Source organism: Maylandia zebra, linkage group LG10 (genome assembly GCF_041146795.1).
Source record: "Maylandia zebra isolate NMK-2024a linkage group LG10, Mzebra_GT3a, whole genome shotgun sequence".
NCBI classification, from domain to species: Eukaryota; Metazoa; Chordata; class Actinopteri; order Cichliformes; family Cichlidae; genus Maylandia; species Maylandia zebra.
The window spans coordinates 30,010,275-30,082,363 of record NC_135176.1 but is presented as its reverse complement, the minus strand read 5'-3'; the positions used below and the strand labels follow the sequence as shown (position 1 = coordinate 30,082,363).

At 39.8% G+C, this 72,089-nt stretch overlaps 3 protein-coding genes across 3 annotated transcripts; 1 reads left to right on the top strand and 2 right to left on the bottom strand.

Annotated features, from left to right (window-relative positions):
* Positions 1 to 23,395: 23,395 nt before the first annotated feature.
* LOC143420881 (uncharacterized) lies at positions 23,396 to 33,279 on the bottom strand. The gene is made up of 2 exons (XM_076889425.1): positions 33,061 to 33,279; positions 23,396 to 27,764 (listed from the first exon to the last, which is right to left on the bottom strand). Exon 2 carries the CDS (start codon positions 24,784 to 24,786, stop codon positions 24,178 to 24,180), a length of 609 nt encoding a protein of 202 aa, XP_076745540.1. The 5' UTR covers positions 24,787 to 27,764; positions 33,061 to 33,279; the 3' UTR covers positions 23,396 to 24,177.
* An 89-nt stretch (positions 33,280 to 33,368) lies between these two features.
* Positions 33,369 to 41,116, top strand: sap30l (sap30-like). Its single transcript, XM_004551129.4, has 5 exons — positions 33,369 to 33,756; positions 33,883 to 34,099; positions 36,154 to 36,276; positions 37,611 to 37,709; positions 39,112 to 41,116. Exons 2-5 carry the CDS (start codon positions 33,914 to 33,916, stop codon positions 39,238 to 39,240), a joined length of 537 nt encoding a protein of 178 aa, XP_004551186.1. The 5' UTR covers positions 33,369 to 33,756; positions 33,883 to 33,913; the 3' UTR covers positions 39,241 to 41,116.
* A 1,986-nt stretch (positions 41,117 to 43,102) lies between these two features.
* Positions 43,103 to 45,411, bottom strand: LOC101471856 (heart- and neural crest derivatives-expressed protein 1). Its single transcript, XM_004551130.3, has 2 exons — positions 44,614 to 45,411; positions 43,103 to 43,636 (listed from the first exon to the last, which is right to left on the bottom strand). The coding sequence occupies exons 1-2, from the start codon at positions 45,091 to 45,093 to the stop codon at positions 43,541 to 43,543; spliced, it is 576 nt and encodes a 191-aa protein (XP_004551187.1). The 5' UTR covers positions 45,094 to 45,411; the 3' UTR covers positions 43,103 to 43,540.
* Between the last annotated feature and the right edge of the window lie 26,678 nt (positions 45,412 to 72,089).

Genomic DNA, 72,089 nt, shown 5'->3' with positions numbered 1-72,089 from the left:
TCTTACCAATTCAATCTTCCTCTTGTTGGAGCTTCAGAGTGAATTCAAGCTGAGGTTGTTTTATGATACACAACCCATTTTACATATACTCATACAATTTATAACAACAACAACAACAACAACAACACTAAGTGTGCACTGCTCCCCCCTTCTAAAATGCATTTTAAAACAGATCTCTGCTAGCTATAAAACAGAAGAATGTCTGCAGTTGTCCCCAGCACACCACAATGTGCTGTCAAAGTTGGTTTATCTACTTCAATCAAGTGGGTTAGTGGCTGTGCTTAACAATCAATCATTATGTCTTTAAAACAAGAACAGCTGAGACTTTATAATGCTAAATTTTAGTAGCTGTTCTCAAAAGGTGATGGAAAAGGATCTGCTGGAGGTGTTCATATAAATAATGGTGCACACAAATTCTGTTTGAATGTGTTCATACAAAAAGTGAACCAGTGTCCTGAAGGCCAATCATGGTGGGCCTTTGTAGCTCAGGAGGTAGAACATCTAGATGAAGTTCTCCATTTACTGCAGTCCACATGTCAACGTGTACATGGTGTATCCAAAAAGTTGAGCGTATGTGCATTAGAGCTAAAAAGCATGTCCATGATGGGGGAATACAGCTAATAGTATAAAAACAGTCATGTGTGATTCAGTGCATTTTATATGATCCAATACCAAGTAAATGCGGGGCAAGCATACCAAAACTGAAACGTTTAATTTATAAAAAGCAGCTTACTGTATGTATGGGAGAGCAGTATGTCAAGATTTATCTGATGGATCATCAGTTTTTAAATCCTGAATACATTTTAATGACCACTTCATCACTGATTTTTACTTTACCACAATAATTAATCAACAAAACACAACACAACACACTTAGCTTTTCATTTCATAAATGTGCCTGTCCCTAAAGCACTATGGGTCAACCTCTGTTTAAATGTGATATAGACTATAAGTCTAGAAGTTAAAAAGATGTGAATGTCCACACAAAAACAGATGTTTTTTTGGGGAATTTTTTGTAGTGCATGTTTTCATTTCCAAAAATATGATTTAACACACACTTTAGTGGGCAACATACAGAATTAGAGGCTGGAAACAAAGTATTGATGATGTCGTGCCAGTGTTAGCATCAATACCAGTGCTGGTATCAATATTTGGATCAATCATTCCACATCTTGTATAAAAGCACTTCAAATGCTTTTAGTAACTGTGTATACAAGTACCACTCTAATTACAGTTTACCAAATGCCATTTAAATGAGACTGAATCTGTTTGAAAGTGTTATGTCAGGTAACACCAGGCTCTAAAAAAACAAAAAAAAAAACAAAAAAACAGTGAGACAACACTGCAAACTCTGAATTATTTTTGTAATCACAACAAGCCGTTCAGTCAGCACTGTCCTTTGGTTCCTCTGAGTCAGAGCAGAGCCTTAATATGACAACAGCGGGATTTTTTTCTTTTCTTGGAGCTGCAGCAAAATGAAACATGTCCTGACCAGAACTGAGGGCTCCTGACAAGCCTGTCACCATGAGCGTGATGCTACCTAAAGAGCACACACTGACAGCTGAGGGGGTGGAGGGTGGTGACATGGGGGTCAGATTGGTAAGAGTGAAGGGAGAGTGATGCGTTTCTGACGGCTGGGTGTTACCCATGTCAAATCAGTCCATACAGGGCAGTGCTGATTCACCCAGTGTCATTCAGTGATGGAATAAAATGATAGTGGTGAGAGCGTGTCACACAGGCAGACAGGCCAGAGAGACATAATTACCATCAGATCCCTTAGAGAGAGACAGAGACTGAGAAGGATGTGCATAAATTGAAAGAAGAGAATTAAAAATGAACAATTTGAAAGAATATAATAAAAGTGGAGAATTTTTTTTAAAAGGGCAGAAGTGTTAAGTGGCAAGGTGGTAAGTTTCATTACCCGCCATTAAAAGAGTTGCATATTATCCAGGTCAGGGCAGCTGAGAGTCCTACAAACTGTGGCTGAGAGTCCTCTGGGCTCTTTTAAATTTAAATCGGCTACTCACAGGTGGCAGGAGATGAGGAGACAAACGTATCAAAGTCGAGGAGGGAGAGGGTGTACGAGACTCAGATAACTAATGTCAGGAAATGAGGGAGGAGACTGATGGCTGCGATCAGGAGAGACAGGAAGACTGACAGCTGCTAAAGCAGTTTATGGAGTTGGTTGGACTGTGGCACTGATGTTGATATCAAGTGCATTTATATACCAGATGGTCTAAATGCCACAACATTAAAAAAGGAACTCTGTAATCACAACTATAAGTGGTCTTTTGGGCCAAACAACCAGGATTCCAAGAAGACACCTAAGAAACTAAGCTTGATAGATAAATAGCAATAATAATTAGCAATAAAAGCAATTAAAAAAGAAATTTAAAAGGTCTTTAGCTTTCTGGTGGCGATGCTAATATGGCAGTAACAGCTTACACTGTAAATATAAGAGAAAAGGAAACAGAGGTGTGAAGGAATGAAGCTACAGCATCAAGCAAGACAAGCAGCCATCAATTAGCTACTCCAGGGAGGTTTATGGGAAATATACACCGTGGAAGCAGCGTCACTCGAAGCGATACAAGCAAGGCTGCACAGACAAACAATTTCCGATCTTTATTATACCATGTTTTTTTTGGATTGTAAATCCAATTATCTCAAATCTCTCAAGAAAACCCCGAGGGGAATTCTAATTAAATTCACTTGGATTCAACGAACAGATTCAATTCTGGCGATCAAAATGTCAAGGTCACTCATCACAGAAAGCACATCTTTGGCCCCAACACAAGAATATCGTAGTCAATAAGTTATAAAAACAAGATGTCAGCATCATTGTGATGTTCTACAGAGAGACATTTTTTACAACATGACATTTTGGTCAGATAATAAGTTTGTTGTGCCGTCTGATGTGTCCGCCTTCAAATTTGTGGCGTTGTGGGGCTGAAACGGTGTGAAAGAGACACGTTTTAGAATTAGCGATGCCCATATTATCATAGCTACAACTTTGTGTTCTACCATTATCAGCTTTTATGGCTTCATAGCAAACACTTTGTCCTTCAGTAATGAAGTGACCAGATCACAAGCAAGTTTAGTAACAAAGACAGTATCATTCTTAAACTTGCTTTCTAATTTAGGTTGGAGTCTTTACAAGGTCATTAAATACAATTCAAGTGTTGCTGCAGCTATGGAATTGGACGAGAGTCAGGTTTATACGACAAGTACAATAAATTTTGGCAACATGAATCTCAATGCTCTGACAGCACTGCTGCTGCTGGCTTCCACAGCCATCTGCTGTGGCTGAAAAGTGGCCTTAGCCTAGAGCAAGTAGGGAGAGGCACAGAGATCCAAGTGATGGTTTTATGAAGTTAAATAAAATGAATAAAACAACAAAGCAACAGATTTTTTTTAACTTTGCCTTTAAACACAGTGGAGACAAAAACTTTTGTTTTGACAAAGACCAAAAATGTATCCACATAGTCTTGAGGTAATCTTGACCTCTACAAACAAAATGCACAAAGTTCACTTCAGATGAAGAAAAGCCATCAAGTCAAAGGACAAAAACACTGCATGGTCAACAACAGACTACTATCATCAAGATCCAGATCTTCCACATATGTCTGACAGCTGCAACAAGTGCAAGTTATTAAGAAGTTTAATTTGGCTGCGGAAGTTTTTTTTATTTGTAAATTTGTATCACTTTTAGGGTGAGTCATGTGCAGCCATAATTCTTTTGTTGTTTTGTTTCATTACAGTTTTGCTCCTCTTCCAACACCATGTTTAGCTCGCCTGACAAACTAAACAAATTAAAACCATAGCACTGTTTTTCAGTGACATAACATTGATTGGCACAATAGTTCAGACACAAGCTTTCTGACAACTCCTACACCAGAGGGACAAAAGACCCAGACCAGAAACTCAAAACCAAAACGCTTGTGGAGGAGAGCAGTGGAGAACTGAGCTAATTAAATCTCACTTCTCAACTTAAATTGACCAAACAACTCAAAGGCAGGCAAAAGGTTTTTTGTAAGAACTTATAGCACCTGCAGGCAATGATGCCTAACGAGGCCTCTGCACACCAGCAGATTATAATTATCCAAAAAGAATTGAACTGTGTTAATAAAGCCTGGAGTAAAATGTTCAGCTATCATACATAAAAATAAACACCTCAAGCAATATATGTTTATGAGGTACGTGAAGAAGGAACCTATTAAAATTAAAGAAGTAGCTTAATTCTTGCTCATTTACATGAAATGCTGATTTGGCTTCATGATGATGGTGCCAATCAGATGCCTGAAGACACAGTTTCTATTACCTGTTATTTGTACAAATATATTACAAATACCTTCTAAACTGCATCAACTACAAATCAAATTAATTAATGCTAGTATTAGAAGAGAGTGTGATTCCAAACTCTATCCTCGAACTATCAATGGCCATATTCTGATCTTTTTAACCTGCCTTAAATGTTTTAACAGAAGTCTCATGTGTGATCCACAGAACTTTACAAACATATCTCCAGTTCACACATATACAAAATGAACATCCTGAAGATATTAATTCACTCAAAGATGTTGCAATAGTTGTTCAGGTGTGTTTATGGGAATCAGATCTATTCCAGCAGACCTACGACACCAGCTTCTATAAAGAATTGCTTTATGAGTCATTATAAAAACTGCTGTTTCTAGTCTGGTGAGTTCCTCATATTCATTTTTGAGTCTTTCAAAATGAAGCGATAATTTGTTGCCTCATTTGTGATATATTTTACAGCCAGCGGTTTATGTGTTGACTGAAAATGAGTGAGGTGTTTCTTGAGATCTTACAGCAAAAACATACCAGTGACTTTATGTCACAGTGTGTCATGATGATAAGCAAAGATCACAGAGCATCATTCTAACCACTTCAAAGAGTCTGACAAAAAAGTATGTGACTGATGACAAGTTATGCATTGATGTTTGATTTGTGATCCACTTTGGTGAACGCCACTCTCAACAAATGCAGGAATCCAAAAACCAAAGTGCAGCCTACGATGTAAAAAGTTTATACAATTTGTTGCTGTTATTCTATCCAGCAGATGGTTTTTGTCACCTGAAAATAAAGGAATATCTTTACTTGGTAAAATTCAGTCTCTTTGTCTTATAAGGCTTCCACACTAGAATTTCTTCCACTTAGACATTTTACACACTGAGTTGCTTTTATGGACTCAGCCTTGTTTAATAATAGTGGAATAATAAGCTCCATGGGAGACAATTAGTGAAACACTCTAAACTGACACCTGTGACCACATGAAATAAATTATTAAGCAGACTGAATGCAGAAAAAAAATGAGCAAATCATGGAATCTAGTCAACATTTACACTGAACATAAGTGTAAAGAGATGTTTGTCTAACAGGAAGATATATGAAACCACACTCATGTGATTAATTAAAGGGGGAAAACTAAACTCTTGACTCCTACAGTGAGGGCATTTGGAACCTCTGTTATGGAGTTGGGGTGCCTTTGCTGTTTCCTTTGAGAAAAGGATATTGAAATCCGCCCATCCATTCAGATGGACATCATCTTCTTTAGAATTATTGATCGTTCAGAGACGCGGACTACAGCTTTCTTGGCTGCTGCCTCAAAGCACATTGTGCGCTGTCTATCTTGTGTGCTGCACAATATCGTTTAATATTTAGTATCTACTGTTATCTACTGCTAGCTAGTTTATTGTGATGGTGCTGTTTTTTTATTCTGTTGCTCTTTGTTGTTTGCTTTCTCGTCTTTTTTTTTTTTCTCCATACAGGTGATCCAGGTGTTTTGTTTGTTTTTCTTTCTTTCTTTCTTCCCCCCCTTCTCACCGTCTCTTCTCCCCTTTGGTTTTCTTTCTCTCCCTCTCTTTCTTTCATTCTTTCTCCCTGTCCTATCCCCCAGTCATGTCTGTCCCGTTTGTAGCAACCGAAAATAAAATAAATTCATAATTATAATAAAGGTCAGTCAAATGGACCAATATGGCAAGGCCATGATGATCCACTTGGTAAAATAAATCCGCTTGGCATCTTTCTTGGCCTTAAGACAACAATTCTGATGGCTATAGATCCAAACGGGACACAAAAAAAATAAATAAATTATTGATCCACCCAAAGGGATGGGATCCCGAACAGTTTGAGTTTGTGAATGTTGTTAGCTTCTCATCACCAAACCTCAGCCTGATTAAACCCCTAAGTGGACATCTCAAACTGCAAAAATAAATTTGAAATGTTTAATATTTTGAACTTGTGCAGATATGTAGTCCCATCTATTGGTGCTTATTTGCATTTTTCAATATTGTTATCTAACTGTGCCCCAATAGAACAGCTTCACCTTTGGTCTGAAGTCACTATTTGACACCAGTTGACCTTTTGCAACTTGATTAAAACATCAAAATCATTGGCGCCCCATTTCCAGAAACTCTTCTGATGTCATGTCTTGGCTTACTGAAGAACATAACGAGAAAAAAGTTCTTTCTATCTCTACATGTATATTTTCCTATTTTGCACCTACAAAAAACTAAATTGAGCTTATGTTCTCAATTTAAGATAGAAAATGTTCCAGTGTAATATATTTTTGCCCAGTTACCTTATAGGACAACATAAAGCCAGTGGTAACAGTTGCAATATTTTTGTGTTATATTGTGAAATGTGTTATATTGTAAATGCCACCTTTAACTGTTCATAGTATATAGTTTTTCCTCTCCGACAATGAAAACTATTGAAGAGAGAAAGACATGGGGGGCACTTCTTGAGAGGCTTCACATAGCAGGAGAGAACAAACAGCAGTGTGATTTAACTCCCCAAAAAGCTGCCATAATCATTCAACACTAATAACCAGGAAATGAAACTGGACACCACATTAGCCCAGCACTGCAGTGGAACATCCATTTCCTCTCTGTCAAATTACCACATTAGTTCTAATGGCACATGGAGCATTCCAGTCGGACACAGCCCTCAACCTGTCCAGCTACAGGTTGAGCTACAGGAGGTGGACTCAAGATCATGAGCATTTGTGAGGTCTGAATGATAATGTTGTGGTTGTGTGTTTCCTTCTTTATGGACTCAGAGGAGAACAACTAAAGTCTTTGGAATGTGAAGGTTGTGTAGAGATGAGGGTTTCGTGTTTAATTTAAACAAAAGGCGTTGTTCGTTGTTCTGACAAAATGATGTGGATAACTGACATTATGACAGTGAATAAAAAGAACAAATGCTTGTTGTAGTGAACATTAATGTCCAACTGAACTGAAAATATTCTGACTGGGGACAGCTTAAAATGCCTGCCTCTCCTTTGCTATATTCATCATCATCATCATCATCATCATCATCATCATCATCATCATCATCATCACCGTTACAAGGCAGACTCAATCACTGGGCCCTTTTCAGTCTGGTTAATATTCAAGGCATGGCAAAAGGCATCCTGATGGGACATCAAATGAACCACATGGAGTGGGCTTGTTGCCATTAGCCAGCAATCACAAACTAAAGACCCTTGTGACTTCTGGCACATTTGATGCTACGATAATAAAGCCTCTGCTTTAATGAAGCAACTCAAAAATATGTCAAAGGAAAGAAAACAAAAATATTTTCATCTCATTAATGGTCTTTCATGTGGTGGTTGACGGTTGCAAGAACTGCATCTCACAAGGTGTGTGGGAGTGGTGGTTACAGATTGGTAACCACCAAATAAAATGATATGTAAACTTCTATTAAAATCAAGTTTGCAGGTTGGTCTTATTGTGTGACTGCATTTAGTTAATGAGTGATGTATCCTGCACATCCACATCTAGCAAAAGACAAATGCAAACTTTATCCTAAACAGATATTAACAGCACACAACTATGCTTCTTTCATAAGAAAGAGTCCACATAGCAAGAGTCAGTAGAAGCACCAAGCGAACGAAAATGCTGATGATCAGAGCAGAATAAAGTGAGCACTGCAGATTGTACTGCCAGTTAAGGGACAAACAATCCATCCATCCATCTTCTTTTGCTTTTCCAGTTCAGGGTCGCAGAGAGGTCGCAGGTGTTCCCACGTGTCACAGGGCAAGAAGCAGGGCATACCCTGGATCAGTGGCCAAATTCATATTCACATCCGTCTTCTGCCTTTCCTTCAGTTGTTCTCATTTTCTGAATAAATCCCTCTTTCTTAAGGTTCATATTAAAACATTTGTCTCCATGTGATTAACAGCCAACCATTTTTGCTTGTGTAGTTTCACACAGGGAAAGCAATCAAAAGTACTTGCAGCTTGTTTTTGGAACAGCTGCATGGGTCATTTGAAGGGACTCGCAAACAATCGACTGGGATCCTGGCCCAGTATCTGTCCCAGCTTTGATCTCACCGGATTCCTAGCAGGCGCACAAAGCAGAAACCAAGGAAAGAAATTGCTTCCAACAAAGTCTGAATTCCTATTCTCTCTTCTCCTGAGGTGTGTTTTATCCCCAGCTCGCTTTCTCTCAGTAGATGAAATGCAATATTTGGCTTTTTTTAAATGACTGACTGAGCCTCTTATTGTGACTGACTTTTCTTACTAAACCTCAAGAGACTTGGTGTAATTTTCCATTCTGCGCACGCACACACACACACACACACACACAAAGAGAGAGGGGGGGGATTCATTAGACATGTTATGTATTGAGGAACTCCACTCCAAACAATAAAACTATGAGAAAGGTCTCATCTTGTTTATTTTTGGTCCAAATTGGTATAATTTAGGGCAATTAAATAAATTTTACATACAGATAGTAGATATGAAGATAATGTTAGAAATTAGTTTCATATTTGATATTTTAAAAGGAAATATGTTTGGAGGACTCCACTGGCAGAATTAAAGAAATACATTTAGAAATGAAATAATATATAAAATTTGACTTATACATACCACTACATTAACATTTGCCCTCCATGTCATTACTTCCCTGTTTTTATTGAGCGGCGTTTTTAGTTTTTGTCACTGGTTCTACACCTCCAGTGTATTCGATTTATACCCACTGGACACTTTATTAGTTACTCCTTACCAGCACCACATTAAGAGTTGCTGCAGTTTTGTCACCTGCACATCCATCATGTGAATCTCTAACACAACCCAAAGGTGCTTTATTGGATGAGATCCGGTGGCTGCGGAGGCCATTTGAGTGCAGTGAACTTGTCGTGTTAAAGAAACCAGTTTGAGATGATTTGAGATTTGTGGACATGATCAGCACTAATACTTGGTAGGCTGTGGTGTTCAAACGGTACACAGTTGGTATTAAGTGGCCCAAAGTGTACCAAGAACATATCCTCCATTCCACATCCATCCACTTGCATCATTGATGGATGGAGCCACGCTTTCATGTTGCCGACAGCAATGAAGACTGATCACTTTTTTTTTCTCCAATTTTCTGTTGTTCAATTTTGGTGAGACCCTACAAAACTGTAGCCTTAGTTTCCGCTGTACTCCATGAGCTTCAAGGTTTGATGTGAAGTCCATTCAGAGACGGGGTTTTTTTTAAATTACTGTTGCTTTCCTATCAGCTCAAAGTGGTCTAGCCATTCTCCTCTGACCTCAAGCATCAACAATGCATTTTCTCCCAGAGAACTGCTGCTCCTTGGATTTTTTTTTCTTATTTGGAAGATTCTCTGTAAATCCAAGAGGTGGTGTGAGAAAATCCGAGCAATTTTGGAAATAGTCAGACCGGTCCATCTGGCACAAACAGCCATTCCACATTCAAAGTTAGTAAAATGACCTTTCTCTGCTATTCTGATGGTCAGTTTGAACTTTAGCAGGGTGTCTTGACTATGTCCTAAATGTATCGATCTATTGAGTTGCTGCCATGTGATTGGCACATATATAACTATCCCTTACTCTAATAAAACACACACACATATATGTGTGTGTTAAATAAGAACTGCAGACTTAATGTTATTGAGGTTTTACCTTGTGAATACTGAGTTTGATTTTATACACATTTACCAGTAATCTTGGGCAAAGTTTCAAGCTGCAAAATGTGATATTTATTTCCCTCTCCAAATTGATATTCTCCATTCCCTAAAGAAATGTCGGGGGAGCAAAATAAGAGCAGATATTGACTTTTTTGAGTCAACGACTTGACTAGTCAATCAATTCCAGTTTCCTAAATATTTACCCTGGAGCTCACTGACAGTAATACACCACAAGTCATTATTTCTTCTCTTTTGAACAAATGTCAGCAAGGTAAAATGACATTTTCTCACACTGGAAGATGAACTCTTATTCACCCATGTTGCTTATTTGAATATCATCAAGCATCAGCAGTGAGACAGAAGGAAGTTATGGTTTCAAGCTCAGACAAAGTTATATTCAAAGAAATTTGGAAATGTGAGTATAATCATCCCATTCTCAATTCAGGCTGTCAAACGTTCTTTTATCAAAGCCCCTGGCCTCTCAAAAATACAGTGTTTAAGGTGTCATCACACACCAGGTTTCTGACAAAGATGAGATGACCTGTCACCCCCAACACTTTACACAGGGACACTTGTGAACGACCCCTTTTGTATCAGCTTTAATCACAGGCTACGTCTACACTAATCCGAATAAATTTGAAAATGACTTTTTTGTCTAAAAACGCTCCACATCCACACTAGCATTTTCAATCATTTCCAAACAGTTGTTCATCCACACGGAAACGACTGAAAATGCTTACGTTGCTGTATTGCGCATGTGTGACACATAAGACAATTCGACCTACGTCATTTCTGTGTGCTGTTTCTTTACTTTCCGGCTCTTTGAAACATCACAGCAAAATGTCGAGGAAAAGCACCAAGTTTTTCAAATGAACCGACAATGAGGTGGAGTTGTTGCTGCGAGTAACACAAACGTACAAAGTTGCAAAAGTGAGTGAGAGTTAAAGAATTTGAAGAAAAGCTATCTGGAGCATGTACAAACTGGTAATAATCTTTAATAGGGCTGTCAAAATTGAGAGCAAACAAAACTGCTCCGCTATCTTAGGTTAATTGGTCACATGACTACATCATATGACTAAAATGCGTCATCGTTTTAAAAAGTCTCCATTTACGCAGTCTACACTGCACCACAAAAACAGCGTTTTCAAATGTATCTGCTTTGGAGAACATTTTCAAAAAGCTCTGTTTTCCTTGACTAAAAACACCGTCTCAGTGTGGACGAAGGTCAGAACGGAGAGAAAAGGATACATATTAGTATGGACACGGCCACAGTTAGGTTTAAATATGGAGGGTTAATGGCATGAAAGGGCATATTTTAAACCAAACCTTGATCCGTTTCTAAATCTATCCAAGTAATCTTTGGTGCCTAGACCTAACCAGGTGTGTGAATGCAAATGTAAACTGCAAGTGAAAAGGAAACAAACAAAATACAAACAAAGCTTCCAAATGGGACATGAACTATGGTCTCCTGGCTGGAACACTTGTGATTTAGTCCACTAACTCTGAACAAATAATTGAGCCGACAGCTGTATAGAACAATCATTACTGACTACCCTAATGACCACTACAGAAGTGTTCATATACCACATTTAATAAAATCTGTGATATGTCAAGAAGTCTTCACAGTGTGAAATCTTCTCACATTTCACACTTCATTTCTCAACCTGTTGTCTGCAATAATTTATGGTTAATGTTTTTAACTTGAAGTATCAAGGTTAAGAGTGCATCGTTTTCTTCTTTTTCAGTTAATTATTTATGATTACTGTGGTATAAAGCTTAAAACAGCAATCTGAGTTTTCTAACACGTTCTGTCCTCTCCTCATTCTTCCCACCACCCTCAGGGTAAACTTCATTTTTCTCCCCATCTTCGCTTCTATCATCCTCTATTATATCTTCCTGCTTTCTATCTGCTACACATACAAGCTCCTAATTACATTCTAACTCTTTTGATGCTAAGGCAGATCAGAAGTCAGTCCGATCATCTGGGGAACCTGCTGCTTCTTCTCTGGCTGAGGCATATAAGCCCTTTTTCCATTATTACCTACTCAGGTTGGCACCCCATGGCTCACCTTGGTTTTCAGGGTTTTCCATTAGGTTAAAACCCTAAAAAAAACCCTGGTACCTGCTACTTTATTAGTACCTACTAAGGTACTAAGTTAAGGCGTCACTCGATGAGTCATGAAAGCGTCTCCTTCGCAAAAATAAAAACTGCCATTTTTTTAAACCTAGTGATGAGGAAATGGCCACAGAAAACAACAATGTTCCCCGAATCTGAATCCTTAGGGATTAATAAAGTATTCTGATTCTGACTGATTGTTTCAGGATGACCTGCCATTATCCAATGACACATCTGCTTACCTGTATCTTTTGCTCGTTTCTCTTCCTCTTCTTTTCTATTTTTTCTAAACTGAGCACCTGATGAACTTACATTGGTTTTAATTTTGCACTCCAGTATGAACACAAATCCCCCAACTCGAGAATCGCCACAACATAACCTAATAGACCTACACCTTAGTTCACAGATTCACTTTGTCTAGGGTTTATTTATGGGATTTCACAAAAACCCAGGATTCAAATCATGAATACATGATGGCCTTGGATTTACATCATGAATGAAATGTGCTCTGTTTGGAAGCAGCCGCCCCCTCCCCTTTCGACGGGTTGTGTGTGAGACTTTAAATCGATCCTTAAATCGATGAGACTACCGCCTCGATTCGAGCCGATAGTTACTAATGGAAAAAGGGGCTGTAGTGTTACATCTGGCATTAGCTTAATATTTTTAACAGCTGCTGATCTAAACCATTCTTAGCATGTTAGTTGTGCACTGCTCACCTTTCTTTTAAAAGAAATTACTTAATAGTTGGCTTTTGCCCCCTCTCCATTCTTTCTTTTCTTTTTTGATGCCCCCGATTTTTCTTTCTTGGGGAAACAAATGGATTACAGTTCACATTAGCAGTCACCTTGATAAAATAAATTAGCTGTGTTGTAAAGGGAAGTCCCAGTGTGAGGCAGACTAAACCAATTTGCTTGATTTGTAAGGGGTGAAAGCGGCATCGGAGAGCGTCCGCTACTATTTCTAATGATAATAAGTTCAGGCAGCCAACTGATTTATTCAGGCAATTAAATTATAACACTTATTAGGTAGAAATTTTAAGAATGTAAACAAAAGATTTGGAAGGGCTCGTCCTTTCCTCTGGGGGCCTGGGTAGTCACTTCCACCTCCCCTCTGCCTCTAACTGACTACTACCGTCCTTTAAAAGAGGACAGTTGTCTCTCAGCCAGTGTGTTAACCAGCAAACACCAAAGGACACCTTTTTGTAAATCTGACACCATTATTTCACACCTTTGGTTAAGACTTGAATGAGACGTGTTGGAATGACTTCTAAACAATTTCTCATACTTGATATATTTGGCTAAATTATAGATGTTTGTTTTTTAGAGCTACCCAGATATACTATCTGACAGACGAAACAGAGTTTACCTGAGCTAAGCTAAATTATGTGGTCAATTTATAACAAGTGTGGCCAGTCATACCACCACCACCTTTATTTATAAAGCACTTTAACATAAAACCGAGTTCACAAAGTGCTGTACATGCTAATAGCATAAGTAAAGAAAATTAAAATGAGATAAGATAAAATAAATAACTAAAAAAAATAAAATAAATTGAAACATGTTAAAACAAATTGAGTCAACCCCTCTAATCAATGCCAAAGGCTTCAGCGAATAAATATGTTTTAAGAAGACTTTTAAATTCAGAGAGAGAAGAGGCCTGCCTAACATGCAAGGGTAGATCATTCCACAACTTTGGAGCAACTACAGCAAAAGCACAATCACCTTTAAATTTATACTTAGTTTTCGGTACCTTAAGGAGCTGCTGATTGGCGGACCTAAGGGAACATTGTAAAATGTGAGTATTGCTTTCTCCAGTTTACTGAGTTGACTGATGTGATTAAAGTGTTTTCATCGGGTTTTTGGAGATGATTTTGCCAGAGAAAATACAAACTTGTTGTAAAGAGACTGGGAGAAAAAGGAGAAAATATCAGTTACCCAGCAGGCATTGTGTGGGTTAACAAAGGAGTGATGGATTTTCTACTGAACATGACTTGTTCTGTCTTGATGCATGTCCAATCATTCAGGTAAGGAATCTCAAAAAGTTGATTCTGCTCATCTGGGACAGAATTCTGGGATTACTTGTTCTGTTTGTGCCAACAGTCTGCTTAGATGGGTATTCTACACTCAATTGAAACAAGCAAGCAGCAAACACAGCTAGATGACTATCTCTGGATTGTGGATTTGGTGTTCCTGACAGATTGCACCAACCCACCCATTATGTTTAAATTAGAGTTGCAGAGTAAGGATAAATATGAAACCAACATCCCCAGTTGAGTGACTACAGTGAAAAACAAGATAAAAGTGATGCAATGCTGCCACCTGTGGAGGTTTTGTGAAACTGAGCACATCTTACAATTTCAATACTGACTTTGTATCTATTGAGCCTGTTCACAGCTTCCGTACTGATATTAACATGGGTTGCATCATGCATTATTCTACCTCTGTTGTGCTGACTAATTCTCAATCACCAGTATATTGAGATTATATCCAAGGCATCACCTGGCATGAGTGGAGAGCTCTGACAGAAACTTCAAAGATATGCAGCGCCATTTGGACCAAATTATTTGTACAACTCTTTTTTATGTTGAGTATAACTCATCAGGGCAAGATCCACAGTTACAGATGACCACCGTGTGGCTCGCCTAATCATTTCAACCATTTCCCAGGGCCCTGACTATGAGAAAGTAGCTGCCTACTTCTTGTACCAGCAGACTGTTATAAAAATACATTTATTTCTGCTTTTCCAGTTTTGAAACCTACATTTTTATTATGTTTAGGTATAGTTGGATAGCACTGCTTTAATAATTTAAGCACTAGAATGTTTCTGATGGAATATTTCTTCTTTTGTTTCTGTTGTAGCTGCAGGTGTCTCAGAGCGGCAGGGCTGTCACAGCTGAGCCCACTGTTGTATCTGGCAGTAGATCCAAACTGCTTCATGACTCAGCTTCCCTTTTTTTTAAAGTCATGCCCTGGTTATAGGACTCATCACAGTTTTTATCAGTATGACCAACAGTATGCGAATGCTTGAACTGTACATCCACATGTGATTACTGAACATGTCATTCTAATACTGTGGGCTTTGTTCTGCTACTCTAAGCCTCTGCACTTTTGGTTTCAGGCTTTCCACCAGATTTTGGAAACTGGCTGCAGGGATTTGCTCTTATTCAGCCAAAACAGCATTAGTGAGATCCAACAGTGTGCGATAAGGCTTGGCTTACAGTCGACAATCCAGTTCATCCCAGAGGTGTTTGGATGGGTGGATGGGGTTGAGATCTGAGCTTTGTGCAGCCAATCAAGGCTTAACTGTTGTGAGGCCCAGCACATAAAAACCAGCTCCAGACTGAAGGCACATGCAAGTATCTGCTGTCCAAATTATTTTTTTTTCTTTTCTTTTTTTTACATAGTTAATTTAATGATGCTAAACAAAAAATGGCTAACTAAAAAAAAAAGAAAAAAACATTAACATATAGCAAAAAAAATCTATTGTTTTTTTTAAAACAATGACTATAACAAAAGGTCAAAGATTGCATGTGCATTAATTCATTCAGCATTAACTTTGTGAATAGATGTGCATACTTCACTTGTACATATTTAAAGAAAATCAGACATTTAAAGCACAAGCTCTCCTCCACTAAAATAGAACAAATGAAAATAATGTGAGATCTGAGTGGATGATGGCACATTTCCTCTTGTGAGACATCCTGCTAATTACTTAGATTTTTTTTTTTTTTTAGTCTTCATCTTTCAAATTGATGCTAAAGCTGTGACATGAGTAGGAGGAGTTGTCCATGAAGAGCAGGAATAGACTGGCTGAGAAATGAGTGAAAAGATGCTCTTAGATGTCAGACAGCAGGGAAACAGGAGGGTGATCTGACCCTGACTGAGGAAGACACAGGAAGCGTACAAAATGCTACAGGGTTTGCACACTGGGGCAGAGACTGGGTTCTCATTCTGAGCTCCATGTGTGGCTGGGTACATGCAGAAAGTACACTTGCTTATGTTGGAAAAAGATCATTTTTGGAACATTGTTAATGAAGTAAACATGTTTTCTCTCATGTTTTCAGTCACTCAGTGTTTAGAGTCAAACTTTCAGTGTTATTAATCCAATAATACCATCTCTGACACACTCTTTTAATATGACACCTGTACAAAAGCAGCATGTTTCTTCTCTTCAAAAGGGAAAAATCTCATACGACTTGACACTGAAATGGCAAATTAATTGGAATAGCCTTTTTCCAAAACTCTTACTGCTCTATAGTTACATTTAAGTCTTTTTATTTTTTTTAATAAGAAATTATTGCTTAATTGTGATGTTAAAGTCCATTCATTAGTCAAACCTCAGATTCAGAAGGAACAATGTCGGACTCATTCTGTGTTTTCTGGACTTCATAGGGCCTACTCTTTGTCACTGAATGTGTGTGTGAATGGGTGGATGACTGGATATGTAAAGCGCTTTGGGGTCCTTAGGGACTAGTAAAGCGCTATATAAATACAGGCCATTTACCATTTTATTTACTGACTCATAATTTGCATGGACAGAATTTCAGCAATGGGGTGAAGGGTGTCAGGTTTGGTTTGATTTGATTTGAAGCCGAGTACTAGGATAAGAATTAGCACCTCCAAGCCTGAAGCAGTGTCTGACAGACACAGTACCTGTCTCTTGTCTCAGTGGAGAATGGAACATGAAAGTAAGGATGTCGTTTTACTGGTTAGCTTGATCTCCAAGCACATTTATGGTCAGGAGCTGTAGGTACTGACTGAAAGAATGGCTACTTCATCGCATCAAAAGGAGACATCTGAGGTAGTTTGGTCATCTGACTAGGATGTCTCCTGGGCACCTCCTCAGTTGAGTGTTTCAGGCACATCTTACTGGGAGAAGGCTGCAAAGCAGACCCAGTACCTACTGGAGAGAGGTTGTCTCACCTAGTTTAGGAACTCCTATATGGGCCTCCCAGAAGAGCCGGGGGAGTTGGTTGGGGTGGGGGAGGTCTGGGCATTTACACTGCTTGTGTAGTGTGTATGTAAGTACAGAAGAGCACTTAATATTTATTGGAATCTCTCTAATGCCCTTCATGTCTGCTTATGCAATGAAAATGTTAGTGGAGGTCAAGGGTGATGCTCTTAGAAATTAGCATATATGCAATGGGGGATTCAGTGATTTAGCATCTGAAATTAACTTTGACTGGAGACAAATGTTTAATGAGGGGGGGTCGGAGGTCTAAGCCATTAAAATTTCAGTCACATAAAAAATGCAGCTGGTCTTTTTTTTCCCCTAAAGAGCGCTGGGACTTCTGTGTCTTTTCACTCAGACCATGCTGATGGAGTTCTGATTATAGTTCAAACATTGAGGAGCACGATGAAGGCACAGAGGAAGCTACTGGAATCACTGATACAGCCTGCTGCTGCCATCAGCTAACATTATCAATTTGCATATGTGTATGCGTCACATGTCTGCAGTTGCCCTTTCCAAATGCCATGAAAGGTCAGAAAGCAATAAGTCAAAGTGCCGCTCTGCTTGGCAAGGGTGTCTGATTTCACAGGTTGTATGCATCATTCTTTAGTTTAGCAGAAAATAGTAAACAGTAAGGATAACAGAAAGAGACCTAGAATTAATTATTGAGTCTACTGAGTCTGGCACTCATTTGATTGAAGAGCCCCGACCTGTGCTGCTCCGGCAAAACTTGATGTTTATTGAAATTTATACTTTATTATGCCTGGCATTTTGAGCAGCACAGGGGTCGGCAAGTTCCAAACCAATATTGATGCTCAGTATATGAATCAATACAGGGCCTGTATATCCTTATGAGTGATAAAGCTAACAGTCAGAGCAAAATTTCTTTTTCTTAAAGTATCACAACTCAAACTGAAGGCCGCTGCTGGAAAACATATCAGAACATTTTTATTCCAAAAGCAAATAAATATTTATTTCCTGAGTAAATTGCATTCCTTCATGGTTTGAGAATATTCCAAAATGTATGTTAACTGCAGATATAACCTGAAAGCATCAATGTGGAAATGGAAAGATTATTTACTTTTCTGTTGACTCTAGTCACTGGATCTCAAGAAAACAAATGACTGTGGCAGAGATATTAGAAAAGGACATGGCTCTCTCATTAATGAGTTCTCTCTGATGATGGTGATACTGCCAAATTTCACCAACCTATTTTCATCCTAAACTGAGAAAACAGTTAAGTGTGGTATCTGGCAGTAATATGATCATTAGAACTGATCTTAGTCTTTTTTATTACATTCCAAATCTCAGAAGTTTATGTTCTTTAGTTAAAGTAAGCACAATCTGTGTGATTTCGGGCTGTGTGGAAGAATCATGGTCATACCCTTAGCTCCAAAACTGCTCTTCTAATGTAAAATACAAGGGGTTTAAAAACAGCTAACAAACTTTATTAACAGGTGGCATGGAAAATATATATAGCTGCTGATTAGGGATAACAATTATGAAACACAAAAATTTAATTCACCAAAATCAGAGCATAAACTTTTGGATGGGCCAACATCAGAGCCAAGAAGTCCAGCTCGATGACTCTAATTAGCTAATAAACAGTCACCAGTAAAAGCTGCTTGTATGGCAGGCACACATCTAAAATCCATTACTTTCAGCCTTAATAGAATTAATTATTCAAGTATCTATTACATAGATGGAATTAGTTATAGAGAAAAGGTCTTTTCTTTCTACTGGGTTGTAAACCTATTTATTTCTGCTGTAACGCTGACAGTCTATAGTGATTTTTTCACTTTGGGAACCAGTCTCAGGTGGCCATTCAAGCAAATTCAAGTTTTGACATTTCCTTAATGGTTTCATTTTTCACAGTTCCACAGAGCCAACCAGTAGTGGTAAAGCATGAAATGACAAATTGATCAACATAATTTTTGAAAAAACAAAACAAACCCAAGAACATAAAATATTGTAGCGTGGAGAAGAAAATCTTGCCGAGTTGTGGCACTGAAACGTTTGTATGATGGATCCTTCAGCTGTTATCATGACAAGCCAAGAGGACAGCAGTGAAACAAGAAATTCAGTCCCGCATTGCAGCAGCAAGATTACATGTCAAACTTGATGTTGTACCCAGATTTATCAGCCTCACTCTGCAGGTGCCTTGAAATGATCTGAAAGACCAGGATACGGTCTGGACACAGCAAGTTCACATGAAATTGTTTGGTCTCACTCATAGCCACGCAGATATGAAATATCCTTAATTGTCATTTATCTCCTGGTCTTTTCTATCAATGTAAAAATTAAATAAATTGGCATCCTCTAATCCATAAAGTCTGCATGCAGACACGCTGTCAGCTGTCAGAATCTGCACTAATTAATGACACAAACTAGAGGCTTCTTTATTCGTTATGGTCACAATCGCAATAATTTCATTTGACAAAAGAGCGAAATGTCAGCAGGTTTAGACGACACATTATGACTGAGATGTGATGATTTCAGTTGAAGAAAATGAATTTTGACAAGTTTATTTCTGCAGTCACCAACTGTTAATGGATTCACCCGTCCTTGTATTTCCTTAGTTTTTCTAAGGAAATAATTGTGTTCTTTCTTTAATGTTGCCACTTTTCTCTCTGTTTTGTATACTTATTTTATTCATACATTATTGAAAGGTATTTTCAATACCATTCAAAGCAAAGAGTTTAGGGCCCAAAGTATTATCATCATTATTATTTGTCAAGGTTTCAAACTTCCAAGAGTTTTTTTTTCTCTTATTTTCATGATTACTGGAATCTAAATAAGTCAAAGGGTTTTTTTTTCCCTTTTGCCAATGTAATAATAAAGAAGCTGTCCTTAACCATGAGTGCAGCTGCACTGACTCGGTGTTAATTTTATTTATTTATTTTATTTTGTTTGCTTGTCAGGGTTTCTCTGTCTTTACTACCATGATTAAATAGTTCAGTTGCAGTTTCATTGAACTTCAACTTGAGTGGATGTCTAATCTGCCAGAATAAGGGAAAATGTTTGTTGGAGCACAAAACCTTTGGCAAAGCATAAAACATAACACTCAGAGTGTGAATAGAAACTGCAAGCTGATGACCACAAGTTTGATAATTTCCCTGACTCATTACCCAACCACAGATTCAACATATTAAGGATTTAAGAAGAAAGTTCATTATGCTTACAAAACAGAATCTGGAAAGCCAAGATGAAAACCCTGCACATCTGATGAAAGTGCACATCTGCTCGCTGTCAAGCCAAAGCTAAACCCACAGTTCAAACATGTAGTTTGAACTGGTCCACCTAAAAACAGGGTCTAAATGTTTGTTCATAGAGTACATAAAGCAACAGCTGCATAAGCCAGTCATTTTGTACACAGACTAAAAGTTAAGCTCTCTGGCCATAATCACTAAAGCCACAAACAAAAAGAGAACATGATTGCACAGAAAGCATCACCAAGATAGGAAGGATTCCACAAAATAGGAGAAAGGTTTGCATTCAGATAACTTCAAAATGTCTGGTTTTTACAAAAGGACAATAAACCAAAGCGGTCTTCAACCATCCACTGAGAATGACTCTGTACAAACGCTATCTGAGCAAATCCATCTGATCATCCTTCAAGCTCTGTAGCCAAACCATACATGCTTTAACGTCCTTTGAGAATCAACGTGGTGGGTTTAGGGTGAAACAACAGACAGATGCTTACCCTTTTAACCAGCTGTGTGTCAATTTGGATGCTCACGTTAATGTGCTGTACTGTGAATATTATGCACACAGTGCATGAATTTTGATAGGGTAGTTATCCTGTACTGGACCGAAGCAGTTGTTAACAGAAGTGGTAATCACATTTGACTGCAACTTGTTAGTCATCTGACTGCACTGAAGATGAAAGTTTATATAAGCATAAATAGCACTGGCACATAACCTAAAGCTACCACTGCTAGCTAGTTAGCACTGAAATCACAATTAGCACTAATAACTTATCCTGTTATTTGGCTGTGTAAGTATGCAATTTGAGGCAGTGATTTTCTGGCACAGACTGTAGGTTGTTCTTTTCTTTGGAGCCCTCTGCTATCAGTGATCTTATTGATTCTTATCTGACTGGTTGAAATTTATGTGATGCATGATTCAGGTAGCAGCCTGTAAGATATGTTTCTGTATGTATGACTGCTCTTTTCTAACTGGTTTCAGAGCACGACTTCTCAGAGGGTTCTGTGTAACAAACCGTCCAGCAAGTTAGATGTGCCCAAATGTATTCATCTGTAAGCCTTACCAAATTATACTAAGTGCAGATTTTAGTCAGTGAGTAGTTATTTACGGCATTACTCTGCCAGATCCAGGTAGGAAAAACTCAAACACTTGCAGCATGTTGAACAACTTTATTGCTAGTACTTTCGTCACAAAAACTAGCAAGATTTTATGTGTTGGGCTCTGAATTTTTGTCTTCTATACTGATCTGTAAGTAACCAAGTAGAATTTTCAAGTTTTGTAAATAAATGCTACTTGTAAGTAAGTGGTAACAAGAAAATGTGTATATTGATGTGTAAGCTTTTATTTGTGCCCGACCAAGTCAGCAGTGTTATTTAAAAAGCAATTTGTAATGAATTACGTAGACTTTAAGAACAAATGCTGTAACATAATGTGTTTAATATGTCTTTTTTTCTTGCTTTATGTAGAAGTTCCAGATGTGCAGTTCTCTAAAATATTTTTTTTTAATTCAGGAGACACAACTGAAACAAATGCAGACTGTGTTCCAGGTTTTTATAAGCACCGAGTCATAATACGGAGACAGTTAATCAGATCCCCATCTAGAAATAGTGTCTACACAGAGCAGTCCTGTTTGTCCTTTCACATTCCACAGAGTGTCAGAAAATGAGACAGTGGTGGAAATTTTCCATTCCCCTCTGTGACAGGCAGGATAATTGGCTTTCAGTCACATCTGCTGGAGAAGCAGGTGCTTTTCTGGGCTGTGGTTTTCATAAAGTACTGTGCTACATCTGCTAAAGGGAATGCAAAGGTATAGGGGGAAAACAGTCATGTATAAAAGATGCCGCAACTATTTTTTTTAAAGCCCATGACTTTCTGACGCATCATTTTATTGCCATGTATGGACATCTACGAGTTCATGCATGTAGACAAATTAATTCTTGAAAACAGATAGTATTAGAAAATATGAGGAGAGAAAATGCACCTTTTTTCCAATCTTTTTCCGATTTAAATAATTTACCCTCCTGTAGCCACAAGAGTGAGATATGACTGCAGCTGCTCTGAGAGAACATCTGACTCAGGAAGATGTTTCTGTGAGTCACCACTGACTGGTTGGATTTTTCCCCCCAAATACAAGCGGATGAGTGAAGAGCAACAGACAGATAAAACCTTGAGCCTGAATGAAAACCAAGATTGTTCAAAATTGTGCCAACAACTTGCCCATTTGTTCATTTTGTCAGCAACCTGTTACCACCTGAAGGAACCTGCTTTTCCCAACGTGATGTAGTTCAAATGATTTATGTTGTCCATTCACCGCTCCATAGCAGACACCGGAGAAAGAAATATAAATCTTTGTGACAAAAACATCCAGAAGAGCACCTGAGGCATAAACACTGTATTATCTGTAGGATAATCTTAATTGAATAATTCAATCTTATATGTAAATCTTGCAGTTCCCAATACCCCTAAGAGCATGTTTGATTTGATAACAGGTCATGCATTAGCAGCAAAATTGGTGAAGCAGTCATGTAATCTACTGATCTGTGTTCTCCTTTCATACAGTATGAGGTTTCGTAATGCTCTTTCAAAACTGTCTACGCAGTTCAGGAATAGGAACAGAAATACACTGCTCCAAAAAATTAAAGGAACACGTTTTAATCAGGGTATAAGATGAAGTCGATTAAACTTCTGGGATACTGATCTGGTCATTTAAGTAGCAGACAGGGTTGTTAATTAGTTTAAGCTGCTTTGGCGTTAATGAAATTAACAACAGGTGCAGTAGAGGGGCAACAAAAAAAACAGGTGGAGGACACTGAAATTTGTTTCCTTCTTTATCTTTTCTGACTTTTCACTAGTTTTCCATTTGGCTAGAATCAGTGTCACTGCTGGTAGCATGAGGTGATACTTGGACCCTACCGAGGTTGCACAGGTAGTCCAACTTCTCCAGGATAGCACATCTGTATCTGCATTTGCCAGATGGTTTGCTGTGTCTTGGAGCACAACCTTAAGAGCATGGGGGAAGTTCCAAGAGACAATTTCTCTAGGAGAGGGCCATAGAACACTCTTAACTTATCTGAATTACTGGTATCTGCACCTTTGTTCAAAGAGGAACAGGTTAAGTACTGGTAGAGACCAAGAAAATGACCGACAGTGACCTACACTCTCTGACTAAGAAACAGACTCTAGTGGGCCTTGTGCTGACTGGCCAGTACCATTGGGTCCAATTCAGTATCAGTATCAGTATCATCAAGCTTTATTTGTCGCAAGCAGGTTGCCCTGCAGCGAAAATGGGACCCCCCCCGACATTACACACATAACACAGACATCACATGGGGTTACAAGTCGGAGATTGGCAGCGTTACAGAAGGAAAAAAAACACTGAAATATACACAACAACGGGATGGTACAAGAGGAAAAAAAGAGACCCCCACTCATGCTGCGCTTCCATTGCAGGACAGCACGAGAGCAGGAAACAAAAAAACTCCTCTGCACCAAATAAAAGACCATAAGAATGGACACATCACCACATAGTGAAAGACATGACAAGCCACAGGGTTGGGTAGGGGATATCATAACACAATAAACACAGTGTGTACATCTGATCTGGGAACTGCTGCAATCTTTCGACTGCGCCGCCAGCTGACCCGACGTCCACATCATGGGACAGGTAAGCATCGAAGGTGTGGGAAGGGGGATGAGTGAGTGCTTATCAGTGTAAGTGTGTCTGTGTGCGTGTCCATAGTTCAGCTGAGACAGTGTCCTTCACCCTATCAGGCTAAGTAAACAGTCCTCCAGCCAATCCAGGTGTCCTTGCATGGGATGGGAAGAACAGCTATAACACAGTCATTATCAGGGAGTGATTGTTCGGCTCCAGCCTTGGGCCTGCAGCTGGCGCCGTGATGGGGGTCCGCAATTTCGATATTGATTTTGTAAATTTCCATGCGAGCAGCCCAGGAGAATTTTCAGGCTGCTCTTTAACACTCTGACGCTGGTCTCTCAATCTCCCGTTGGAGAGCCGCGAGCCTCCCCATGATGGTATCAAACTTCCGTTCCGTGGTGTTGTCATTCTTTTGATTCTGAGACCTCACAACTGCAGTGATCCGTTCCGCGATGTGTTCCAACTGTCGCTCAAGGGTCTCATTTTGAGCAGGCCTCTCTCTGATGTATCCCCTCATACGCTCAATGGTGTTATTTTGAGCCTTCACAGCAGCTGTAAGCGTCTCCAAGGTGTTAACCATGCTGCGTTCGTTGTGAGAGGTCGTGCCTCGTACCATCGCTTTGAGTCCAGCGGGCAGCCTTGGGGGGGTTTGAACAGCCGGTTCCGCTCTCTTATTTCTCCGATAAACCAGGGCTAAGCCAACTCCGATCAGCAAGAACCCTGTTATCACGGTTCCGAATAGATAGATATCTTCAGCGTCCTCGATCGACAGTCCCGCCAGGCACACGACCCTCCATGTCTGCCACCCGTCCATCGTGTATCCGGCAGGGAAAGTCCCTCCAGGGCACTCAGGCTCTCCCAAGCCCAGACTTCTCGTTGAGAAGAGGGTGTCAATAGCATTCAGAGACCAGTTGATCAAATCCATAATTCTCGTTTAGGTTTTAGAGAACGACAGCGAGAGACTGTTCCAGGGAAAGTAATGCACACGAGACAAGACAAGGACATAAAGGGTAAGGAGGAGAGGAAAAAAGTGCGACCACCTTCGCTGAGAGCCAAGATAGAAAATTGGCATTTGCCCTAGAATACCAGAATAGGCAGATCCACCACTGGTGTCCTGTGCTTTTCACAGATAAGAGCAGGTTCAACCTGAGCATGTGTCACAGACGTGAAAGGGTTTGGAGAAGCCATTAAGAATGTTATGCTGTCTGTCATTCATTATGACTTTTTGGATAAAGGAATTTATACCACTGACTGGTCCCCATGCTTGCCTTGACTTAAATCCAATAGAACATATATCTGGGTTATATCTGGGACATTATGTTTTGGCCCATCCAACACTGCAGGCTGCACTTCAGACTGTCCAGGAACTCAGTGATTCCCTGGTCCAGATCTGGGAAGAAATCCCCCTGGAAAACATCCATCATTCATTGGGAACATCATATATGGCGGCCATACAAACTGAACACATTACCCAGTCCATACCAGCATAGATGTTCAGCATGATTTCTTTCACATTGAGCCAATGAGATCTGACGAGTTTTCAGTGTCTCCCTCAATTTTTTTTTATTTTGTATATAATTAATTTAATTTAGTGTTTTATGTAGTACTTTGAAATTAATAGAGCATTAAAGACCACATTAGGAGAAAGCAAATGCATTCTCTCTTCATTTATTTCTCTTCATTACTGTGTCCACATATGGACTAAAGATTAGTTATTACAGGGCAGAGTAAAACAGCTTGTCCTTCCATAGTTTTCTTTTGACATTGCTTTCATCAAGGTTAAATCAGAAACAACCTGGATTCATGGTGATAATTTTACAGCACTGTCTACAATAGACATTAGCATGCCATACAGAACTTAATAACTTGATAAATACAATTTATTGGTCTTGATTTACTAGAAACACTAGTCCTGGGAGAAAAGCTCCATCCTCAAAGGAAGCGATTTGCAGCAACACTGACCTGAGACCATAGAAAGTCAAGCACATTTGGAGACTTCAAGTGATTATGAGCAAAGAACAAGAAAAAAAAACCCACTACTGACTTGAAGTAGGCAGATCCCAAAGTGAATCACAGTGAGCAAATTTATCCCTGTGCAGCTTGATGCTACTTTCTTTGCTAATATTAGCTGTAGTAACAGTAAACAAGAAATGACAGTACTAATATGTCATGGTATTTACACTTGCTGTCTGGTTGGGTTTATTCATCAATACTACTGGTAATGCATTTGTATCCTTTGTAGCAATCTGTGTAGCAATGTAGATCTGTTTGACTTGGTAGAATGCTGATTGGCTGAAAAGACAAACACCTGAAGAAGCACAGATGAGAAGCATCGAGTGGCTGCAGTGGGAGATTTCCACTGTTTCGCTTCATTACAAAGAAATTCTTTGTATGTTATCATTTTTGCCTTTTACTAACCTAAAGGAGCAGCAATAGCACAAACACAAACAAAAGTAGCCCACATAACTGACTTTCCACATATTTTTGACACTGTCCTCTAGTGGCATTACAACATGCAGATCTGCTAAGCAGCTGTAGCTGGGGTTGGGGTTCAATAAAATAAAGCTACTTGTTAAATCTAGGCAAAAACAAAAAGCAGAAGCTCGTGTTTCTGTGCACAACCAAAGTAAATATGTCTTTTTGTGCCTGTTTCACATTTTGTTATGAGGCTGAGCCGATATTAAAGTAAATAGATGTCGGGGTGTAAGCATATTTGACATTTATAGATGGCTTGTGGATGTCAGCAGCATTAATTTTCCTTCTTGTGGAATCGATAAAATCCAATCTTCTTTGATAGATGTTTAAAAAGAGTTTTGAAATTTGCCCTTGCACCTACAGTGATATTGAAAAATCTGAGTAGATGTGCTAGTTTCCTCCATCTTCAAACAGCACTTGAAAAAAACTATTTTTTTGCTTTTAAAGACAGATGTTTTAATTTACCCGATCTTTACTGAACTCTTTGGTAATACCTTTCAGTCTGTATATCAAACTTTACCTACTTCCAACTCCAAATCCTGAATGGATTTGGCACAGATTTTTCTCTTTCTTTGTAATCCCTGTATTTGCTTAACTCAAGGAGAAGTGACTCATTCAAACCATAATCATCTCCTCTCTAAATAAATTGCTGGGTATCTTCCCCGGCCCTGAGCTTTTGTGTTTTGCCTCTCTTACCGTGCTTTTTTTTCTTCTTTAATGGCTTTAATCATCTCTGTGACTGATGGTGTTAAAACACACACAAAATCTTAACTTCATAATCAAACTAGCACATCTACTTCATAATCATTTCATCTGTCAACGCAGAAGCTGGGATGGCTTTTAGGCAGTAGTTATTCACTGAACGCTGCTCCACGGCGTGCCCACTTTCACGCGTCTCATGGGATGTCATATAACGCTCAACTTGTCACACCGGCTTGGATAGAGAGGTGTCGGGACAACGTTGAATACACTGAGAGACCACTTTACATGTTATTGCCTCCGAGAGCCAGTTCCCTGATGATATAAACCTCTAAGTTGCAAAGTGAAAAAGCTGCTAATGTTTTGGCGCTCTGTCATCTGCCGCTTTTCTAACAAAAGAGGAAATTCAGTTGTTTTTAATCCTTTTCATATTTTAGATATGGCACCCCTTCTCTCAGTCATTTCCTACCTCTTCATGCGGGATGTTTGCACATGAGAGTAAATATCACATTAGACATATGACAACAAAGAACATCATCAGCAAAGCAACAGAGTACAAACAGATTCACATTTACAGCATTAACAGCTCCCAGTGTGGCCAGCCCAGCCTGTTATCATTTTGGGAACCAGCTGCAGTTATTTGTCCACGCTCAGCTACAGCACCATTAGTCAGGTCTGCAGCTCTTGTTGGTAGCAAGGTCTGGCTCATGGTTGTTGTTCCAGTTTAACCTGAAGGTGATGAATAAGGTTGTGATCAGAGGCTCTGTGCAGGTAAGTAAAGTTCTTGTGTATGTATGTATATATGTATACATATATATCCATGGCGCCGCGTATGGATGCCCTGGTGCTTCAGTACGTTACTTCTGTTTTGTTTTTGTGCATAACTTCTGTGTCTGGGCACTCCTCTGGATATTCTTACACCAGAGAAGAGCTTCTTAACTACAGGACTACAACACCTGTGGATTTACTTCCAATATTTGTCGCATCTGCGGCAGATTTACTGCAGACTCTGATCAGGAAAGTGAGACGCCGAAAGAGAGGTAAGCGAGCCGGCGCACTCGTGCGTCTGAGGAGACGCGGACTGCGAACTGCTCTTCCTGGGATCTTCCTTTCCAATGTACGCTCACTCGGGAATAAGATAGACGAGCTGGCCCCGATGAGAAGCATGAACAGAGACTTTGCCTCCTCCTGTGTCTTATGTTTTACGGAGTCGTGGCTCTGTGAGGACATCCCGGACAGCGAGCTCAAGCTGGATGGCTTTCATCTGCTGCGCGCGGACCGGCAGGCCTCTCTCTCTGGTAAGACCAAAGGTGGAGGTGTCTGCTTCTACATTAATAGTGGCTGGTGCACAGATGTAACAGTGATTGCTCAAGCACTGCCCTTCCTCTCTGGAATACCTTTTTATTCACTGCAAACCGTTTTATTCTCCGTGGGAGTTTGCTTCATTCATCCTGGCCGCTGTTTACATCCCGCCAGATGCGGATGCGCAGGCAGCTCAGTGCGCACTCGCGGAGCAGATACTGCACATGGAGCGGACATTCCCGAACTCTCTCATCATTGCTCTTGGGGACTTTAACAAAGCCAATCTGAGCCATGAGCTTCCCAAATACAAGCATGCCCGACCAGAGAGGAGAGGACATTAGACCACTGTTACAGCACGATCAGCGGGGCCTATCGTGCGGTGCCCCGCGCTTCACTCGGACTTTCTGACCACGTCATGATCCACCTAATCCCCGCGTACAGAGGCTGAAGCTCTCCAAACCTGTCGTGAGGACCAAAAAACTGGAGCAACGAGGCTGTGGAGGAGCTTCGCACGTGTTTGGAGTCTACAGACTGGGACACAATGAAGGCTGCTTCTAACAGCTTGGACGAGTTTACGGACAGTGTCACCTCCTATATCCACTTCTGTGAGGACAGCATTGTGCCATCACACACCAGGGTGAGTTATAACAATGACAAACCCTGGTTTACTCCTAAACTCAAAAAGCTGTGGCTGGAAAAGAGAAAGGCGTTCAGAAGCGGAGACAGGGACTGCTACAGAGAGGCCAAGTACAGGTTCACTAAAGAAGTGGACATTGCTAAACACCAGCACTCTGAGAAGATGCAGCAGCAGATCTCAGAGAATGACTCGGCCTCTGTGTGGAAAGGTTTTAGGAATATCACCAACTACAAGCCTAAAACCCCCCACTCCACTGACGACTTGCTCTTGGCCAACACCCTTAACGACTTCTACTGCCGTTTTGACGAGCCATCAGGCAGCCTTCACACCTCCAACGGCCCCAACAATAGAGACACTTTGGACACTCATTCCCCCACCTCTCCCCCCTCCATAGAGCCATCACCACCTTCAAACACTTCACCTACAACACCCCCCTCCTCACCCCACACAAAAGAGGATTTCACACCACCTCCTCCCACCACAACTCTTCATATTCATGAAGCAGGTGTGAGGAAGCAGTTTAAGAGTCTGAATGCTCGAAAAGCTCCCGGCCCAGACGGTGTGTCTCCTGCCACCCTCAGACACTGTGCAAACGAGCTGGCCCCAGTGTTTTCTGGCATTTTCAACTCCTCACTGCAGGCATGTCATGTGCCTGCCTGCTTCAAGTCCTCTACCATAATCCCTGTCCCCAAGAAACCTAGGATCACTGGACTAAATGACTACAGAGCAGAGGCTCTGACATCTGTGGTCACGAAGTCATTTGAGCGCCTGGTTCTCTCCTATCTCAAGACCCTCACGGCCCCCCTCCTGGACCCCCTGCAGTTTGCATACAGAGCCAACAGGTCTGTAGATGACGCCATCAACATGGCCCTACACTTCATCCTGCAGCATCTGGACTCCCCAGGAACCTACGCCAGGATCCTGTTTGTGGACTTCAGCTCTGCCTTCAACACCATCCTTCCAGACCATCTCCAAGGCAAGCTTTCCCAGATGAATGTGCCTGATCCCATCTGCCGGTGGATCACTGACTTCCTGACGGACAGGAAGCAGCATGTGAGGCTGGGAAAGAATGTCTCGGACTCCCGGACCATCAGCACCAGCTCCCCTCAGGGCTGTGTTCTTTCTCCTCTGCTCTTCTCCCTGTATACCAACTGCTGCACCTCCACCCACCAGTCTGTCAAGCTAATCTGTACTGTACTGTGTACTGTATTTATTCTTATTGTATTCTAATTTTTGCGTCATAACTTTTGCACTGTCCACTTCCTGCTGTGACAAAACAAATTTCCCACGTGTGGGACTAATAAAGGTTATCTTATCTTATCTTATCTTAATCAAGTTTGCAGATGACACCACCGTTATTGGACTCATCTCTGACGGGGATGAGTCTGCCTACAGGAGGGAGGTTGAACGTCTGGTGTCCTGGTGCAGCCACAACAACCTGGTGCTGAATGCCCAGAAGACAGTGGAGATTATTGTGGACTTCAGGAAGCACACAGCCCCACTCCCCCCCATCATCCTGTCTGACACCCCCATCACCTCTGTGGACTCATTCCGCTTCCTGGGTACCACCATCACCCAGGACCTGAAGTGGGAGCCCACCATCACCTCCGTCATTAAGAAAGCCCAGCAGAGGATGTACTTCCTGAGGCAGCTGAAGAAATTCAACCTGCCAACACGGACGATGATGCAATTCTACACTGCAATTATCGAGTCCATCCTCACCTCCTCCATCACCGTGTGGTACGCTGGAGCCACTATCAGGGACAAACAGAGACTGCAGCGTGTTGTGCACTCTGCTGAGGAGGTGATTGGCTGCAGACTCCCATCTCTGCAGGACCTGTACACCTCCAGGCCACTGGGCCGTGCAGCTCAGATCTCAGCTGACCCTTCTCACCCTGGACACAGTCTGTTTGACCTGCTCCCCTCAGGCAGGAGGCTCCGGTCCATTCGCACCAGAACCTCTCGCCATAAGAACAGTTTCTTCCCCTCTGCTGTTGGACACATGAACAATAACCGTATGACTGTTCCCACCACTAACACATGACCCTACGCTGTGTCACTGCATCATTCCGTGTTTGGCACTGATCACCACCTGCACTCATGTATATATCTATCTACTTAGCACTTTTAATTCTTATTCTTATTTTCATGTCTATTTAAGCGTAATTTATGACAGTATGTTTCCACTGAAGCACCGCAGCAATTTCCTAATGTTGTAAACCTGCTCAACATTTGGCAATAAAACCCTTTCTGATTCTGATTCTGATAAATTCCTAGAGGAACGTATCTAATTTGCACCGGTGACTATAATATTAAAACAGAATCAATAATGCAATAACACATTATAAAATACTAATATAAGGCTGAATAAAGTTTTTTTTCCTGCTGAATAATGGTTTTCCCTTTTAGTGAATGAGTACAATTGATTTTGCTTCTTCTTTTTGCTAAAGAATCTGAATTTCTTCTTGCTCTGCAGTTGCCTTAAGCACAATTTAATCTACTGTCAAACACATCCAAGTCGTTTCTACAAGAATAATATTAGAAAATATAACTACACACTTATATGCTGACATTTCATTGTGTAATTGTAAGTAAAATGTGCTTTTATAGCTCTTATCTAAAGCAATAGTCATAATGTGCCACAACTGAAACAATATAAATGGATAAAACTTATTAAAGACAATCCTGCACAGGGGGGAGCTAAGCTTCTTTTTTAAGGTATCAGCAGCGTCCACAGATGTTCAGTCCAATTGAAGAGAATTCAACAACTTGGAAGACACAACCTCACTTCTTGTCTTTAACCTAGACCTAGGTACAGCCAACAGCACTGATCAGCAGTTACATATGGATGAAGCGTAATAACCATGTTATGATCTTGTGACATAAGTAGGTTAAGAGCAGAATCTGAACAACATTTTTTTTTCAGTAATTTTCAGCTTTTAATTGAAGATAACAATGGACTTTACAGTCCAAAATGTGGTGTGGCATTTGGAAAATGATGGCAATATGGCACAACAGATGTCATGACAGAGTTGGATTAAAAGTTAGGATAAAGTTAGGATCTGGGAATGACCTGTACTTGAACAAAAAGTCAGTATACCTTAGAAAGTAACTTGAAGTGACTGTTGCTGTGATTTGGTACTATATAAATAAAGCTGAATTGAAACTAGCCCACGCTTGACACAACCCCTTTTTGCAAAAGAAAACCACAATGAATTGCATTTGAACATTTAAGGACATCAGTTACAGATAAAGAATGGTGGGCAGCACTGATGCCTCACAGCAAAAAAAATTGTGGGCTGCAATTCACCTGTCAGCTGGGGCCTTTCAAGTATTTGCATGTGTCATCACCAGTTACTCCAGCCTCTTTACATACAAACATGTATGTGGTTTGGCTGAATAGGTTAGATTAATTGGTGATTCTAAATAGATCTGAATATGAACGTGAACGCCTGACTCTCTGTGTTAGCCCTGTGACAGACTGGCGACCTCTCCAGGGTGTACCTTGGCTTTCACCCTGTGACAGCAGGGTTAGGCTCCAGTACCCCACGAAGAAAAATGGATGGCTAGAAATAAAGAAAACACCATTGCCCATTGAACTATAAAACCCAACATTTTTAGTCACTAAAATGGCTTTATATCCTTGACAGTCAAGTCGGAGTTATATTACTTGAGATGTTACCAAAATGATGAATGATGAGCAGTCAAAACCTTTGGCCTATGTAGTCCAAATCAAGGCACGGCATGTGAAGGAGTCTGTTGTTCCTCAGGTTTTTATTCATTTGTGAGGTTTTGTCTCCCTCCAGCGGTCAAATGTGGAACTGCACCGTGTTGATGCGAACAATTCTGTCCTCACTCTGTCCTCATGTAGCTTAAATGCTGTTTAAGCTCCCGAGAGCACGCCGCTACAAACCAGTCTTTTAATATTGACCTTTGATGGTTTGTTTGAAGAGGTAAACGAGTAACTGTGACGATATGCAAATTAGTAACAATGTCTCCTTCGTATCACGAATCCAAAGAACGCAAACGATTCAAAGCCAGACTTAACGAAAGTGGGGTTCCCCCTTCAATTTCGCATACACTTACTTCGTGTGATAGAAGTGGTGACTCGTCAAAAATCAATAAAACTTTAACATTACGAAAGAAAAACTGATTTCGAAAGTGTGACGTGTCGTCAAAAGCCCCTTTAACTGGCAGCAACGCCACCTTTAACTCCGATTCATAGTAGAAAACATCTGACGCCGAACGATACAGGAAGAACTGGGCTGCAAAATTGAAGTTGGTCAGAGCCAATGGAAATGTCACTTTTTGTACATTAAGCCCGCCTTTGTACGAAATGAGCCAATGGGCGCTCAGTATGGGAACTTCCGCCCCATAGACAGAGCATGTTCCATTGTAGGATCTCCTCGAAAGAGTGCCGTAATCGTTAGAGGTGCACGTCGTTAAATGTGTAATTTAGTCAAAGTTGGTTAGAAAGCTGTAGCCGCCAGTGTTTTTATAGCTCGGAGTTGTTGTCGTACGCGCAGAAGCGACGGCTGGTTACAGGGACGAACTGCGGCGCTCTCACCGAAGGAATTCCTGCATCAGCGGCAGCTCATCCACCTTGCTGCACCGCTAGCACAGGAGCTAGCCAGTGTAAGCAGAGACTGACGGCGCCAGTCTGCCGGAGATATATACGAATATGTCTTCAACCTATGGCAGCGATCGTGTTTTTAAATAACTTACAAGTCGGCATCAAAACATCAGGGGCTGTTAAATTTACATTGTAGCCACTTAGCCAAGGTAGCTCGCTAGCTAACGTTGCCAGAATTGTCTTTCATAAAAGGGCAACGGGTGAACAGGAGACTAAGTGTCCCACCTGACGCTGTTTGTTTTTTGTTGGCGCTCCTTTTTTTTTAAATTGTTGAGGTTAAAGCAGGCACATCGTCACAAGTACAGAATGAATGGGTTCAGCACAGAGGAAGATAGCCACGACGGACCGCCTGCTCCGCCGTTTTACGGTCAGAGCTGCTGCCTGATCGAGGACGGAGAACGCTGCGGCCGGTCTGCTGGAAACGCCTCCTTCAGCAAGAGAATCCAGAAGAGCATATCACAGAAGAAGCTCAAACTGGACATCGACAAGAGTGTAAGACAAAGCATGTTATTGCGTATTTTAAAGTCTTGAACAGAGTGCGGGGGTGGCTGAAAGTTAGTGGAATCTGAACAGCTGTCAGCTAATGCTAGTTAGCCGGTTAGCGTCAGTTATTGTGACCATAGAGCTTTCCGGTCCTGCTGGAGGTAAAGTTAGCAGACTGTGGTGGTCCTGCTTGCTGAGAGATTTAGCTGTCATGCTAACGTTAGCTGTGCTCGTTACTTGAGCGTCGTGTGGGATAGCAGTGTCCCGAACTCAGAGCTTTCTGTCGTCGCAACAGTTTTCTCCAACACGCCCCCGCCGCTGCTCATAAAATGGCTGTTGCCAGGGAAGCTTAACGAGTTGCTAAATGTCAGTCCAGTTATAGCAACAGTCGAGTTTTAATGCCGGCTGTCGACAATTGTTAAAGTTAAACTCCACACCGCATCGCTACCGTGTGTCTGCTGAAGAGCTTTGCAGCGACTTGGCTTCTTTTATGGCAGTTATTTAATGGCACGCGCTGTCTGATACGCATTTATTACAGCTGATTGTGCCAGCAGTTATCACGTGGTCTGTGTGAGCCCACAGTGAGAGAGACACTTGTTGAGACGTGAAGCAGAGACTTTTCTTAGAAGTTCTCTTTTCATATTTTGCTTATATTTAGCAACAGACAGCACTTTACTCGGAGTGAGCAGACATTATAGGAAGATACTTTATTGGGAAATTGTTGTTACAGCACCAGGATAATCAATAAAAATTGTAGGGTCCATGTTAAAGTAAAAGTGCCTCAGGCCATAGTGAGGGCCTCATACTTTGAGACAGCAACTGTTCCCAGCCCCAGTTTTGTCAATTTTTTGCACAAAGATGTCTGGGAATAAGACCACTGAAACTCAATATTGTTGGGGCTGACAGGCTGCCTTGTAGTTCCACAAACACTGGTTTTGTTTACTGTGTCTGGGAACAAAAACAAAAGCATTCATTAGCCCAGAGCCACATTTTTAAACAAAACAAAAAAGGGTTATCTAACAGAGTGACAAAACGGAGAAAATCAGCAGATTGGCACATTTGAAGAGAACGCAGTCAAGCTTTTGAGTATGCCCCACTTTAAAAGCTGGAGAAAGTTTTATCAGTTATTAACAAAAACAGCAAATCTGGATCAAAGCGAAATTCCAGTAATAACAATGGCAAACTCTTTTATTTTCATTACAGAAATGAGATTGTGTATATTCTTCCTTTTAGTCAGATTCCCTCACGCTTTGAGAAACACTTTGGTTCAAACAGTTGGCGAATGAGCAGCTCATGAATAGTGTTCGCATTACAGCAGCTGCTGAATAACACAAACATATGGCAGGTTTACATAGCGTCCTTGTGTGATCTGCTGTGCAGTTTGTCCACAACACTGAAAAAGATTAAGAAGAACCTACGGGCCCCAGTTTTGCCCCGTTATGCACAGCAGTGTCATATCCACGAGTGTACAGGTGTCTGTTGTTGCTGCATTAAGCCACTCTGCATGCTTTGCTCCTCATTGTGTCCACTCTCGTTTGTGTCCTGTGTGTTTCCTACAAAGTGGTGGCCGTGGGCATGTTGGTGATTTGTTACACCCACGTGTCAGCTCAGGGAATGAGCTTCTATTCGTTTGTGTTCGTGTGTTAACTCTCCTAGTTTATTCATGGCATGCAGGGACTCGAGTGACACGTCATACAGTGAAAGTGTGGCCTTGAGGAGTTACGTGCTTATGATCACACAGAGATACAGGGATTGTTGCATTAGAGGCTTTCAGCTGAGACAACACATGGAAGACGAGCAGAGCGTAGAGTCACAGTTTCAGTGTGGAGGTCTTTAATGAGACACTTCCTGTTTTGAGTGACACATTTTGGATGATTTCTGCGTGGCTGCAAACAAGAGGTTTAAAGTAGAACAGCAAAAACAGAAGTGTTGTTTTGGTTGACATTAAAGCAGAAGCTTGAGAATGATTTTGAAAAACTGTATTAAACAATCTGGAAATGACCAGTGAGACTGGGTGAACCTAAAGCTTTGCATTAATGGAATTCTCCCATCTGTTCCCACAGGTGCGACATCTCTACATCTGTGACTTTCACAAGAATTTCATTCAGAGTGTTCGCAACAAGAGGAAGAGGAAGACCAGCGATGATGGAGGGGAATCCCCAGATCATGATGTGGAGGTGCCCGAGGTAACAGGGAGTGAAACGTTAATCATTATAATGATGCTGAAGCTCTGTTGTCCAAGTATTCAAGTTTCTTTCCTTGCTTTCGATGTTTTCCACGTACCTCATGTTTAAAAGCTTGGCTTGTTTTGTTTCTCTAAGCAGTCCATGGTGAACTTTGAGGAATGCTTTGGATGATTTCCCTGCACTAGTTTTCACTTTCTTTACTGACTTTGCAGAACTGATGTATACATCGTAAACATTCTAAGCTTGATTTAAAAAAAAAAAAAAACCCCTCAGTTATAATTTATCCACATCAACATTCGTCTCCAGAAGAACTCTGGTTTATCCAGATGTTGCTTTGCATACTTTAGGAACATTGCCCTCTGTGTTTGCAGCAATTCTTCCTGCTTTGCAAGCAGGCAGCCCTTTAATATTGTTTATAAACTCCCAGTTTTTTAGGCATCAGTTAGAGAGTGGAAGGGATTGGCAGGAGTATGCTAGCTCCCCTGAGCCTCTGTTTGTCTCTCAAACCAAAGATTGCCATCTAAGGTGAATGTGTTAATCACTCACATAAGACTGGATGGTGTGACTACAAATTAGTATCACTGTTTTCATTAAGATTCAAGTGGCTTTGTGTATGTCACTATATTGTTTACAATGTGTTACTTTTTGTCAGAAGCACATACAATATATAGTAACTTTTTAAAGTTATAATTGAAAAAAGAATCACTTCTGTTAAGCAAAATTAAATGCTTACATATGGCTCGTTAATGTTTGTGCAGCAGATTTAAAGTGAACCTTTAAACAAACGTTATTTCTCTCTGAGTAAAAACACCTAAGTCTTTTTCTTTGCCTCACCTGATTCCATGTCACTGTGTGGGTGGAGCTTTCTTGGTGTGGATGGGTAATATTTATCCTGTATTAACTTTTGGGTTGTGTAATGAGAGCTGTGGGTTCACAGTTAGTCCCCTCTCATTGTGCTCAACAGCACTCCTCGTGGCCTGTAATGATACATTTAAACTGCTTGAAACCCCACAGTGGATGTTTCTCTGTTCCCCAGTGCAGCCATATTTGAGAAGGCAGCACTAAGCTCAGACCACGTTTGGATTGCCACAATTTCCTTCTTTAAGAAAAATAAATCTGTTCTGGATTTACTTGTTTTCATGTATTTTCATGCTGCATTGACCCACTTTCTCTCTGTGCATCATTAAAGTTTCAGCTCCTTTAAAAGCTGAAAAAGAGGCAGAAGCCACTGGGAGCCTTGCATAAACCATGGAAAGCAAGATTAAAAAAACCCCCCAAAAAGCTCATCACTTTGAACCCACTCACTGAGTCCCTGCTTCTCTTGGTGATTTCAGGTGGACCTTTTCCAGCTGCAAGTGAACACGTTGAGACGCTACAAGCGACACTACAAGCTCCAGACCAGGCCCGGCCTCAACAAGGCCCAGCTGGCAGAGGTAACAGCAGATGCTGCTTTTCATTTAGGGTGTTGTGTACCCTAACTCTTTCATCAGGGAGACTACCGTGAGAGTGGATTTGTGTTTTTTAATCCAGTACATCTCACTAATTTTTCTTTTTCTTTTCTTTTCTTTGGGAATGTTGATCACTGAGCTGCTCTCATTAGTGTATGCTGCTGTGATATAGGAAGTGTTGGCGCTCCCATTCAGCTGTAATGGCAAATTGTTAGACTGATTTCCCAAATCGACAGGTGGACTCGGTGCAGCCAGCTCCGCCCTCGTCCTTATAATTACCTTCTGTGCTTTGCGCTCCCGGTCATCCTGAGATGGGGTCAGCTGGGGTCGCATGTGGTGTTGGGCTAACAGTGGGAATGAATGAAATCAAACTGGGCTGTAAGTTGGATGTTTCCCCAGGCTTTTAGTCACATTCAAACCCTCCTATTAATGAGCCTACCACATCATTAATAAAACACCAGTCAACAGCCCCACAACCAGTTACAGCTGTCCTGTGTTCAGCCGTGTTCAGGAGAACCATAGCAATGTGAGAGGCTGTGCAGAGGATGTTTGGCTCTGTAAAAGTCGAGGTAAAGAACACAAATGGCTATTTTTCAGTGTTTAGTTTAGGCCCGGTGCTTTTGGTGATCGACACTTTCAGTGCAGACACCGCAAGGACTATTTCCAGTAATTATAAATTCACTGGAGCCAGCTTTGTACTGTAGTGTTGTTTTCACTCTGTAAAATGTTTTTGTTCCCTGAGCTATAAATTCAACTCCATTTGCTTTTGATTGATGCATCACTTGGCCCTCTGTGCAAATGAATAACCAAGAAGAGGTTAAAAGCACCAACTCTTCTTAAAGCAAGGATTGTAGGTGTCCAGAGGGCACCTACAATGTTTGTAAGAGGTGTGTTTACATAGTTTTAAACAACTTATTAGTCAAAGCTGATTAAGAGGAATCACGGGGTTGCTTTTTAAAGAAGTATGAAAGTCGCTCTCATTTTTTGGACAACAATGGAGCATTTCTCAAATAATAACTCCCAAAAAAGCTGCTCATTATCATGTGACTGACTCATATAAACATCATATCAGAGGAGGGGCCAACTTAGAAGTGATCAACTTTTAAAGTTTCTCCAAATCTGGCTCTAGGGAAACCAGTGCGAGATATGGAAAAGTTAAATTTTTCACAATTGCAGAAAAATGAGAAACCGTGTCGCCATGTTCTCATTTACAAATATCGCAAACTAATCTGGATCCAGATTTCTTTCTGGGGATTTAATTTAATGGTGTGAAGGAAGATTTCAGCAGTCAGGTATGCAGTCTCAGTCTTTTCGCTTACCAACCCTGAAACAAACGATGTATATCGCTTTTCTTTTAACCGCTTCCCTCTTTCTCTCCCTTCTGCAGACGGTGAGCCGTCACTTCCGGAATATTCCAGTGAACGAGAAGGAGACGCTGACCTACTTTATTTACATGGTGAAGAGCAGCAAGAGCCGCTTGGACCAGAAAGGGGACGGTGGCAAACCCCTGGACTAAACTTCCCCCACAACAATCACAGCGGAAGCTACAACCACAACAACAACAACTGTAGCTACAGACAAAACCTGGACTTCAGTAACGGCTCCTCTGCACCCTCCTGCTCCCCTCTGAGAACAGGACACGAACTGCTGTTGTCCTTAAAGGACTCAAAACAGAAATCCAGGGTGAGATGAGTTCATTTTGGCTTTTTGGCCCTCTTCACAGAAATCCAGTCTCTCCCTTTTGACTTTGCCCTCTCCAAGGTATTCCCTGATTTACGAAAGCCAGGACCATAAAGACTGCTGATTACAAGGACTCACTCTGCAGAGTTTTATGTCGTCATACTGTAACACAACTGTGTCTATATGTACAAAAGAACAGCGTCCGACTCAAGCGACTCAGCTGAATGCAGTATCCTGCCTTAAGAGTCAAAAAAATAACAAAACAACTTTTGGTAATTTTGGTTTTCTTTGCCAAGTTGACTGTTAAACACGCTCACAGTGAGGAATGCTTGTGCCAAACGGGACTGCGAGATGGAGCTGAATGATGCGATGATAAGTGGGATTTTTCCCTCTTTCTTCATACGTGACTGTTGGAAAAGAAATGCCACCCTGGTCTGAAGTCACATCCAGAACATTAAGGCTCAGGTTCACTCTTTAAAAGCTGCAAATGGTGAAGATAATGATTATAAATGTTGTGTAAAACATTAAAGGAAGAAGAACCGAGTAAGGATGTGATACGTTGTGACTCAGTCTTCTATTTGTTAGTGGTTTCTTTTTTTTTCTTTTTCTTTTGAACCTGTGAACATACACATGCTGATTTCTTTATTTCTGTAACCCAGTTTAAGTTTAAGTAAGCTTTAGTTCAGCCTTAATTCCACAAGTTGTTCAAAGGTTGTGTCTGGTTGCATATATCATTTCTATTTTCTTTTTTCCTTCCACATTAAGTGAAAGCTGTTTCGCATGAATAGTCGGGCTGTATTGTGCTGCCATCCGACGGTGTTTACAGCGGATAAAATCTCTGCTCTTAATTTCATTCCTCCAAAGTGGGCTGACAGGTTAGCCTGGTGAAAGTGGGAGAAAAAAATTAATGTTCTTCTTTTATTCACAATTTTGAATATGTGTTACATGTGGATGCCCTTCTTCCGTATCGGCGGGTGAGATTTAAAATTTTAAAAACTTAAAACAAACCTTTTCATAGTGGTGAACCTGCTGCTGCTGCTGCTTCAGTCCAGCACGATTCATTTGGCAGTAAAACGGCATCAAACAGCAACATGTTTTTTCTCTGTATAGACTCAGTTATTTACATTTAAAGCAGAAGAAATAATACGTTTGGCTTTTTGTTTAATTTTTTAAACTTTTGTTCAGTTCCTTTTTTTTCCCTTCTGTTTTTTTTTTTTTTAAGCTGCCTGAAGTGATGGGAAATGAGTGGGAGCTGTTGGGTTGCTAGCCACCGTTAACCACCTGTTGATGTGTTTAAAAACACTTAATGTGATAAAGCAAACGCGCTGCTGACGACCTATAAGTTTATTTAAAAATTTTTAAAGCACTGCTGCAACCTCCAGGTGACGGACATCTTTGCTGTTTTACAGACACATCCTCTTTGTCTTTTATGGTGGCGGAGGCACGGATCGTACGTGCACTTTGGATAATTGTGCGCACGATTTGTGTCAGATTTGTCCTTTTCTCTCTCCCTCGCTCTCTTTTTTAAGTGTCACATTTTAAATTTTGCTTGTAGGTTTGTTAGTGTCATGTAGGTAACATCCATCTTTATTAATGTGTAGGTCATGCCACGTTAACCTAATTGTTGTATTAGGAAAAAGAAACCTATTTAAGTATGACTGCTTGTTGCTCCTATTAATATAAATAAATGTATTGTACAGGAAGAAGAAAAAGCCTCATCTCTGCTCTTTTAACATGTTGTGACCAGAGGTCAATAACACCAGACTAATTATACAATAGAACCAGCGATGTGCTTTAAGTGTTTTCTATGTAAAGATTATACTTTGTACTCCATGCCACTTATTTTAAAAAGTACAATCTAGAAATACCTTATGCTCTGTCACTAAAGATGAAGCAGAACATGTAAGTAATGCATCGCTGGACAGCTGGAGATAATATTTTTAAATAAAGTTATATACACATTATGCTTCAGTGGTTTAATGTATGATCCTATATGATAAGTTCTTATAGTACTTTAGCATCAAAGTATTTTAAGTTTATTAGGACTGATGTTTAAACTGTATTGGAGCTCTTCATTTAATGCTTTCTAACAGATTGGCACTGTATTTTTATTTTTTATTTTTTTAAACGAAATACACTGGAGATTCAGAGGCCTTGACTTTGTCCTACATGTTTTCCTCCACACTATATTTAAAGATGAAGAAAACGTTTTCTTTTACTTGGTTGAAAGTTGCAGTTTCCTCATGCTGTATTTTTACAATGACGCCCATCGACCACAAGGCGTCACTGTTGCTACTGTAGCGCGACTGCAGTCCATTGATTTTTTTTTTTCTTACATTTGGAAACAACACTTACTTCACGCTGTTCTTGTATTTAGCTTTTTGCAAAAGAATGATAAATAAATAAATAATATGAAGGGAACTGTGGAGAACAGCAGACTGTCAACCTGTGGAAATTATTTAAAGGATAAGGACAGCGTTACATTTTCAAAGTAATGAATTTGTTGAACAGCATCCGGTTAACACGATAGCGCTTTTTATGTTATTTCAAATTATATGTAGATTTAAAACATACCAGAAAACTATTAACAAATGGATCATTTAGATGTGGGTCTACATATAACTTGTGTTGGTGAAACAAACTCAGTTGGGAAGAAAATGAGTAAAAGTAAGAATTTAAAAAAGGAATTAGAAATATTAAATTTTAAATAAAGGAAAAAAAAATTCCTGCTGTTCGAAAAAAAAACTTTATTGTCCATATCAAGATTTAGGTTTCTTTGGTTTTTCGTTGTTTTTTTTTTCTTACTTGGGACCAACACCTACATGGCTAAAAAAATTACGTAACAACAATAATAATAATGATAATAATAATAATTTTAAACATGATGGGGAAAAAAACACTTTCACCAAACACAGCTAGTGTCTTAAAATAATCATTTATTTACGGAACTATATATATATAATTTCACATCTAATGCACATTTCCATCACCACTGCGCACATTAATAAACTTTTATCCTATTGGGTCTTTTGATTTTGTTTTGTTTTTTAAGTTTTACATGACGGAGTGAATAAAGTTGCGGTAACTGAACAGTCGGTGTCTTCTCCCAGCGGACAGTGACATCGTGTAGAGTATTTGAGGTAGATTCAGTAAATTCAATACGATTCCTACGCGAAACAACAGCCCGGAGAGTTCACGCGCACACACACAGAGGGTCTGTTGGGAGATAATTGAGCTGGGAAAACCTACTGTGGACGAAAATACCTGAAAATGAAATAATACAGCGGGATGGAACAGTGATAAACAAAAACGTGTCCCCCCTTTCATGATGTGTTTCTTCCGGCTTCCGTTTATTTGATTGTATCTTTAGAAGCCAGACATCTATAAAAATCGTCCGATTTTTTTTAGTACTTACTCGATCCATGATTTAAAAGTTAACATTTTAATTTTATTTTTGACATGTAAATTATTCATATTTTGTACACGTTTTTGTGTCAGCATTAAGTAAATTAAGTACAGTAAGTTTAGGGTAAGAAATGAAATATTAATTTTTTAAGAAAAAAGGAAGAAAAAATACGCCAACACGCACAAAACTGAAATTTATAACTGCTTCCTGGTTTAACAAAACTCTATAAATTATTAACACTGAGAAATAAACCGGTGTCTCTGATCTGAAAAAAAACATATCTAAATTTAAATGGCTTCATACTGAAGACTTCTTCCACCTTCTTATAATTTATTTATTTTTTGCTTCATTTCCTTTAACTGGGAAGACAACGTCAGGTAAACACACATTTAAGGGGAGACAGATGTGTTTTTGACACCTTCCATCGCGACATCTGGTCCGCAGGGGTGGAAAACATCAACAAAGCAGAAATACCACAAATATCAAACACCTACAATCGGATCTGTGAATCGGCTTAGAAACCACAGCACGAGAGAAGAAGACGTCTCTCCTGGAGCTCTCCACCGTCCCTCCACCTTTTATGCCCGTGTTGTCCTTTAGTTCGCTCTTTTTTGCGCATCGCCGCACGGCCACAGCGACGTGCTTAGGTTCACTCAGTGGTTTGTTTTATTTTAAATCTGATTTGAATCCAGAGTCTCTGAGGAGTTTTTTTCGGGTTGAGAAGTGGAGGTCACTGGTTCAGCTCCAGAGCCCAGACCTGCTGCGGCCACCCAGTCCGGCCTTTCACCTTCTTCTCGGCTCCTAAGGACTCCGGCAGGCCGTCGGTCTGTGGGAGGAGGGGGAGGAGGATGAGAATGAGGATGGAGACCAAAACACCACAACATAATCAGCAGGACAGAGAGCTGAGGGCCACTTTGCTTTTACTTTATTTGAGCTTTTTGCGCTATTTCGCACATCATATTTATCTGTATTCCAATCTTTGTGTCATGTGATGCACTCTGTTTTTAGATGTGCTTTATAAATAAATCTGGATTTGGAGTCTAAGTTTGTCCTCGTGTAATCTGAAGAAAACTGGAGGTTTTAGTGACGCATTCAGGGCGATGACATAACAGGATTTCACTAATTGACAGTAAGTCAGCTCCTGGGTCGGAGCATCAGGCATTGCCTGTCACGTACCCCAATATTGACTAGTAATCTTTTAAATACATAGAAACGATAAAGACTTTATCATTTGTCTAAAACAGCATTTTATTGTATATCTAATAAGGAAAGGACATTTACTTTTCGTCGGCTATGATTAGGAGCTATATAATTAATAACAAATAATAATAACTGTTATTAATAATTAATAATAGCTTGTTATTCATGTCAATATTTTAGGCCTGCACATATTCAAGCCTAAATATCTGAGTCTAAATCTACAATTAGAAACTGTTAGAAAACATTATGCATTCACTATAATTAACACGTCATAAATGTTTACAGGCACAAACTGTTAAATGTTGTTTTTTTTTATTGTTTGTTAGGTTAGTTTAAAATATAATTTGGCCGATATTTCAACTGGGACTCATAACTGGGAATTATTTGAAGGAAAAATGAGATTAAATAAAATGATATAATTATAAAGCGATATAAAGGCTTTGGTTGCAGGTTAAACATTAACGGTACTTCAATCCGAAAGGTCATGCTGAAGCATTCATCATTTTCAGGCCTACAGCTGCTTTTACACTGACTAACATGTTACCGAATCCCAGAAAAATGCTTTGGGTTGGGTTGCATTTCACTTCGACACTCGTAACTTACCAGCTCCCGTTTTCGTTTCAAATCCCGGTTTTCAAATTTCTTAATTTCGGCCTTAAAGCCCTCCGTCTCCCCGGAGTCTTTGGCCAGGACGTCCATCAGATAAGCGATGTAACTGGTCGCCAGGCGTAAAGTTTTGATTTTTGACAGTTTTGTGTCCGCCGGCACGTTGGGGATGCACTCCCTGAGTTCGGCGAAAGCTGTGTTGATGCTTTCCGTCCTCCGGCGTTCCTTCTTCGGCCCCGACGCTCTCCTCTTTCCCATCCCGGCCTGGAGCCCTTCCAGCCGGGCATCGTGCGTCGTTCCGGGCGCTCCCAGCTCCGCAGCTGGGTAGGGCGCCTGAATCTGGAAATCAGGGGGCACTTCGCCGTGGTTCACCACCCAGCTCTGGAAGTACGGTGCATCCTGATGACACCGCTGGACGAAAGGGAAGGGTTCGTGCATCAGGTGGTGGTGATGCTGGTAACCCCCGATGAGGTTCATGCTGAGCGGGATTGCAAATATGGTCGTTGCCGTGTTTCCCTTCGGCCTCTCTCTGCTGCCGCCCCAAAACGATCTTTGCTCGGGGATCCGCAGCCAAAAGAAATCATTCAAGATTTAAATACGTCTTCCTCTGGATTTATTAACAAGTCAAACAAAAACAACCACCGCCTTCACATCGTATTCATTCTGAACGCGGCTTCAGCCCAGGCCGAGAAAAACGTTTTAAATTCCACAGAAGAAATGTCGGCGATGAGCAGGGCTCCACTTGCGTTTCCTTCTTGAAATCGTTTCCAAACGAGGCAGCTCTGACTTGACCAAGAAATTTGACCCTGGTGAAGGTGTGAGGCCCCAGGTTTATATGACTTGGATATCTGCGTGAAAAGGAGTCAGCCAATGGAGGGCAGCGCCCAGGATGGGAGGAGAGTCTGGATAGGCTTCTGAAAACATGCACCACAATTTCAAGACCCTGCACAAGGAGCAACTATCGGCTATCCGAAAATGTTGCAGCAGAAAGTAGCTACTTTGTAAATCTGTAAATCTTTGTAGGATTCAAAGTCTTGTTTTACTTTTGGAAAGCGTTTACGCACGAACTTTACGCACTGACATCTCTTAAGGCATACACGCTTAATCATTTCTGCCACTGATTTGCAGCAGCACTGTATTATCTACATTTATATTTGAATTAACAACTGCAGGTTGGAATACATGGAGTCAGAGATTTAAATAAATATATATGTATAAAATGTAAATTTTTAAAGACGTGTGTATAAATTTCAAAAATAAAAATAAATAAGATTTGCCAACTCAGAAATTCAGACAATTCGACTGTTTTTAATGATAATCCCAAATAATCCAAAGCAGACTTTATCTTTTTGTTCAGCTAAACATTTAAAAGAATGGGCGAATAAAAAAGGTAGAACTATGCCTAAAATTTAAAATTGACATCATTTTATCCGTTTTTACCCCGGTGTGCTCACCAATTTAGTTGCTTTAAAAACATGAAATTATTTTTCTTTTTCGGTCCTTCTTTAAAGATTATCTAAGGTTTTTAAAAATATTTTCTTTAAGGCGTAATGGCCATTTTCTTATGCCACATGTCAAAGTTTAGAACTATTTTTATCAGAGTGAAAAGGCCTGACCAGATTTTTATCCACGTCTTATTTTCCAATAATAACATGACGTGAATGTCAGAGAGTAATGAGAAGTGTAAATGACCCGTTTGAGGATTTTTTTTTTGCGCTACTTTTGGCGCACAGAATCAGCGGCCTGTCCGCGTCATACCTGAAGGAGAAGGCCTGCACTGGCTTTATCATTTTTTTTCCTCTTCCTCGCGCAGCTCCTCGCCCACCAAACACATCATCTTATCGCCATCGCCTAAAAACATTATCCCATTACATTACATGACCTTGACGCTATTTAGAAACCATTTACGGCGGCGTCTTATCTAAATACAGCCATAAATCAGGAGGTGTCACCCTCCTGCAGCACGGGTACAAGTATTCCATAAAAGCTCTCCTGGCCTGCTCACTGTTTACAGCTAAGAAGTTTGCAGCATATTTCACCGACCAACCTGCGTTACAATAAATAATCATCAGTCACAACTTTATGTTCCTTACTTCACACGAATGCACTGAAGTCTGCACGGAAAGGTTCATATGAATGCGCACAATGCTCTGCGTTTTTTCCCGTTGTTACCATCCACACTCCTGCAATACACTTTTATTCTTTCGACTGAATTATTTTTTGTGTATATAGCCACACAGATACTTTGAAGTCCACTGTATTTTTTTATGAGGGGTTATGGTTGATTTTGCACAATATAAATTTGTGATTGTTGCATTTTAAAACACCGAAGGGGCTCACAGCACCTGGAGCAGCTACAGCGCTGAAATTTGCTGCTCATTTATTTGACAGTCTTAGGGGAGCCATTCTTCATCATGACCACGCTGACTTTTATACTTGCGTGCATCATCCTGAAGAACTGTACTTATTTTATCTTGCTTTTTATTTTTATTATGGACACATAATACAACAAGAGCCTCATGTCAAAATAAAATGCTTTAAAGCAGAAAAATAAAAGCATGTGCAAAAAAATGTACAAAAGTAAATAGGACGATGCAAATTGACATTAAAAAAACATACATATATATATATATATATATATATATATATATATATATATATATATATATATATATATATATATATATATATATATATATATAAACAGTAATTAATGAAGCAAGCATTTTATATTAATTCATTTCTAGTAGACATTTACTGAATGGGTCATTGATGTACTTTTGTGTTCTAATAAGATCTGAAATTGAACTAAAATACATCTGGCTGATAATCTCACTAGTCTCGAAGTACTGAGATATTCTGTTCAGTGGGGATGTTTACCTCTATAATACAGCAAGTTATTGGCAATAGGAAGTAGAGCTGCTGGGATTATAATATAGGACCAATTCCATGCAGGGGATTTGTTATTTGGCTGCAGTTGCATGTCATGCATTATCATGTGTTATAACTCTGCATCTTAGTTTTACACTAAACAAACAGTAAGACATGGATATAAGATACACTATTTAAGTGAAAAGTGAAAAACCACAGCACAGTGGAGGTTTTTTTTTTACCCACAAGTGTGATAAATTGTGCATCTGTTTTCCTTCTTAAATCCTTTTTCAGCCTTCTTGTGTCAAACATATACAAACTATTAAAATTGTTCAAAGACAAGAGAAGAAGAAAGGGGGAAAGGTTTTTTTTGTGTGCAACTTTTCCTTTAATTAAAGAAAGTCCCCTGTGAACTGAAAAGCAAATTTTGTTTTTGCTATAAAACAAAATGGTTAATTTAAACTTTTTTTCCACTTTGATTCCACGTCTGCATTTAGATGCATTTTGCTGTTAAACTGTAAATTCAGACGTGCAATTTGTCGCTTTGCAAGTCAGCACGAGTCTTCTGCCTCTACAGTCAAACTTTGTTTTCCTCCTCTTGCACAGTTCAACAAATAAGCGCATGAAACAATGATATTGCATTTGGCATATTTTTATGCAAAGCTGGGGCTGCTTATGAGCCTCCTCTCTGTCCTGTTTGCCACTCGCGTGTAGCCTCCGCTGTCAGCGTGAAAAACACCATGCAGCCTCCAAAAAGAAAACCTGACACTGTTGATTAAGACGTCCACTACACAGAGATGAAATACAACACTGGTCATACACCCACACGCCCTCTTACTCCTTTTCTTCATCTCTCTCTGTATCACTTTCTCCACTTCTTGTTCTCCTTTTGCCTCCATTCTTTCTCTCAAATGTTTAACCAGAACCTTCCCTCTTTTTGATCTCTCATTTTTTCTGCCTGTTTTTTTCCTGCCCTGCTATCACCAGAGGTGCTGAAAGACCTGAGCAGCAGTAATAGTCTCTTCATATTTTGCTTTCAGCCCCAATAGACTTCAGTCATCTCTCTCTCTCTTTCACTCTCTCTCCTCTGTTCCTGCTTTGCCAGGAGAAACATCCAAAATAGGTCATAAGGAGCCATCTTGGCCCTGTTATGAATTCTCCTCATAATTGTTTGTGTCATCATGTAGATTTTTCAATAGACACTGCTTCCCTCCTCTTCAGATTGCTTACCCTCAACTCCACATTTCCAAACAAATATTCAGCCTGATTCAAAGCCGAGCAAGCTCAGTACAGCAGAGCACGCTCAGCTCCAAGTGTTTATCATGCAGAGGCTCTTACAGTATATACATATATCCACCTCTGGCATACGTCGACGCCAGCACGCAAAGCTAATTAAGCCCATTGGGTACAATTAGACATGGCGGCTCTTTCTCATTCTGGGAAATGTGGGCAAAGTGGATCATGCTGCAGGGTCAAGGAGTTCCTAAGAGGCCCAGTGCCCGATGGGAGAAGAAATTCCAGTGTCCACTATGTGGAGTGTTAAAGAGGAGCAGGACGGGGTGCAAAAGAGGCTAAAAATGTCAATTAATAGTTAATGTGGGATTATTTTGTTTCGTGCTGGTGCATTTGAGTTTATGCAGAAGTCGAATCTCTGAAAACTGAAATCTGAATTAAATTCTCATTTTAATCAGTTTGAGTTTTGCTTGTTGTTAAATTCTCACCACAGTCTACTTTATTGTTTTGCTGCTTGAGGGTGTATGTCATTCAAATTACACATAAATTAGTTATGTAGTTATTGATTAATGTCTGTTATCCTTGCATGCAGTGGGACAGATTTGGTTTTATGGTTCCAGATCTTAAGATTTCTGTCTCAGAGATTTTATTTGTCTACATCTTAATACTTGTACGTGGGGTTTCTTGTATGGCATTATAAATGACATTATGGAATGAACATAAAGTAAAATGCTTGATACTAAATTATTATTGTTCTTTTCTTGTAATTGAGATTCAAAATTCCAGAAAAAAGAAACGTTTTAATGGGAAATCTCAATAAACATGATGATGTCATGGAATTGTGTGCAAATTTCAAACATTTCTGTTCCATGTCTTCACATTTGTGGATTCGCTTGCATGATTTGAAAATACAGCAGCAGCAGCAGCTTAATGTGACGTCTGTCGTTTATTGTTATTATTTAGCTTTTTATCTTTTGCCATCCGTCCGTGCAGCCAACCGCTTTTCCTGTTGTGGGTGCAATTTACACACTTTTGCAGGAGGACAACATGTTGTGTGTGTTTGGTTTTTTTTAGTGTATGTTCTATCATCTTTTAATGGGCTGCATCTATAAAACTGTGGGTCAGTACTGATACTTACAAGTACAATTTGGCCAATAAGCAGTTGTGACATCTTTTTAATTTATGCTTATTTGTTTATATTGTTCCTTTGTGTCAGGGAAACAAAGAGGTTATCTTAAAAATAATCTCTCCATCACAATTTTTTTTCCATTTTGCACTGACATTTTAATACAACACTACAGATAAACATCAGCACTATGTTTGTTAATGGCCCCTTATTTACAGATATCAGTCAACAGGACCAGTATCGGGCAGCTTGAGCCCTTTTTCTCCACAAAAAATGAATAAATCAGTTATGTATAAATCAGACACTCAGAGACGATCTGCCATCCCTGCCACAGTCCCTCTCTCTCGCTCCTCTGATGTTAATAAAGCAGACACTCTCACACATCTGCAGCTGTTATCATAATGCAGTGAACAATGAAACTTTCCTGAGTGATTTTGTTTCCGCTTTTATTTTTCCTCCTCGAAATATGATCTCGCTGTCAGTGATGTCATTCATATGACTCACATTAAACACTCAGCTAAGCCATCTGTGTTGCATGCCCGACTCCTATAAAACAAACAGGACGTGGTTACAGTATCAGTCATGTCTGTGGCTTCTTTGCATGTTTATCAGGAACAACAGTGATTTTGGTTATAGATGGTGTGGTATTTTAGTTTAATGTAATGTAATCAATAAAAAATTAAAATTCTTGCAGAGATGCTGGTGAATGTTTTATTTGCTGTAGTCTAATTAACAAAAATATACCCCAAGCAGACTGGAGTCAAAACTCATGCTAAACATATTTTATTGTTTGTCATTTGGGAGCTTTACCAGATCATTTACTTTTACTACACACACTCCACACTTGCTTTTTTTCCCCTCCAGCCTGGTCTCACTTTCTTGACCGTTTCATTATCTGAGCAAAAAGGAAATTCTCCACATGTTTGACGCTGCCCACCTCACCTCTCGTACATTTTATTCTCTCCTCTCATCTATCTATTGATAAGTGATTGTCGTCTCCATGCATGTCTGCTCTCTGGTCATTTGTGTCTCAAAGCTCCAGAAACTGCCCTCTAACTGCTGCAATTCTGCCCGTCCTCAGCCAATAAAGATAAGAGCGGGGGGGCTGGAATGTGGAGCAGAGAGGTGACGGTGACGAGCTGAAGGGACATAAACTGACATAAACTCCAACACTTTCAATTATAAACCTTTTACCTCCTTTTTTTTGTTTATCTGACAAGTCATGTGGACACATTTTCAAGTTATACATCTCAGGCTTTTAATAAAACAGCAATTATTCTGTCTATTAGCAGCTCATGACAGTTTTTACACTTTCTGGGAGTTATGAAAGAAATCTCTTTATTTGTCAGCACCTGCGGTCATTCATCAAAAAGAATTTAATAAAAAGAAAATTGTTCGTTTGTTTGTTTTTATAGTTTTTTTTTAGTAAATGCTGATGAAGAAATAACTCCTTATAACACTGCAGAAAGTTATTAAATGCATAGCATATCAACTGAAGGACAAAAATTAATCATGAAAAATGAAAATCATTGTTTCTAAGAGACCAGTGCTTTACGGTGTCTTGTTTTGTCTGACGAACAGTCAAAGACCTGAAGATATCTGGTTTGTAATCATATGAAACAGGGACAAGATGCAGATTCCCACATCGGAGGCATCCAAATAATCCTGTTTTTGCTCAATAAATGACTTAAAATTATTTATATTGTATTTAAAAAGTCCAAATGTATTCTGAGGAACATACAACTAATCATGTACATCTTCAAGACCAAATGATCTGTCAATTAAAAGAACAATATAAGTAAGAGTTCAGATATTAATTACATTGTTAAAATTTAGAAATGCATCAGATACAGCTTGCATCATCCACGTTGGTCCCTGCTTTATTCTTTATGAAAACATCAATATAAACTAAGACTGAGTCAGGTCCTGTGCTCCGGGCTCACGGACCACCGGCAGGTCCGGCTCTAATGATTTCATAGCAGCAGATTTAACAGAGGGTGGCTGCTCTGTGTCAGACGACCCCAGAGGGTTTAGCGAGGCTGACAGTCAAAACATCGGCATAAAGGATTGACCCTGAGAAATCCTGACGTGGAGATGGTTCAGGGACCAGCATCTCTAAAAGTCTGACGTATAAAAATGAAAGCCTAACAAAACTGAAAAGCACTTAAGGTCAGCTCTTGCCTTTCTCTCTCTAATCCTCCGTGTACTGGTAATTTGAGTGGATTCTATTTGTGTCTGTTTGTGGGGTTTTTTTTTCATATTGCTCTAATATCAATATACTGAAATCTTCTGGCCTCCTAATGAACTCTTTAAATAAAGCTCAAAGATGTCCAGTTTCGAAGTAAAAGGAGAGAAGAAAAAGATTTCTCTATATTTAGATCGGACCTTTACAATCTCCCACAATGACCAGCAGGTTCAATCCCAGAGCTTTCTAGCTAGGAGCCCACAGTGAGTGCTAACCGCTGCACCACCCTGCCACCCTTACATGTGGGAACAATAAGTTTTTACTGTTGTTACAGCTCATTGGAAAAAAAGATTTACCATACAACACACAACGAGACAAAACCCCACGAGAAAGACAACCTGCATTTAGATTTATATAATTGGCATCAACTTATATATATATATATATAGATAGTCGTAATGGACATTTATAAATATTCAAATAAAAAAATGTATTAATTAGTGTTGTATTGGCTGAAATTAGATAAAATTCCACCAAATCTGGATGGAAAGGGGACTTTTTTAAGGCTATGACTGGATGTAATTGAGACAACAAAGTCCCTGGATATCTGTTTCCTAGAGAGCCGATATCATGACTACACTAACTTCAACAAGCATAAACAAAATCTTAAGCATTTCTGTAGCGTTTAAGGAATTTGATTCAGGAATACCTGTGTAATGCTTTTATATGTAATCCTCTTTAGACAGATTTCTCAATGTAAGACAAACTGTTTACCCGTTGGTTATAAAATAGGAAGAATAAGCTGTGTGAAGGCTGTTGTGTATAGTAACACTCTGTATTAGTGTTGAGGTCATTGTGTTTGCTGACATAATTGCCCCACAGGCTCTTAATGGCAGAGGCAGCTAGTTAAAGTCTCCTGCTTGTCCATTCATACTCAGCGCTCTCCACCTCGTGCTCCTGCTCATTAAAACGGCGAATGGGCCACAGATGTGGAGTCGCCCATTAGTTTTTACCTGGAAGGAGCTTAGGGAGAGGTGAAGGTAGGAAGTCAACCATCAGGGCCAGGGCTTTGTTGCCCTGCTGGGGCCACCCAGGCTAAAAATGTCTGGGCTCACACTGCTGGAAGGAATGTGTTCGTCAGGTGACAGATGTTACCTGCTGCAGGTAGACAAACGGCAAGTTAGAAATATCCTCAAAAGGCGGGCTGAAGGGTAGATTTTTTTCACGACACACTAAAATGATTAACGTATACAAATCTGGAGGATCTGCTGGTTCTGTTTTTAAAGTCCCGCATCAATCAACGGCAGACAAACAAATCCCTTAAACCTGGTTTTGCTTACAGGATCAATATGAGCATTGTCTCTAGCTCTTAAAGGGACAGTTCACCACAAAAATTCTATGTAAACATGGTGCTTTTTATCCGTCTGTTTTGGAGTGATGTGCCCAGTTTTGGGAGATATCAGCTGCAGAGACTTATCTTGACTATACTGGAACTAGATGCCACTCGCTTTGCTTTGAACAAAACCCCAGAAATATGCAGCTGGAATCACTCAAAGAAATCCACAAACCTTGTTGTGAGAAGTCTAATGTAAAAAATATTCTTTTACTGAGCCATCAACGGTATCACCATTCAGGAAGTCTGCATGATGAGAGGCTCATGTTTGTGACGGCACAACATTTGTAAACATGACTGATATCAACCTTCAGCCAAACTGCAGTGCTGACACGCTTTTTTCTGCACAGCGATATGGTTGGTAGGTTTCGTTCTTCCTTCTTTGAAGCTTTTATTTTTAGTGAACAGAGTAATAGTTTCAGAAACTAAATATTTCTCCACCACACAGTGATATTCCAGGAAACACACCTTAACAACAAAACTTTGCGTCAAAGACATCTCCCAGTACCACAACTCCCGAAGCAGTGCATCAATTATCACAGCTTCATCGAAGCCGATGAGCTGAGCTACTACTGACCTTGTGAACGCCACATTTTAACCTTAACCTAACATTAAGGTTAACGACAGAACTCAATAGTCTAATGCAATCTTAGGAGGTCTGTAAAAGGTACTGCTACACCCAGTGCATAGAATATATGTGCAAACATATGTGGAAAGACTGGAGGCATATGACAAAAGCGCATTATATAATAATACAGAAAAGTAGACATTTAATGAAGGTGCTTTTCCAAGACAGTATGACAGAGTTCTCAAACATATCCATGAAGGAGTTCCAAGCTTAGTGTGGAAAAACTTGACTTAACCCCATCTAACACCACAGGGATAAATTGAAAGCCCAACTGCAAGCCAGGTCTTACGGTCCAGCTGAATGTGCATTAGTACATGCACCCTGCAGTACTTAAGCCTGAAAACCAGAAGATCTGAGATACTCCAGATTAATGTCCTTGGTGTTGACATACAGCTGTAATGTTTCCACAAAACTTTGGTCAAATTTCCACATACTTTAGACATATTTGAGGCCAACATGAGAATAAAACCTGCATTAGTCAGAAATGTTGACCCTAACCTGGAATTGAATGACTCTGTAATGTGAAAAGGGTCACTCTGGCTGGAAATATCAAAATAAATTGCTGTATGTAGGTTTACTCGAGAATCTATAAAAAAAAAAGATGGACCTAACATCTATTTCCATCCAGAGTTTTTAAATCCAGATGTGACAAGCAAGGCCAGACCTAACGAGAATAGCGTACATGGATATAGCAGCGACTTGTCATACACAAAGCAGCCGCGCACTACAGGACGAGTGGCCCCCTGTTGGCTATTAGAAAGAATATCAGTTTAAGGCACTTCAACGTTGACTTTACTTTAAACCCAGAGCACCCTGAGGGCTGAAATAAAGCTCACAGTCATTTGGCTCATTGAGCTGAGCAGCACGAGGGGAGCTATGGCAGAAATACTGTGCGGTCCTTGCCAGGCACCGTAACGAAGACAGACCCTCTCAGTCAGGAAAGTAAGTCAAATGTACCAGATAAAGAAGCAAATAAAAGAGCAGATTTTGAGGTTAAACTTCACTAGGATGACAGTGTTGTTCACTGTCTGGTAGATCTGTAAATATCCAACTGATTGCTACACACATTAACCGGTTTCCTGACCTATAAACATGCAAAACTGTGACATTTGTGTGTATCTAAGCTGGCTTTCTCGTTTTTCTGCACCTTCACTGGTCAATAATTGATTAAAGAAGCTTTGACAAAACAAAGTAATTGTTTCATGCCAACACTGGCCTATTGACCAGGTCAGACTTTAACTTTTACCTCCAAGCCTACATGTCATCTGTCAGTTTATTTACAGACTCTAAAACTCTCACTGTTCAGGGTTTAATTGGGTTTATCTCACTCAGATGTGACCAGAAAATAACAAGTAAAGCAGCTCTTCGTGGTTTTGAGTGCTGCGTGGACAGATTTCTTTCAGTTTGTCTCAGCTGTGTTTGAACCTCTTTCTTATCTGTAAAGACCCTAAAATAGCTTAGCAGCTCTGTGTCCCAGCTGGCATTAGGCCTCATGATAGTGTCAGATCAGCCTGAGGAATGCAACGACAAGCTCTCAGACTCAGATTGGATGCCTATCAGAGCAGCGTGAGCTCTGACTGGATGCTTATCATAACCATAGCCCGTTGTCAGCTGATGGGATGACCTTTACAGTATCAGCCACTGGATGCCATCTAAAGGCGAGGCAGCAGCGGCGGGACTTTCCCTGATATTTTTTCACACCTCCCTCATCAGACCTGTAAACCGCAAAGAGCATTATTCAGAAATGAGAGGGTACTTTAGGAAAATGAGGCAAAGCAAGCTAAATTTAAAATGTTAGCTCACACTGCGAGCAATGAATCATCTTCTCTGCGTCGACTTCGAACCTCTAATATGCATGAGTGTCAGAGAGCTGAAGGTGGTGAAACAGGCCTGCTCTATACAAGTCAGCACTTACAAAAGGTTCATGAGTGCAAATTTTGTGTTAATAGCCATGGCAAATACGTAATTCCTCAAGTAGATTTTCACAATGGGTGGCACACTCCAGAGTCTCTGTAGAGATGATTGTGGAGGTTATGCTTTGAACTGATTTTATAAAATCAAACATGAACGTAAAAGAAAAGAGTAAAAGTCATTTTAAGCTTGTGGTTATTGCTGATTTTTATACAGCTGTAAAAAGTTCAACTTAATGCAAATCTATAGTTACTGTACAAGTGTGAAAACATTAGATTGCTGTGCCAGCTGAAAACTGTTTATTTTCAGCAACTTTTTTGGTTTAGATATGGAAAAAATACCGCTGGTGAAGATTCACCTTGCCAGTGAGCAACACATCAAGACACAGCTTTTGCCAAGAGATAAAGACTTGTTCGTGCCTAATACGGTTATGCAGTTCTAGGTCTTACCCCATTGAGTATTGTACAGTACAGCTGTTCAATATCTCAGGATGTAGAGCATCGACTAATTGGAAAGTTGGTGGTTCAATCAGGCCGCCCAAGTCTGCTTGCCAAATATCCTCGGGCAAGATACTAAGCCCCAGATGCTCTCCGATGCATCCATCAGAGTGTGAATGTTAGAGAGAAAGCACTTAAGCAAAGAAAAAAAAGACCTTTCTGAGCTGCTAAAACTACATGTGTTCCAACAATCGCACCTATTCTCTTTCATTGCACATAAAATGATCAAAGTTACATGAGAACTTCAGTCTGCATCAAAAATCTTACAAAAATAGCTTACATCCCCAGCCAAGTCTTACACATTATTCTATATAGTAATAAATAATAATGACAATAATAACTAAACCAAGAAGTGGTCAAAGGGAAAAGGAAAGCATGAGATGTGCATATAGACCTCCATTGGTGAGTGCCTCAAACCTGCATTCTTTCTACTGGCCAGCAGAGGGCGATACCTCTGGTTATAAAAAGAAGTCACATTGTATATAAGTCTATGGGAAAATGAGCCTTCTTTAGCTTGACCTACCTTTCTCTGTGAACTGATAACACATTTGGCTGCTGGATGTATGTTTTATTTACTAGTTTTCAGTATTATTTAATACAAAATCATGTTCATTTTGTAAATTATTATTATTATGTTTTGAGCAAAACAGATGATAAAGCAGGGTATGCCCTAGGCCACGGTGATTTACACGCTTCTTTATGAAATTACAGTCACTCTAGCCCTCGTCAGAAACAGTCTTGCCAAAATATTTCGATATGCCAGTAGAGGAACGACATCATCATGTAGCTGTAAGTGCCTTTACATGACTGTTGTTGGATTTGACGGCATATTAATAAAACTGGTTTGAATACAATTGAGTTATATGGCCCTTGGTGTAGTTTTAATGTTTCTAGAGAATTTTGAAACCTTGCCCTCAGTAATCTGGTCAACCATACATGGTTATGTGAATGTAGGTGTGGGTGGCACTGGTTTCTTTGTCCGAACATGGTGGATAACACTGATCCAGACTACCTTCTATTTATTCCTATCAAAATGCTTTTGCTGCTGCCAGATATGGAGCACAGACTGTTTTCCCAGAAAAGCCCCTCTGGATGGCTCGTGTTGAGTCTACACTCAGAGTTTTAAAGCAATCATGTTACAATACTCAAACTAAAGATAACTGTTACTACTTTAAATTACACATAAGAGAGAGATGACCTGAGAATTGTAGGGTGTAATTCTGTGGCTGGGACATAAATCTGACCATGAATGCTTTGTGGCCGCCCAGGTCAGTCCTCCTGTGGGAAAAGGGAGATGAGAGACTTGGGGTCAATCTAGGCTAAGCCCTGCTGGTGCCAGTGAACCCCCTATTTCACCAAACCAAGGTCAAATACTGTTTAAGAAAAAGATTGCATTTTTGTTGCATGTTGTTGCATTTTTTACTCATGGGGGGGGGGGTCGTCTGATTGTTGGCGTTTTCTCTGTTATCATAGGATCTTTACAATGTTAAAGCATCTTGAGGTGATTGTTACTGCGATTTGGTGCTGTACAAATAAAATTGAATTAAATTTGTCAACCTGTTTGCAGCAACAGGAAAGGTAATGAGAGCTCTATCATCTCGACAACAGTATAGCATGCATGCAAGCATCTGACAAAAAGTTATGAAACCAGGCTGCTGAGTTTCGGCATCTGAAAAAAGCCAAAGCTCGTGTGATTAAATCATTTTCTTGTTTTTCTTCAAAATTAAAGTATTAAATGTGTCAAACATGCATTTACTCAAAAGTTAGTGGCTTTTTGTTGCTTAAATTGGGCATTTACAAGCATAACCATTCAAAATAATTAATGATTTATGTTCAATATAATGTGTGTTTCTGAAAAAACAAACAAAAGAAAAACAGGGACATTAAGTGACCTTATGCAATTTAGCAGGAGTGCATAATCAAATATTTTATGAAATGGTCACAAATTGTGTGTAAATGAACACAAATTTGCCTTGGTTTTGCAGCACTTAGCACAAATTTGAATCTCACATAATTCATCTGGAACTTTCTTTTATGACAACAGTTTTTGGAGGTTTTTAATGTATGCAAAAATTTAGGAAAGGGTGGATTTTTCCCGCCATTCTGTCCACAATCATCTCCTGAACCTAACCGAGTCGAAAACAAAGCCCAGGCGCAAAATAATATTAAAGCTGATCCAGGTCGCCTTCCAGCTGGATCACAGGGACCAGGAACTAGAAGACTCAGCTGGTGGCACAATAATGGTGGAACAGAAGCATTCCTGACATCTTGTTCCTTTACATTTTTTGGCTACTTATCCCAATTTTTTTAATGGCAAGTCTGAATTAAGCAGTAAATATGTTTTCATCTTTAAAAAAAATACAGATAGCAACTGCTGTTGCCACTCGTGCAAAGCTACTCCTGCACAAACACAGAGTTCTATAAAAAAAATAATAATAATAATGCGTGCTGAGGAACACTGTTGCCATAACCATGCCACTGAAAACAGGCAATTCCCTACATTTTCACTATTTTTACTACAATTTTGCATCATGCATGAACTTTATGTGGGGTAAGAATATTAGAAGGAATTATATAGCCTGGGCTACAATTAGCTTAAAATATTTGATGGGATTCAACAGTTGGGTGCATCACATCACGTTTATTCTGACTGTTTGTGTTTCGGATCCGTAGTTTAAACAGAGAAACATTAAAGAGGAGAAAAGGATTGTAGGGTATTGACTTGTTTCAATCAATTCACCCAGCCTAATTGTGAGGTCATGATCCTGTTATGAAATGAAATAAAATGACAAAACAAGAATGATGGGTCAGCTGAATTAACGTGAGCACGACTGAGCCCAGTCTAGTCGAACAGACGGGTGAGTTTGGGAGCTCGGCTAAGGCGCGATCCCGCCGCTCTCTGCACCATTTTCCCATTCCCCGGCTTTTCCATGTCGACTTCGCTCTACAGCTTCGCTCCTGAGGAAAAACAGACGCCCTCTCTGCCGCCACCCTCCCCCTCCTCCTCTTCCACCGGCTTTCTTCTCCTTCCCCCTTTGCCCCTTGGGCTTTTTTTTATGGCAGGGCTTCTAACATATGACCCCTGCCATGCATTAGACTGCATGTAAGCATCCAAACACGACAATATAAAAAAGAACAGTGTGCGATAAGGTACACAAATTTCGTGTGTATGTATTGTATTCTCAAATTTTTCTATGAGGTGAGACCACCTCCCCAAATCCTCACCAGCTCTCAGCAGCAAAAACTGAATTTTGATTTATCCCCTGCAAACACACTCATACTGTAATCCAATCAAACAGCAGCCTCAGAGAGTAAGAAATCATCTTTGCCTCGTGGAGATTTTCATTCAGCTCTTTTCTTCTTCGGCTCATGCTAGCTCGTCTGGACGATCGCCCCTGTGAATCATCTGGCTTGCCACTGTGTTATGTGGAATGACAAGCTGTAATTTGGTGTACACGTTTACCTCATTTGCATGAGAAGCATTTGCACTGCCTGCCACCAAGATGAACAAATTACGGCGGCGGTTATTCTCAGAATAAATAACGGAGGCTAGATTATGAACGTTGCTGGGAAATGAAGGAGTGGCTCATTACGGCAGAGCAGCTTTATGCTAAGTTGGTGTCCAGTGGCTCTTTCTCCATGACTTCCAGGTGAATGACATCACTGTTTAACTGATGCTGCCATTATGAGTCGTTATTCAAACCAAAGAAAGGTTTTTAAATCCTTCTTCATGTTCAAGTCTCAAAGATCACCAAAGGACTCAAAAAATTACCCTCTGAACAAATTGCTGGTTCAAAGCCTCTTATACATATTACTAACTTTTACCCATTGCTTGGACTTAACCAGTACATAAGATCATTAAAAAAAAAAAGACCACTGATGGGTTTGGTAATATATTTTTAAAACTAACTTTATATGAAAAGTTTCAGTTTTTTACAAAATGTCCAACTTTGAGACGTTCAATACCCATAAAACAACCAACACAAAAAATAAATATAATGGGAAAAAAGGAGCAGGCTAATTTAAAAATACCAATCAAAATTTAGTATGTTGGTAACATACTAACCTCCAACAGAACACTGTGTTCATTAAAAACTGCCATTGTAAGAATCTGAAAACATAATGTTTGTTTCATATCAGAGGAAACTGGATTGGAGAAAGTAAAGACAGTATGATTGCCTTCTTTCCCCAACCACCTTCACAAGGTTTCCAGTGCATAAATAACAAACCTGCAGACTCCTGTATGTGTAGAGATGCAGACAGTAGGAAAGACAATAGCAAATCTAAAATGTGGATGAAAGATCAGAAATCTGGCAAAAATTTAGTTCAAACAGAAGAAGGACCAAAAACAGGAAACTTCTTTCATTGCATATAAACAATGTCTGTGCAGGACAAGTTTATAATTTTGAATTTTAACAACAACCCGCTGTTTCTCCAGCCCTTTCCTAACTGAATTTTGCTCATGAATTTCTCCAGACCTCCGTGAGCCTAACAAACAGAGGACCACGTGCAGCATTACCTCTAGACATGAAATCCCTTCCTTTACGGTGACACATTACTACACCTAAACACACAACATATGACAAGGTAGTTTGCATTGAACTAAATAAAAGCACCTTCACTCACTAACCGAATTTTCAACTGAGGCTGTGAGCCAGCTGCATAAATATAAAACCTTATGACTAAAAACACGAAGACGGTGTTTCAGTTGATTTTTGTTTGACCTCATATATTTTGGGTTCGGTTAGACACCCTTTAGACCTCCCACGTCAGTTTAAAATCTTGAATATAGATCTTGAATAATTTTGTCTGCCATGGGGCACGCACCAAACACAGCAATATGATAAATGCTTGGCATGTATGTGCATGTGCCTGCTACACTTTCAAATCTAAACTAAACTCTGACCCTGTCAGTTTGTCTAGTTCAGCAATTTTTCTTGAACCATTCCTCACATGAGCCGCTTTCACTTTCTTGCGCTCTACAACAGAAATACTATAAGAAGCAAAATAAATCCAGACGTAAGATGTTTAAAGGACTTTGGCGTACTGTATTGCTCTGAACCAGCACAATAAAAAAGTCAGTTACAGTCTTGCACATATGCTGTCTCCTTGTGTTTCATCCTGTTTATTGTATTTCTGTCCTCCTTTTTTCTTTCACCACAGCAGATGGCCACCATCCTCGACCTTGGCTCTGCTGTTGGTTTTTTTTTCTTCCTACTGTTACCAAGGGCTTGCCCATTGGGAATTAATGGGTTGGTGGGGTTTCTATAATGTTGTACGACTTTTACTGTGCAATTTAACTTGCTGTGAGATGACTATTGTTTTCATTCTGCAGTACATAAATACAACTAAAAACAGAAGACTGGATTCAGCTATTAAAGTTGCAAAACTTCACAATAGACTTAATATCTTAGTTTTTTGGGTTGTTTCTTTGTATAAAGAAAAATCTAAATAAGTCATATACCTGGTAAAGAAATCAGGCATATTGAAAGTAATCTGGAATATATATACACAGATACACCTGTTTAGAGGTATATAAATAGATGCATGACATTTACGGTAATTTAACACTGACTTGACTGCACTAGTGGCTCATTTCTCAGATACATACGCCCAGAAAAACAGAAATTTACACAAATGTAGGCTCTTGGCTCATTTATCGGGTAACTATGTGTACCTTTGAGGGCAACAAAAAAGGGTATGTATGTCTCTAAGCAGTAAAAGGTAAATATTTGCATTAGAAATTAAAAAAAAAATGCATTCACCCAAATAGAAGAAGCCATTAGATGGATGATCTAAAGGCTTCTTAGATTTTAAGGCTTTACTGCTTCCTTGTTTATTTGAGGTTAATGGGAAAACAGTTTGACAAGTTTAATTTCTTATTTGATCTTTAAGTTTTAAAAAAATTGTAACACCACTCATGTTTCACATGTGCAAAGCACATGTTTGTGCTCACATGATAGTACACCTAAACACACAGCACATGACAGCATAGTCTGTGGTAGTGAATCACGCGCAGAATTAACTTAGTTCTCGAACTGTGGACTCCGTTACATCACATATTCCTGCAAAGAGGGCAGAAAATTAGTCAGACATAACAACTGCATCTAAATTGAACATAGCGACTGCATTTCATTAGGTTTAGATTTTTACTCACTGATCCACTTTACCTTTTCCTCGTTTAAATGCTCATTTTTCAGGAAATTATTAAGCTATTTGATTTTGTCAAACTCTATTTTACTGAGCTACTGCACTTCAAGCTTTTGACTGTTGTAACACGAACTTCCCCAATTTTGAGATAATAAGGAATATCTTATCTTCTCTTATCTCCAGCCCTGCTCAGATTCACCAAAAGCTATCTGCATTATTTCTGATGGTTAAACACGCTAAAGAAAAAACGATGACAAACAGCTTTTTAATCTGTAAATGCAGAAAAGGGCCAGTTTGCTTTGGGTTGCTTGGGTTAGGATTAAACGTAAATCCATGTTTCTAAAACATTTTGCAGACATAACTGTGACTTGTTCAGGACGAGTATTCTCTAAATTGGAAATAAATTACAATCCCAGTCATGTGTTTTTCAGTCATGACTAATGCTTGGAAATTAAAGAGGCAGATCATTGGCAAAGACTCCTGCTGTGTTGAGCCTCTCTCTTCAGGACTGACAAATCTTGAAATTAACCCTCGTTTGGTTTCTCTCTCGTGCTTTTAAATGTAACTGACTTTGATTCCAGAAAGATGACGGATGTGAAAGCTTTAAGCTGTGCTGCTACCTCGCATCATGCTATCAATATTTTTCAGGGTTGCAGAGCCTCTTTCAAACCAAGTATCTTTCTTGCCGTCTCTTTATTATCATGTTCTGAGGTATGTGCATATGTGTGCAGACATGAAGGCAGGCGTGCGTTTTCCTGCCTGGATGTGAAAGCGTCTCCTCCCTACGAGCCCTCTCGTGAGAGTTATACATTATATATAGTTTATTTGTAAGGAGGATTACAGTGTCCTGGATCTTATAATCCATTCTCAGTTTAAAACATGCCCCCTCTTTGTCCAAACGCCCGAACTTTGAACCTGTGGGCTTTGGTTCGCTTGTGAGAACTGACCAACAACCCCACCCCCAAAACAACTCGACTTCCCCCGCCAGGCTGCGGTGGAGATGGGGAGCGTTGTTTTACGGCACGATCTGTCTTGTACGTCTCAGGCCAAATCCTATTTTTATGGCTTGCTTATACATTCCTGCTGAAAATGGTTTACATACCGAGGCAGGGAGCCGTCCTAAATCAGCTGGCAGCTCCGTGCAGCTGGGACAAGGTGGAAACCTTGTCATCAGCCCGCTCCACCGGCGATTAATGAACCCCAAATTAAGATAATAACATCTTGGTCTGACCCAGGCCAGCGGATTACATCACTTTCACGGAAATTCAATGTCAACTCTTGTCGCTCTCAGTCGCCATCGAAACCAGCAGTATTTACCCACCTTGTTTTTTCCCTTGATTTATTTTGAGAGCCGACCCGTCCTGTGCCCATTCATGAAATTGGCGGGGTGTTTTCTCATTCTCGCAGGGTCCTTCAGTGCAGTTCAAACACTGCTGAGTGAAGGCGGAGAGGATGTATAATGAGCAGAGGAGTTAGAGGGTGATGACTCTGCCATTCAGGACCCGAGCACAATCTGCACTAGTGTTTCAGGCCAAGGCCCTCGAGTGCAGCCACACAAATCCTCTGTTCCCCACTCTGTTTTAAAACCTTGTTTCATTCATGTTAGCAGCTCATAAATGGCCGCCCACAGCCTCAGCAAAAACAAGCCGAGGCCCTTCACTTTTATACGACGCAATCTGCTGTGGGGCCTTAATCACCTCCCTGTATTTTTAATAGAGGAGGCTTAGGTTTGATAAGAGGTAATACAGAGGGCAGGAATGTGTTCCTATATTCGGCAAAAAAACAGCTGTATGCAACTTTTAGAACATAATTGGTAAAAAACTGACATGAAGAGATGTGTTTTCCTGTTATGGTAAGTGAAAGCATCCTTCTTGTTAGGCCAGTATAAACATGCGTCATTAAAATAGAGTCTAATGGCCATAGGCCCTGGGGCCCAACAGTGTCAAAGGGCCCCACAGTCCAGAGTCTGGGTGAAGTGGCTATTATTAGTATTTCAGTCTGCAGAAAGCAAAGACTCAGTGATATGTGTCAGTAACTGAAAGATTTTAAACATTCTCAAAATATTCAGCAGAGTGACAGTCTGTGTAAACTTACGAGAATTAGGACTTAAGGTGAATTACATTTGAAGATATCAATATTTAGTGAGATGTCAGTTAAAAATCCAGGAATGTTTTGGTTTGCCAATGAAGACAGAATTAAACAGGTTTTTATTTTTTTATTTTGTTTTTTTTTTTTAAACACCTGCTGATTTTTTGTTCCCAAAGTCTGGAAAAGACATGTGATTGGATTTAGCATTTGGAAGCTATGTTGCTATCCTGGTTCTGCTTTCTTTTGTTATCATTGGGCTGCGCAATGAATCAATGAATCAAAACCAACATTCCCAACTTCAAATCGATGTAATCGTCATGTAAATCCATGTCAGTAATGTGATTTTTGTTTGTTTGTTTTAAAATTCTGCAAATGCTTCCCTGTTATCTACTGTCCCCTTTAAAAAACACTACAGTGTGCTGTCACATGACGCCGCCCTGTCCCGTCTGCAACATGGAAACATGATGGAGTCGAACAGTTTGTAGCAGACACAAATGCCGTGTCTGTTGTTTGGCGACGTTTTTTTTTTCATGGTAAAGATGTCGTCAAACTTGGAGCACCATCATATCATCAAAAATGATCCAAAATTTAGCAGTTGAGCACATTTACAGTGCAAACCTTGTGTGTGTGTTAATGTTAATTGTTCATTAATCAAAATCAAGGTAAAAATATTAATTACTTGTGATTTAATCTGAGATTGTTTCACATAAAGACATAGAAGCAACATATATAAAAAAGCTATGCTATGTTTACATTAGTCTTTAATTTCAGCTCTATTTCACAGATATACACGTTGCAAATTATGACATTGTGGATGAGCATATTCCTCATTAATTCTTGTAATCATGGAATGTTTTGGGTTTTTTAAAACTATTTTAAGATTAGTTATCCATTTGTTATTCTAGCAAACCACTAAAAATAATCTAAATATGTAATTGCACTTATCAAAACTGAAGCAAACTCTTGTTGGAAGGTCGGTGAATAAAATTAACCTCACGTTATTGGACAGGACAAACACAGCTGGGAGGTCCAGGAAAAGGACATAGGGCAGTTTAAAAATGTGTACAAATGGGTTTTTTGTACAAGGCTGTAAACATAGTTAGGCCTTTGAACATGGGAGTCTACGGAGATTGATTGGAGCCAAATGGTCATTAGAGGAACTGCAGTTTCTGGTACCACTGGCTTCACCTTTTAGCCCTAAAGGTCGCTGCTTGGAAGTTATGCTCAGAAGAGATGAGAAACTTTTTAATTTTCCTGGTGTGGCTTTAAGACTAATGGATAGCTGTCTTTGGAAGTGAATGCTTCCAAAGCAGAGTAACTGGAGATTTTCTTGCCTTAAATTGTGTTCAAATTTGAATTTTTCGAAAATATAATGAGGTCAGATTTCTTCAGCATCACTTATGATGCAACAAAAAAAATTAAATAAATATAATAAACCAAAGCACAATAATGGATGCTTTTTTAGTAATAGCTGAATTAAAATCCACTTCTGGCATCTTAATTTTGCTAATTGATGTTTAAGTATGAAAAGGTTTGGTTAGAAAACATTAAAGTGCTTGTGTCTTAATAAATCTTTATCTCTACAGCTGATGTATAAGTTTCTCAAGAATGCTGATCCCTTAGTGTAATTTAGTTTTTTCCCACCACTTACAGACATCATAACTGCAAATTCCATTCACACAAGAAAAGGATTGTAAATCATTTTGCACTGTTTATGTTTGCTGTAACTTCATTTTTTTTTCCACCACCCTCCCTTTTACTCCCAGAATTTCTTTCTGCTCAAGCTGCTTCAGTGACTATGGAGGAAAAGTTGTTGAATTTTACTTTTGTTTCCAGTATCCGCCACTGTCCCTTCTACATATTCAATTCACTTCTAACAAAATTGCCTTTTCTTGTATGTGGGAGCCAGAAAATAGTTCTTCAAAGTCTTATGAGTGAAAAGGATGTTACCTCATTAAAGAAGAGGCCATAAATCTGTCTCGCTCCTCAGCAGCACCGATCCACATCTGGCCATTCGCTTCAGCCACTCATGGTTTCTCATTCTCGCTGAGCCCCGGATGGGATTTATGGTTCATTCTGCTTTTGTCACATGTTGTTTAGTCCAGCTTCCCTATCAGCAATCTCATGTTAGTACCATCCCTTGTAATGTTTGGGATTTTTGCCAAAGTGTAATGCTCTTTGCATCAAGAAAGACTAAGTCTGCCTACGTGAAAGTGCGTAAAGTGGCTGTGTAGCTGAATGTGCTAACTGCTTCTGTCCAGGATGATTTCCTCCTGAGATAACCAGGAATCAACCTACATGAATGCACGTTAACTGGGAAAATAAGGTCGTTTGATTCTAGATTCGTGGCTACACTTTTATTTTGAAAAAATATATATATATATGCAAGATATATCTGAATATGTTACTTGCTGTTTTAATTTATTTCAGCTAAGGTTATTCATGAAGGGGAAAAACCATTTGATGATGATGATGAAGATCAGCATATCCAATGACAGTTTTTACAGTTACATTGTCACACACACCTCAGATCTTAATGACTCAGTTTAAACAAATTATTTTATAATGATGTGGTGGTGTAATAGTGTAGGGGGTCTTTTCTTGGTATCCCTTTCTGAGTGCATTATACCAACACAGTCACCAGATCTAAGTCAAATAGAGCACCTTTGGTGGAGCAGCAGATTCACATCATATAGTTGCAGCTGTCAAATCTGTAGCAACTTTGTGATGCTATCAAATAACTATGGACCAAAATTTCTGAGGAATGCTTCCAGCACCTTTTTCAAGCGACGCCATTAAGAATTCAGGCAGCTCTGGAGGGGAAAAAAAGAGGATCCACCACAGTACTACTAAGGTTTTACTCTCTGAAGTCTGAAGAAACCTGCATGGTTCTACACTGTCACCAGACAGACATCTTTGAAGCTGCTCATCTCAAACTAGCTGAGGTTTTAATTGTGCAAGAAAGGTCGTATAACTTTCAATAATTTTACCTCCTTGGTAGCATTAAAGATGGCCTGACTAGATGAAGTCAATCACACTTTTATGGAGGAGTGTGCGGGCAGGACATGAAACAGTCCCTTCAGGTGTCTTATCAAGCAACTTTGAAAATGCCTTCAAGATGTGTAAAAGAGAAAGAACCAATAGCAAGCTCTTCATTTTTTTAGTCATTCTAGTAGCAGGAAGGAGTTACGCTGCAATAGAGAACCAAAGTCTACAAAATTAAGTAGCTATAGAGTCGTGTTCTTTTACTTGGGCAACCAAAACCTGGGTATATATTCTGTACATCTGTGGCTCCATAGTTTACACTTTTACCTAACATGTGAAAGATCCTGGGAGGAGACAAAAATCTCCAGGAAATCAAACTTGGAGCTACCCACTGTGGTGACCGTTTGTGAATAAGGGGGCAGCTGAAAGTAGCTGTACATCTGTTTAGAGAAAAAACTTCTCCTGTGCCCCAGTTACTCACTGCTCTACTAATCATGCAAACCTGTCTTCACTATCACTGATTACCAGCTGATTCCCAGGTCCAACTGACCGTCATTTGACTCATCTACGAAAATACACAACGGAAACCCACACGCCACACAGTTAACATGTAAGAAGTGAGCACAGTGAAAAGATCTCCTAAATCTTAACCCAAAATGCTTAACTCAAACCTGAGTCATACCTGTGCTTAAGCCTTAATAACGCAGCTGTCATCAGTTTTCCAAGAGAAATAAGTACAAGTTTTGGAAGGTATAGACAAACAATGTCCTGCTGTTAAGGTCAACGCATGACAAAACACCTCTTTGTTTGCTTCTGGTTGGCACAAAGGATACGCCACTTGATTTTCTATCGTGTAAAATATTTTGTAAGTACATAATTACAATTTGCTAATTAGGGCTAAAAAAAACTATCAAATCAGCTTTTACAATTTTAACACGTTTAAAAACTCACACAAACCACAGTGTGTGTATTTCTCCTGGTTTTGTTCTGTATTTGTGTGGCTTTTTACCCTTTTCCTCTTTCACTACTTCATAACCGAATGAAGATTAGCCTTCTGGGCAGACAGGCATCCACTCCCTTCTCCCACGGTCTCTCACAGCCAATAGATCAGTGTAAAAGCAAACCTGTGACATCGGGTCATGATATACTGTGACTCAACTTTAAGTGTGCGTACAGGTCGGAATCTCTCTGTACGTGTAGACAGAAGCACTGAGGCCGCAGGCTAACACGCAACGCCAGACGCTTCCAATTACATCTCCGTATCTGTCAGGGAGCCTCCGAGCTTTGCCCTTTATGAGCACGCTGTGGCCTGGATGGCAGACATACATACGTCTGTTTACAGCCCACAGCACCTTTTTTTGAGTGTCCAACAGCTCATTTTGTCTCAACTTCCATTTTCAAAATATTAATCTCAGGATATAGGCACTAACCATTAATTAATATGAACGAGATGCAAGCATTTTGTATTGGTTTCTCTAGCCTGGTGTGTTTCTGCAGTCCAAACTTGCACAGGATGGCAGTGAAATAAATTAATTTATAACTGCAATTTTGGTGTCAGGTTAAAAGATTGAGTACTTAAGACCACAGCAACCACTAAGGACACTGAGGTCATGTCCTCAGAACTGACTCCTGGTATTTTGAGTTTTTTTATGACCTGAGAATGAACTTTTCTCTGCTCGACCCCTAAAAACCTGATTAGAATAAAAACAGTTTTTATTTTTACTTTATACCTTAATGGGTAATGGAAAAGACTTTGAAACAATATTTTAGCATTGACTGAACGAGATTTAAAACTTAAATACACAGAATATATGAAATTACAGTACTGTGAAAAAGTTCACCTCATCATATTTTGCTGGAGAATGGGTTACACGTGCAGCAGTTTATTGAAACGTGCAAACACACATTGAATTAAAGTAGTTAAAGCAAAAAACTGAATGTGTACAATTCTTATGAAATTATAAAAGTCAATATCTGTTGGGACTACTTTTATTTTTCAACAGTTTCTTGGAGGACATTCAAAGCTCTTCTTTCGATGTTGGCTGTCCTTTCTTCCTTTTCTCGAGACGATCCCACGCAGCTCAAATAATGTTGAGGCCAATCCATGACTGATGGTTTTCCACTGTGTGTAATATTAGGAATATCCTGAATAGTGAGATGCTGACTTGTCAGATATTGAGGTAGAGGAAAGCTATTTGGGGAATTTGGATTTCTGGATTTATTGCAGGCTTCTTTACAAGTTACAGATTCAAGCACAGTCAGCATTAAGAAACAAAAATTAGGTAAAAAAGCTTCCCAGCTTAGTAAACATTAATTCGTTCCAATATGAATAAGTGACGCCCTGACCTGTGTTTTTAGAGCCGCGTAAAGTTCTTTCAGTTGTGAACATTTTTCATTTCAGAGGTAAATCTTTTCTTACTACATTTCCTGATCATTGTAGAGTTCATCAAAAATATAACTTAGAAACAGGATTATACTGTGTATAATGCCAATAAAATAGAACATTTTCATTATTTAAATGATTTAAACCCAATGTTGCAATGATGAAATTGAGAAAATGTGTTCTTGAAAAATAAATGCAAATTTAGAATTGCATCATAGTAAATATATTAAAAATTTAAATCCTATAGTTGTCTTTATGTTTCAGCGGAGTGCAATTGCCTGTGATTTATCCACTCATCCACCCATTTTCCTGACTGCTTATCCAGCTTAGGCTCCTGAGGGGCCAGAGCCTATCCCAGCTGCCAGTCTATCACAGGGCTACCTGTGATTTATATCCTACAAAAAACACATTTGTACTCTTACTTAAAAGCACCAAACATCTTAAACTGATGTCTGTGACCTTTGTCGAGGTCATCCACAACTTTGATTATTTCCTTTGCTGGATTGATTTAACTCTGTTTCAGTCGCTGTGTTTCATTTCATGTCAGTATGCTCTTTATTCCTTTATTCTAGTCTCTGTACACAATAAAGGGCACAAAACTGACCTCAAGGATCTTTTGTATTAATGCTTCAATTGTTTAATAAAGTTGCATTGACTCTAAAGCTTGTTGTTTTATTCATAGCTACAGGCTGGATCTTTATGACATTTTAAAACTTCTTTTCTTAGCAGTGCAGCAAGTTGATTTACCGATGTTATCGTTCTGTTCTCATGATTTTGGCAATGATATTAATTGGCTCAAGATTAGAATTGTGGGATTTTTTTTAAAGAGGGAATGCGATTACAGTACAGAGACAGGAAACATGGGAGAGATAAGAGGAGGCCACATGGCTTGCGTCCCAGTTCTTCGAAAGGTTTCATAATTAAAAGTAGTGTTTACCATTGGGGTGAACAGTGTCATTGATTTAAATTGGACTAGTTGGGGCGGGGCGGAGCAGGGGTGGTGGGATGTGCAGATGCTCCAAAGTGTTTTTATTGGAAGCATTTTTGCGAGGTATCTTTTAGACCAGACTAATTCCAGCTGTGATGTTTGTTGCAAGTGAGGAACATGTGGAAAAAATACGCTATTGTACCCTTTGTGTTGGAAAAGCAATCTAAGGGGGGGGAGTGCAATGAAATTATAAGAAGGGGTCCTTACTAAGTGTCAGTATGTCATTAGTGGTGAATGATCTTAAAGCAGGGTATGTCACAGCCACGCAGGCCGGTGTATTTGAGGTGTGAAGACGCGGGTCTTAAATGTCTGAGGCTCATTGCTTCAGACCAGCTCCAGGTGAGTTGCACAGGTGAGGAAATGAAAGCTCTGTTCAGGGGTGGATACAGGTGAATCTGCAGCTCAGTGGAAATTTCCAGCTGCTCACCCAGACTGTGACAGGGTATTACCAAAGCCTTATGGCTGGTTCAGCATAAAAACACTCTTTACAAAGTCATGCAGATGGTTTAACTTTCTGTCAGGAATGGATAAAATCTTTTTTGGGGTACAATGTTTCCACTTTTCTTTAAAAACTAAGTTAGTAAACTCAAGCAATGTTGAATAAAATGGCATTTACATAGTTTACTTAAATGTACTTACTTATGTATCTTCCTGAAGTCTTAATTGTCCAAAAGTTGCTTCTTCCCTTTCCCAGTCAGGATACAACTGGCTCATAGACAACGATGGTCTCCAGGTGGAAGCAAGCTAAACATTAGCATACGTCCAACTTAGTGTAAACTAGATACTTTCTTTCATAAGGAAAGGACTAGTGAGGTTCTCTGTCTTTAACATACCCGACATTCTTGTTTTGCAGTGTAATATCTGGCAGTGTAATCGGGCTGGTTCTTACATAGCGCTTTATACAACATACCTCATTCACACCAGCACTTTTTTCCATGTTTTAGCGCTTTCTATCTAACATTCAAACACTTTCAAACTCCAGTGGATGCATCCAAGAGCAGCTTGGGGTTAGTATCTTGCCTGAGGATACTTGGT

What these genes read in the sequence shown, in the direction of transcription:
- LOC143420881 (XM_076889425.1), bottom strand. Translation starts at nt 24,786, where the DNA reads ATGGATTTGATCAACTGGTCTCTGAATGCTATTGACACCCTCTTCTCA.
- sap30l (XM_004551129.4), top strand. Translation starts at nt 33,914, where the DNA reads ATGAATGGGTTCAGCACAGAGGAAGATAGCCACGACGGACCGCCTGCT. An exon ending in AACTGGACATCGACAAGAGT is followed by an intron (nt 34,100 to 36,153) that starts GTAAGACAAAGC and finishes CTGTTCCCACAG; the next exon opens with GTGCGACATCTCTACATCTG. An exon ending in ATGATGTGGAGGTGCCCGAG is followed by an intron (nt 36,277 to 37,610) that starts GTAACAGGGAGT and finishes TGGTGATTTCAG; the next exon opens with GTGGACCTTTTCCAGCTGCA.
- LOC101471856 (XM_004551130.3), bottom strand. Translation starts at nt 45,093, where the DNA reads ATGAACCTCATCGGGGGTTACCAGCATCACCACCACCTGATGCACGAA. An exon ending in TGAAACGAAAACGGGAGCTG is followed by an intron (nt 43,637 to 44,613) that starts GTAAGTTACGAG and finishes CTCCTCCCACAG; the next exon opens with ACCGACGGCCTGCCGGAGTC.